General features: G+C 39.6%; 7 protein-coding genes across 17 annotated transcripts in view; 5 read left to right on the top strand and 2 right to left on the bottom strand.

The window, feature by feature from the left end:
• LOC103702402 (mannosyl-oligosaccharide 1,2-alpha-mannosidase MNS3-like) overlaps positions 1–9,626 on the top strand; it is a 15,252-nt gene extending 5,626 nt beyond the window's left edge. The window contains exons 2-6 of one of the 2 annotated variants that reach the window (XM_008784870.4): positions 2,791–3,764; positions 5,441–5,702; positions 8,207–8,404; positions 8,542–8,690; positions 8,774–9,626. In XM_008784870.4, coding sequence (XP_008783092.1) covers positions 2,791–3,764; positions 5,441–5,702; positions 8,207–8,404; positions 8,542–8,690; positions 8,774–9,014 — 1,824 coding nt within the window. In that variant the 3' untranslated portion in view covers positions 9,015–9,626. Of the gene's footprint in view, positions 1–2,790; positions 3,765–5,440; positions 5,703–8,206; positions 8,405–8,509; positions 8,691–8,773 lie in introns of those variants that run through there. The other variant, XM_008784942.4, reaches the window with a different exon arrangement.
• A 4,901-nt stretch (positions 9,627–14,527) lies between these two features.
• Positions 14,528–21,890, top strand: LOC120111934 (prefoldin subunit 6-like). 10 transcript variants are annotated; one of them, XR_005513427.1, is made up of 6 exons: positions 14,528–14,990; positions 15,107–15,231; positions 15,373–15,433; positions 15,500–15,569; positions 17,682–17,837; positions 21,444–21,890. XR_005513427.1 is itself a non-coding variant. In XM_039130332.1 (6 exons), exons 1-6 carry the CDS (start codon positions 14,735–14,737, stop codon positions 21,743–21,745), a joined length of 648 nt encoding a protein of 215 aa, XP_038986260.1. In that variant the 5' UTR covers positions 14,611–14,734; the 3' UTR covers positions 21,746–21,890. The 10 variants fall into 10 exon arrangements, 5 of the variants coding, with proteins under 5 accessions (XP_038986262.1, XP_038986258.1, XP_038986261.1 ...); XR_005513429.1 differs by having other exon boundaries at positions 14,531–14,990; positions 15,560–15,569; XR_005513431.1 differs by having other exon boundaries at positions 14,535–14,990; positions 15,497–15,569.
• A 3,188-nt stretch (positions 21,891–25,078) lies between these two features.
• LOC103701242 (pentatricopeptide repeat-containing protein At4g39530-like) lies at positions 25,079–27,280 on the bottom strand. The gene is made up of 2 exons (XM_039130329.1): positions 26,825–27,280; positions 25,079–26,744 (listed from the first exon to the last, which is right to left on the bottom strand). The coding sequence occupies exons 1-2, from the start codon at positions 26,873–26,875 to the stop codon at positions 25,152–25,154; spliced, it is 1,644 nt and encodes a 547-aa protein (XP_038986257.1). The 5' UTR covers positions 26,876–27,280; the 3' UTR covers positions 25,079–25,151.
• A 2,128-nt stretch (positions 27,281–29,408) lies between these two features.
• LOC103702545 (cytochrome P450 710A11-like) lies at positions 29,409–35,741 on the top strand. Its single transcript, XM_039130328.1, has 2 exons — positions 29,409–32,159; positions 35,362–35,741. The coding sequence occupies exons 1-2, from the start codon at positions 30,762–30,764 to the stop codon at positions 35,491–35,493; spliced, it is 1,530 nt and encodes a 509-aa protein (XP_038986256.1). The 5' UTR covers positions 29,409–30,761; the 3' UTR covers positions 35,494–35,741.
• A 5,224-nt stretch (positions 35,742–40,965) lies between these two features.
• LOC103699609 lies at positions 40,966–41,903 on the bottom strand. Its single transcript, XM_039130327.1, has 2 exons — positions 41,313–41,903; positions 40,966–41,138 (listed from the first exon to the last, which is right to left on the bottom strand). Exon 1 carries the CDS (start codon positions 41,824–41,826, stop codon positions 41,332–41,334), a length of 495 nt encoding a protein of 164 aa, XP_038986255.1. The 5' UTR covers positions 41,827–41,903; the 3' UTR covers positions 40,966–41,138; positions 41,313–41,331.
• Positions 41,904–53,767: 11,864 nt separating this feature from the next.
• LOC103701251 (glutamate receptor 2.7-like) lies at positions 53,768–59,693 on the top strand. The gene is made up of 5 exons (XM_008783250.2): positions 53,768–53,870; positions 53,951–55,215; positions 55,822–56,128; positions 57,286–57,653; positions 59,181–59,693. The coding sequence occupies exons 1-5, from the start codon at positions 53,768–53,770 to the stop codon at positions 59,691–59,693; spliced, it is 2,556 nt and encodes an 851-aa protein (XP_008781472.2).
• Positions 59,694–65,074: 5,381 nt separating this feature from the next.
• LOC103701260 (glutamate receptor 2.7-like) lies at positions 65,075–70,246 on the top strand. Its single transcript, XM_008783261.2, has 4 exons — positions 65,075–66,355; positions 66,974–67,280; positions 67,904–68,271; positions 69,737–70,246. The coding sequence occupies exons 1-4, from the start codon at positions 65,075–65,077 to the stop codon at positions 70,244–70,246; spliced, it is 2,466 nt and encodes an 821-aa protein (XP_008781483.2).
• Positions 70,247–70,525: the final 279 nt, after the last annotated feature.

Below are 70,525 nucleotides of genomic sequence, written 5' to 3'. Positions count from 1 at the left end.
GGGTAACTATCATGTTGAATGCAAACTTATGTATATGTAGGCTAGTCCTGAGACAGGTTTAAGTCACTTGCTCCTTAAGTTTTAGCGGATTGTGACTGGATCTACTATATCTAATGGTATGTGTGCAGTGAGGTATGTCCTAGTCACGCCATATTCTATTAGCTAGAAATGATATTATTGACTATGTTGAAGTAATTAGTGTATTGGTAAAAGACTTTTCATTCAAAGAAGAGGGAGTTATTCATGGTATTGACTATTAAGAATCAAATTCATCATGCTTACATAAAGGTTAGTTATTGGTAAAAACTTTTAGTCATGGTCTGCCTTGGACTTGTTGGAGCCAGAACTTTTCTTCCTTTTTTTTTTGTGTGTGTGTGTGGAGAGAGGGGGGGGGGGGGGGGGGGGGGGCTTGACAATTATTTAGTAACAGATGATTTATTTAAAGAAATCTTATATATAACAAAAACTGTACCTTTCATAATATAAATATCTAAAATGAATTACTAGGCTTATCAACTATGCATAAGTAGGATGGTAATGCTTATTTTAATTATTAAACTGATACTTCTCCCTTTAAATTTAAAGATTGTGCTCTAGGAACTGAAAATATTGAGGAAAAAAACTTAAAAGGTAGTAATACGAGAGATGAATATCATGGATAAGCAAGTCCGAAAACTTAAAAATGATTTTTTAAGTGTAAAAAAAGAAAAATATCATTCAAAACTACCACAGGAAAAAATGTGCATATGGTCAAAAAAATTAAGAAGTACAAAACATAGTTATAAGCAGCCAGATGAAAGTGATAGGATAAATGATCTGTTATCATATGATACATGCATTAGTTGCTAACTCAAGATTATTTGAATCTTATATGTTGCAAAATAATCTTCACTTCTTTCCCTTCTTTATGGAGAGAGGGAGATGTGGGGTGTCTAGAGAGATTTTAGGTGGACAGTTTTATGGAAACAATAACCAATAGTTAATTCAGTTCTCTTTCTTTATTTAGTAGGGGCGAGAGATAGAGGGTGGGTAAGAGAGATGTGAGAGGCCTGGAGAGATATCATAGGGGTTTGTCTTTAGTGGAAATAAATGGATAGGGATTGAAGAGAGAGAAAGGATAGGGATATGGACAATCCAATTGCACTAAAGGGAGTAGAGAAGTTAAACTAATGTGTTCACCTTTCCTGCTTTTTTTATTTGCATAGAAAAATAAGGCCAGGATTTTGGGGACTAGAGATTCTAGTTCTTGTGTGATAGAAGGGGAGGCTGGTTTGTCTGGGCCAAAGACTTTGGGGTGTTGCCCTTTATAGCCAAATAGGAAGTTTCCAATGTGCATGTCACAATTTTATCTTCACAGAGGGTTCTTGGGTCATCACCAATAAAATCATGGTTGGGAGCATGCAAAGAAGGAATTGCAGTATTAGTATATGCACAGGAATACAGAATTTATGCGGGTATGCAAAAATAGTAATCTTCTGGAGTGATTAGTTATCAAGATTAAAGATTATGTCATCTTTCTCAAGTTTCTTCAGATCTTTCTATTAGTTGAAACCATTGCACTCATGTTATGAAAGCTGTTGGTAGTAGGCTTCTTGAATTCGCTCAAATCACTTTTCAGGATGAACAAAGATGCATTAAATCAGCTTAGAGTGTATTGGAGAAACAAAAAAGGTTTTATAGACTACAAGGATATCTTCTTCATTTGGGAGAAAAAAACATAATTAATGACCACCAGCATCCTCCTGTTCCCACACTAATTATTAGTCTATTCTGATTCCTTATCTGAATGCTACCTTAAAACTCATTTGCTCTCATGCTTCCTTCACGGTCCCTCTCTTTTCTCCTGTGCCTATCCAGTTAAATTTTAATTGCACCAATGAACCTCAACATTATTTCTGCTATTACTTGTTTCTTCAACCCAACCTCTCCACTCGCACACTGTTCTCTTCTCTCTGTAACTAATCTCCAGTTAGCCTGATCCTATTATCAGTTCAAATTACACTCTTCTGTACATGATGCCTAGAGAATGAATAGGTTGGTGATAAATATATGGTTCAAATTTCTTCCTTGTTTATTACCCTGTTTGTTTATTTTTTCTCCCTTCTCAATCAGTTCAATTTGACCTGGCATGTCCAAGGTTCACAATGTCACAAGAATCCAGTGTAGTTATATCAACCTCATTAGCTTTGATATGCTATTATCTTTGAAATAACAAAAGATTGAAAAATTTACTTATACTCCACAGAATTCACAATGTTGATTGAAGCAACTGTGCTTGTATAAATCTATCTCTGTGCCTCATAAACTCTGTAGACAGTCCTTGTGGTCAAATTTATATAACCAGTCTTCCTCTGCAACTTGCATTTCAGCTTAGCAAATAAGAAATATGTAGTTTCAACTGATACTGATTACTGAATGGAAGTAAAGATGTCCCATCCCTGTAATGGTTTTTTCGTTCTTCTGCTATTATAAGAAGAAATCAATTTTGGTCTGTTTAAAATGTCTGCCAGATGTACTGCCTTTCTTGCAATGTTGTCTTTTCCCCCTTCTCATTCCAATAGCATGAGCATCCCAAACTCATCTTGTCATCTACCACCTTCATAATCTTTTTATAGCAATAGGATATAGAATGATGCTTTGATGATAAGTTCCTATGCCTGCCTTTTTCCTTCTGGATGATAACTCAGTTATTGATTACTAATCACATCTGAGATGACATTTATAACAGTTAATGTATCATATTATGAGTTGAATCTAAGATTCTTTGTATGTATTGTTTCTTTTCTGTAGGTGATTACTCAGGCATTGGTTACTAGCAGTATCAGATATGACTGCGGAAGATGCAGCATAGGAAAATTTTTAGGGCTATTGATGATTGTTGGGTTAACATACTTAATGGTAGGACATAAAGTTTCCAATCATTCTCCGCCTAGTGAACTTTTGGATGGATTGGTGGTTGGGGAAGATAAGCTTTCCAAGGGAGTTGTCCATACAATTGCAAGATCTTGGAGAAAACCTCCTCGGCTTCCTCCTCAACTTCCTCCTGCCGAAGTGCGTAATGATACTTCTAATTTTGATCAAAAGAAGCTATATCCCATGTCTGAATGGATATCTAGGCAACAAAAGGTTAAAGAGACATTTCACCATGCTTGGTCTGGCTATAGATCCTATGCAATGGGTTATGATGAACTTATGCCCTTGAGTCATAGAGGAATTGATGGTTTGGGAGGTCTAGGCGCAACCATCATAGATTCCTTAGATACAGCCATGATTATGGGTGCTGATGACATTGTTTCTGAAGCAGGGATGTGGATAGAAAAACACCTTACTGAAAGAATCAATACAAAAGGGCAGGTCAATTTATTTGAAACTACCATTCGTGTTTTAGGGGGCCTTCTCAGCGCTTATCATTTAAGTGGGGGTGAACATGGCACCTTGGAAGACAGTGGAATATCCGTGACTCTTGAAGGAGCTAAGCCAGAGGTGTTCTTAGAAATAGCAAAGAATTTGGCTGACAGGCTGTTATCTGCTTTTACTTCAAGTCCAACATCAATTCCTTTCAGTGATGTCATTCTTCATGATAGTACAGCCCATCCTTCTCCTGATGGCATGAGCAGTACTTCAGAAGTTTCAACCTTGCAACTTGAGTTTAACTACCTCAGCAAAATTTCAGGTGATCCAAAATATGGTTCAGAGGCAATGAAGGTATTGGAACATTTAAGGACACTTCCCAAGGTGGAAGGTCTGGTGCCTATTTACATCAGGTAAATGATTTCTGTTCAACTTGTAATCTGCAGTTCTGTTCCTTTGAATTTCTTTTCTCTTTAGCAAATGATAGCATTCATCATATTTTATTTTTGACAAGTTTTTATCCTGGTCTGACCTAGTTACTATTAAGAATTATGTCATGAAGTCATGCACACGACTGCTTTATAGTGTAATTCAAAGTGAAGTTGACCAGACCTTCATTATGCGCTTAAGGACAATGTACTAACAGCCTTTGCTAGTTTTTTCCGTAGTTATCTTGGATGTACTTCACTGGAGCAATTCTTGTTTTTCATTTATATTTTCTGATAACACAAGTCCCAAATAAATTTGTGAGTACGAGAATGTTTTTTAAGACGCGGTTTGATGCTTCGTTTGAATGCCTCATTTTTGTTTGTTTCAAAACTTCAATTGTAGAAAAATGGGAAATGTCATAGTAATATGAATCAAATTCGTTTTGATTGTAATCCTTTTTCCTTGGAATTTTCTGCTATGAAGCATGGACACATATATGCAATATGAACACAAAAATGATGTGGATACATGAAAACAAGAAATCTTGAAAAAATACGATACAGTATGGGTGGGATACAGCAGTAGAATGAATACACATGCATAAGTACATGCTTACATGTAGAAAAGCATCCATACAAATATGATGGTTATTACAATAACATACTCCATTCTTCATACAATTAGATCAGCATCCACAAACTTTATGATTTAGTTATTGTTTAAGTCCACATTGTACATGATTGTTCTTATAAATGCTTGCTCTTTAATCATAATATTCTCTGGACAGTCTTTAACAACTTGAAGCAAAATTAGGTGCTATTGCTATTATCCCTACCTCACCATCAGGTTTGTTCATGTCAGAGACTCCATTGAAATCATGTAAACTTCGTTGTACCTGATACAATTTTGTTGAGTAATAGCTATTATGGCCCTTCATAGGTTTTGCGGAGGTCCAAGGAAGACTTACATAAAGTGACACAGAGCTTATCTTTCTCAAATCTAGGAAATTAACAAAGATATCATACTAAGAAGAACTAAAGCCCAAAATTTCACATAACAGCATGGAAGATAACTGAAGAATTTGATGAGTTATTAAGGGAGAATCATTGTTTTTAAGTGTAATTCCATACTTTTTGGATATGAGCTTCAGCACTTGGTTAGACCATTACAAGTTGGATGAAATTGCAGCTGAAGAATGGAGCAATGAGCTTAAAGACGAACATGCCAGGAATACGTTTGATTGCATCTAATAAATAATGCTTCATGTTACATGGGATAAATTTGACATATAAACAACTTAACTGATTTTATTGCTAAATTTTTTGGTTGAATTTTGTAATTCCTATATATCGTATTATTTCCTGATAAATTTTACTGTGCATGCTAGGAATGTGTGCCTTTTCTTGAATCTTTTAACCAAACATGTTTGTCTATTTGTTTGGCAGATTTTCAATATCCTAATAAATTTGTCCTTCAAAGAATGAGGATTAATATTTCTTATGAACTTCTTAATTAATTTAGCTGCTATAATCTTTGGCTAAATTTCTGTTTCTTATATATGTTATTCTTTTCCAACTCTTTGTCCTATTGTTAATGACTTTCTTACCAATATATGCAATTTATGAAACACATTATGGTCCTTATTCTTTTGTGACCACAGTCCCCAATCTGGTCAATTTAATGGAGAGAACATTCGGCTCGGATCTCGTGGTGACAGTTACTATGAGTACTTAATTAAAGTGTGGATTCAACAAAAAACTGGTCGCAATAGCCAGCTAAAGTATCTATATGAGATGTATACAGAAGCAATGAAAGGGGTCAGACATCTTCTTGTTCGGAAATCCATACCCAAAGGGCTGGTTTTTGTTGGGGAGCTGCCCTATGGATCTAATGGTGGCTTCAGTGCCAAAATGGATCACCTGGTATGTAACACATCTTAGCATGTTGGTGGTTAAAAACTAAAAAGAAACTTGTTTTCTTTGGGAACATTTTATCTCTTGCAATTACATGACCTTTCTTCAGTCCTTTATGTAGACAACTGCAGTTGGACACAAAGTTGCTGATAAGCTTTATGAAAAGCTTTTTTTAACAAAATGTTATTGTATATTATCATGAGAGCTATGATCTTTCATGCATATTAAGAGCTTCCATGTCAGTTTGCAAAAGTGGAATGCTACATCCAACTTTTTTCAGAAAACAGTTAATATGTCCTGATATTCTGCCAGAACCATAAATAAGTCTATGCTTTGCACTTTCATGATCTCAAACATGGTCAAGGATATCCATGGTGAAAGGGCCAATAAATTAGTTCTCATACCGCATGTGATCCACGCTGGAACCTATTCATTAATGCGATATTTTCAAATCTTTGTTGAAAGCATGAATACATACTTGTTATTGTTAAGGCATGGAAGGTTAAGTGGAGTTCATTGTCTCTTGATATATCATCTTCTTATGATTACTATTCATTTGTAGACATGTTTCTGATGTCGCAGACATATAAGGGTCGTCTGAAAAAAAATGGCTCTGTTTTGACCAGTCACAATTTCTAAGGTCATCAAACGTAGAAAAATTTAGATATAGATCTTTGAATGAGATTCTCAAAGGCAACAACTGCATTAGATGACCATTTAGTTCATGCTTAATTATGGCATGAATTTGCAAGAGAGGATAGATGGGATTGTAGGCATAAAGGTTGATGCATTAGAAGTAAAGATGCACGAAAGAAGCTTACTGAAAAAAAGCTGCAGGAAGCACAAACAGGAACTTTGTCATATTGAGGTGTAGCAAGAGAACATGGATTGATACAATTGATAGGAGGCAAGGAGTGAAAAGAGAATCTAACTGGGTTAAAATATAAAATCAAATTAATTATCAAATTAAGAATGAAATCTAACTGTCAAATATCTGACCCAATAGAAAAGTGAAGAGAGTCCTTGTGCTTTCCAAATTATGCTAAAGAATCAAAGATGATAAACACCCGACAGGATGTACTAAGGGATGAGGTAACAGCTGCTAGTGTACCAAAACAGAACACAGCAAGGTGAAATAAGCTGCTTAAAATGACTGGTTAGAATATCCACAAGTTCAAATACCTAAGAACATGGTTCGTCATCTCAGTACCGGACCCCGTACTGGTGCCACACAAGCACAATGTCGGTACTGTATGATATAGTTTTTTTGGCGTACCGAGTGTCGGTACGCCACCCGTACCAGTTACCGGTACCAAAACGGTACAGTACAGTATGCTCCATACCATATGGTTTGGGCCGGTAAGGTGTACCTTGCTCAAGAATATACAAAATGCCAAAGAAAACTATTCTTTAATTTTCCGAGTGAAATTAAGCCAACAATAATTGTACTGAAACAAAATCAGATTGACCTGATAGAGCGTTGATTTGCTGAAGCCAATGCTAAATGAAAAGCCCTGGGCTTCTAGAAGATGATGTGATAGATAAAGAGTGAAGCAAAATAGTCTTTCTTAGCTGCTTTGGCCTTTTTGTCATGGAGGAAAGCTGGAAAATTGATTCTGGCACTCTTCACCATAAGAGAGAAATTAGTCTAATTCCTGGCTCCAAGGGAGGCTCATCCTCCAGATCTGAACTCCTTTGGGAAAAGTAAGCCATGACATTATCAATTTGTATGATTCTAAAGAATTTGTTCAGTGGCTAGTTAATCAGATTTTTGTGATGCCATCACCCCTCCTTTCCCACAACATATGCAAACATGCATGCTACTGTTGCCACTAGCTTGTAGGTATATTCTTAGGAGATCTTGGTAGGAGCCTCTTAAGCACATGACCAGGTGCACATTTAATCTAATAGTAGGCATTGCTCTAGATACCACAAAGTTTCAAAATTCCATTTTCAATTTTCTGTACCAGAAATAATATTGTTTTACAATCGTCAGTTCTGTTATGGTGGGTTTTGTTAAATTGCTGGATCTGATGGAATGTAGTTGAAGAAAATAAGCGGACGAAGATGCCCGGACTAAGCAAATTCTTGCTGTCATGTGCAATCTGTGGTTGCCTACATTTCAGTTGTCGTTTATGAATTATGTAATTAAACACTACTTAAAAATTCAGTTCTGATGAGAAGTCAATTCCTCAACACTTTGATATTTCTATTTCATATGGTATATTGGTATAAATTGAGTAGCATTTAAGCAACTACAGAATATGCTCCCAAATGCGCACTTAATTTAGTTCATAAATAACTTATATTTAATCTGATTATCTGCAACCCTGTATAATGCAGAATCTTGTGTTTTTTGGACTTTGGAGGTCTAGTTTTTATGCTTTTATCATACGCTTGCCCTTTTGGCATCAGGAAACTGCTTTATCAGAATTTTTTGTCGAGCTTCTATGATCACAATCTTTATGTAATTTCATCTTTTATATGGAGTTGCATCTACTGCCATTTTGCAGGTGTGTTTCCTTCCAGGCACCCTTGCACTTGGTGCAACCAAAGGTATCACAAAGAAAAAGGCAGTTGAAGGTAATTTGTTAACTGCAGAAGACTTGGAGAATCTAAAGCTTGCTGAAGATCTGGCAAAAACATGCTTTGAAATGTATTCTGTGACTTCTACTGGTCTTGCTCCTGAAATTGTTTATTTCCATATTGAGGTGAGTTTGTTATCCAATTGAAGGGATGTTATTGGTATTTGAAAATGAATAGTCAATTCTTTTCAAATTGTGGATCCTTTTGCATTCTTTTTTTTGGCCATGCAGATGGTCAATTGAGCGTTTCATTTTTAAACCAGGGTGGTTCTGAAGGGGGACCTGGTGGTGGTAACAAAAGCTCCGAGTATGTAAATGATATAATCATCAAACACAATGATCGTCATAATCTTTTGCGCCCAGAAACTGTGGAATCATTATTTGTGCTGTATCGTATTACTGAAGATCCAAAGTAAGGTTACAACTCTCTTTGTGTTGCTACGCGTCTTGTTTGTATTTTTTGTTGTTTGACATCTGCATATGGAACATGAACAGATACCGTGAATGGGGCTGGCAGATCTTTGAGGCCTTTGAAAAATATACAAAGGTGGATTCTGGAGGTTATACTTGTTTGGATGATGTCACAACAACACCCCCTCGGAAAAGAGACAAGATGGAGACTTTCTTCTTGGGGGAAACATTGAAGTATTTATATTTGTTGTTTGGAGACAATAATGTTCTTCCTCTGGATAAGTTTGTATTCAACACAGAAGCCCATCCTTTTCCACTTAACTGATCTACAGACTAGCCTTAATACTCCAACAATCATTCTGAGTATATCTTGACAATGCAAGCTTGAGGAAACTCTATTATCTTGCGTTGTGAGGAAAGTCAGCCATTGTCTTATTGATTGCCAAAATTATTGACATCTGTGTGCTTGTCAGAGTTGTGGCACGGGATTTTTGGCACTGGAGAGGTTGTGGGATATGTTCTGACATCAAATCCCCCCTGCATGAATGTATGTTACAAGCAGACATCGAGGAAGTGATCGTCTACAAAATCAATTTTGATTTTCTAGTTTCTGCATCATACAAAGGCTCACTTATTCGATATCTACATTCAAAGTTCCATGCAACATTGTTAAATCTGGGTTATCATTGAGTTCAGTCAAAGCAAACAAAATCATCACTTATTAGGTACTGGATTTCCATGGTTTATTGTGAACCAAGCGGTCAGATGTAATTACTATATGAGTTTGCTGTTTGATTATTGGAGGTATTGAAATCTAGATACCTAGGTTACTTGTTGGAAGTGATGACAAATATTGATTTGGAAATATGTGATACTCTTTTGACAATTTCTCATGCATAGATCAAGGCTTACATTTTGCCAATGGGTATTGCTCTAACCTGTCTTGAATAGCCAGGTCAGATTACTATGGTGAGCTTGAACAATTCTCATATCTCAAGAAACAATAGATGATCCCCATCTCGAACTACTGTAATATCATCTGCTTCCGCATTATCTTGATTGGCCACTTTTGTAGGATGATGCCCGGCAAACTTCTGACCTGCATGTTTTCAAGATAGAGAGACAACCGTCTAAGGATAACTCTGGGTAAGACTGAGACAGGATTTTTGTTAACATACAGTTATTACTCCTAGTTTAAGGTTTAGATTCTTTCTTGGGGATGAGATTTTATCTGCTTGATTCTGGTGGTATATATTCTGTTTTTCATGTGATTGTAAATTTAGCATTGAACTATGTAAACATAATCCTCCAGTTTAGTTTATAGGTTTATCATCATATATTATTGCCAAAATAAATAAGCAATATTATCAGCAATTCTGAACAGTTTACCCAGAGTACCAGGTAAATTTATCAGCTTTCCAAATTGTTGTCTTGAACTTTGCGACTTTTGAGAATGCATATGAATGGTGACTCTTTTGTCGATCATTTTTATGTGATTGCTATCAATTGAATTGCTGCCTCTCTTGTAACATGTAGGAAATCTTGAGTGCATGAATCGCTGGCTCCTTTTGCAAATTGCTTGGATTGTATTGGTTCTGCTCTTGTTATTTGTTTTTTTTTTAATTTGATGATCCTTATGAATTAAGTCCTGTCCAACCCCTAGCACCAGGGATATCCATGTTTGCTTCTTGCTCAGCTAATAACTTGACCACTTCAAAGTGGTTGTTCTGAATAGCCCTATGAAAGGCTGTTCTGCCATCTGCATTTGTTGCATTTGCATATTTCAGGGCTCTTTAATCATGTCCAGATTGCTATTCTCTGCTGCCTTGCACAGCAGGATTCCTGTGTCTGTTGATTTCATTATTGGTTGTTTCTGGACCTGATTTCCTTGGCATTGAGAAGAGAAGTTCTCATATTCTCTGATTGGTCCTCCATCAAACCTTTCATTGACTAATCTTGGATCTTTGTGCTACACTCCAGGAGAAAAGCTTTCATGAAGCATCACTTCTGCAAAATGGTGCATGGAAGCATTAGCTCCTATTTCTGCAGAAATGAGAGAACGATTTAGGAACTCTGCATGGTGTAATTAGGGTAGTCAAATCCAAGGTGTGCCTGGAAAAGGTTGCTCATTCCAATAGTCCCACTTTCCATGTATTTTCCTATCAAATTTATGAGTGTAATGCTTCTCAGGCTCAGAATTTGTCATTCAATTGTATGAACAGTAAATGGTTGTGGCCTGTCACATAGAATCCCTGTCTCCCCAAATATTTCCCTAGAAGCTGCCTTTCTATGAACCTGGATAAATATGAGCAGTCCATCTGTTAGATGCACATACTGAGGACATGCATTTGTAAGTACATGAAACACTTATTCTATTCCTTCAAAACTTGGTCTTAGCTCCTACAACAAAATCGAAGATAGTTTAACTTAGCTGTTGTTTGTAGAGCTTTCAGCTCCAATGCTTTCTCTAATAGAGCTTTTAATGAAAAGTTGTTTGCTGTTTGATAATTATATTTGGAAAGTGTCATGGAACTTCAACATCCATTTGGTTATCAAACTTAGAAAGTACTTCTAACTTTAGGAAATGACAATAAAAGAGATTGCATGGAACTGACAACAAAACATATTGCATAGTGTTTTCAGTTGTCTAACTATTTGTACCATCAAAAACTCTTTAACTTATAATTTAACAATACTCTATAATAATATTATTTTAATAATATTATTATAATTATGTTAAGATTATTTTAAGGTAATAATATACGATAACATAATATTATTATTATACTGTATTGCTATTGTATTGTACTATCAAAACAATTATTGTAAAGTATTGTAAATTTATAAATTATTTTTTGCATGTTAATCTAAATAACATAATAAACAATATAATTATTTTTTATCGGTGATTATCAAGTAACCAAGAGTATCATAATAGCAAACTAGGTAGTCCTTGATTCAAATAGCAATATAAATGTATGACTTTGTTCAAAATTGTAATAAAATTATTCATATATCCACAATCATAATAGCAACATAAATTTTACCAACATTTCTTAATGTCCATGCTATAAGAATAAAAAGACGCCTAGGCAATAAAAAATATCTCAAGTTATTTTTTTAATAAAAATCAGTTGCAGGGAACCAAATTTGAGTCTCTTGGGTAAGCTTTTGTCTAAAAAAGCTCCCTAACGCATCTCAAGTAAAACTTTTGCCTTAAAGCTCCAAATTGGAGCTTTTCCCTAGTAGACTTTTTAGCTTTTGGGTAAGCTAGAAAGTTGTTCCAAATTTTTTCACTAAACACCTCAAAATCACCCAAAAGAGCTTTTGGCGCTTCAAGAAGCACTTTTTTTGCCCCTCCAAAAGAGATGCGAAATAGGGCCTTAGTCAGTGACACCAACTCTAGATAAGCATTAAGGTTATTGTACAGAGGTGTCGAATTCTAGTAACCACTGCTCCTGATGCTAATACATAAAGATCTGTTGTGACCTATTTACATGGAGAAAGCAACATCAGTATATATGCAATGCTTTGGAAGGTGTATATGTTGGGAAAGTTGGCAAGTACAGCATTTGTTCAATTAAAATTTTGATATCATACCAGTTGAAAAATGAAATCAAAGGAAACTCCATGAAAAAGATAGACATTTTGAATGTGAAAAAAATAATTAGTATGCTATGCTTGAACAAAAGCCTTTTGGGAAACCATTCAAGGTTTCTTGCTGTTTCAGTCCCTTTGTCTTGAACCTTAGGCATATGTGAGATAGCATTTTTCCCGTTATGTGCAGAGGCAACTGATTTCATGCTGCAAATTTGGAAGCAGCTCGAATTGTTTCTCTGTAGCATCAAATAGAAACATCAACCGGAAAACAGAGAAGATGACATGAGCTGCCTGTATAAATACCTTAGATGCAGTTTTGTTTTTTTTAACTTTTGGCAAACTGTATCCACTAATGTTTAGTTAGCTGGAGAGATCTTTGTTATGGACACTTAAGGTGCTATGGAAAGCCACATAAACACACACGCATAAGTTATTCTATAAATTTTATAGGTTTCAACTGACAGATCAGAAGAAAGACAATCTGTAATCTATTGGAAGGCTGATCAGTTTTTGTGAGGCTCCATTTTGATAGTGAAGGAGAGAGAAGGGAGATATAGAGACTAATATCTGGTAAGCATAAGCAGACTTCATAATTTATCGTCAGGTGGGGAGAGGGAAAGAACATACAAAGGTTCTGGTGCAGCTGGTTCCATGAACACCAAGGTTTGTCATGTTTCCAATGAGGTAAGCAGTCAGTCCCAAATTAAACAGCATGTAGAAGGTATCAAACAGCATTTCTCCTGGGTTCTCAGCTAAGTTACCATAACCGTTGTTAGTGTTGTGATGGACCGGTATATTGCTGTTACATATCTGATTTAGGGACACTGATCTGAAATTTGGCATTACAACACCTATTCAGGTTTTCTTTGTATTGTGGTATTTGTCAGCAATTAAATAGTGGAAGCATCCAGCACGGTGTACTGCAAAAGGGGTAACCTGCAGAGTCAAAGTGCATCAAGGACTAATGCCTTTACCATGACTAAAAGAAAACTGGGGAAATGCTGAAAACTTATTAAGACAAGCTTCACACATCAAGCCCAGAAATAGTTGAACTGGATGTCCTTCTCAAGCCTAATGAAAGAAATTAGTTTCATGAGTGTCCATTTATTCAATTTTGAAGAAACTGGAAACGATTCTGAGCTTTCAAACAGTGAACAGACCTGATGGAGGCACCACAGTCGGAGCATATCCAAAATGCTTTCCAATGATGCGGGTGCTGAGTGATCATCTGCCTCGTGTAAGGCTGAGTGATGATTCACATGCACGGTGAGTTGAGTTTGAAAGGTTAGAGAACTAGAGATCAATAGGAAACTTTATGAAAAGCATCAACCTAGCAGCGTCATCAATCAAAATCATAAATTAGGCATTTATTTAGATTACCTAAACTCGCAACTTTCGTTTTGGTAGAAAACTTGCACAACTTTTTTTCGAGAGTTTCTATCAAAAGCAGTTGATCTAACAACGGTAAGTGACCGTGGGAAAAAGACATGTCAGAGCTTTCATACAATGGTAATTCAAAAGGAGCAGCCAACGAAGGTAATTCTTAGTTTTTTTTAGCTAGCTTTGTAGAAAACGGTAACAAAATTAAAATTTTAAAGAATACCTTTTTTTTTGGATACTGTACCTGTGAACTATGTACACAATTCACCTACTTCCAGTTTTGTCTTTTCAAAAAGGCCCTAAACTTACTGCATGCTATAGTTCTTCTGAGACGATGGTTTCTATTAGGCTTTTAGGCCCAAATGGCTCGACATATGACATCATAAATATTCAGCTTGAGAGTTTTGCACAAGAGTACGTAAGTTACGATAATTCTATGTTGTGCATGAAGGCTTATGGCAGACACCTAAAGAGAAACAAGTTAACCTTCTCCTAGAGGGTTGAAAATTCTAATTACCAAGGTTTAGATCTTTCTTGATGAACTTGAGAGCAAGGTTATCTTTTAGTTGTCAAAATGGTCAGTAATGTTCCCTTGCCTACCGGGGAAAAAAAAGGAAAAGAAAAAAAGGTATGAAGTTATTATTGGCAAACCAGATGTGGATTCGCAGACGAAGAACAATTGGGGATATGTAGGTCCTAAAACCGATATGGGCCGTATTTGTTAATACCGGTCTCCGTGATGCATCCACGGATTTGCTTCAGTATTCTTGTTTTCCTGGGCCGCTCCCCATCTTCGCTCCAAACATCTATTGTGAGCCATTTATAGACCTGTGGGGCAAGACGAACGGGCCCTAAGCTTCGGCCCCAAACTTGTTGATCCTGGACCACGTAAAGGCCCAGCCCGAAGAATGCATTTGTTTGAATGCAGTTACCTACGCTTATACAGAGATACCCCGCCCCGGGTCCCGAACCGGCTGAACCTGGTCCACCTTTCTCCGCTGTCCGCCGCCGCCGCCGCCGCACGGCTACTCAAGAGAAGCGAACGACGAGAAATCCATTAACCTTATGGCTTCGTCGGCGGCCCTCAGAGAGCTCCAGCGCGACCTTGAAACCCAAGCCAACGCACTCAGCAAATTCCAGAAAAAGGCCAGCAATTCTTCGTTCTCTCGCTTCTCCCTTCTCTCAAACCCTAACCCTATACGTCTCTTTCCCTGATCTTGGTCTTATCTATCTTTCCAAATCCACCGCAGACATCGCCAAGAACCACCAGGTGAGGAAGCAGTACACCATCCAGCTCGGCGAGAACGAGCTTGTCCTCAAGGTGCTCCCTTTTACCCTTCTTTTCGTTCTCTTCTTGTTCTACAGTCGGAAGGAAGAGGGAAGACGTTCTTGGTTAATTACGTATCAAGATTCGATCTTGACGTCTATGTTTTGCAGGAATTGGAGTTGTTGAATGAGAATGCTAATGTGTATAAGCTGATAGGGCCGGTGCTTGTGAAGCAGGACCTGGCGGAGGCCAATGCCAACGTCCGCAAGAGGATAGAGTACATCTCTGCCGAACTGTGAGTTCCCCTTCCTTTACCGTAAACCTTTTCTATGACATCAGCGGTTCTGTCAATTTGTTTTGTTTTCAGTTTTCTTGTGATTTCTTTTATTTTCTTGAAGATAGGATGCTGTTTTTATCTTGTTTGTGTAATTTACAGGAAGCGGCTTGATGGGACCCTTCAAGATTTGGAAGACAAGCAGAACAACAAGAAGGATTCGGTTTGTACCTATATATCTTAGTCTTGTGTTGTATGTTATTCATCTTTTGTGCTTTTTGTGCAGTAGTTTCTGATTCAGCAGCCAATTCTGTTTCTGGATTTCTTTGACGGAATGGTCTTCTGATAGTATTTACATGGTAATTAACACTATAAATGATCAGATTATTTATCATTGTTAATTACAAATATTACTGAAATTTCTCCATATATGATCTTGAAGGACTGCCTTTTCAGTTAACTGGATGTCTTTACTTGGGTGCCATCTGATATCTAACTATTTAGTTCTCTCATGCCTTTGAGACGCCACATCTGGTGAAGTTGAGGAGATGGAGAAGTTTAGGTCACCATGGTTATAAGAATGGTGGCTGAAAACCTTGAAGTGTAGGCATGATTTGGAATAGCCTAACATTATGAAAATGCGACATTGAGCCAACAAGCAACAATAGAATTACTTAAATTGTTGAAATCTCATTGTAAAGTTGAGAGAAATGGAGTAATGAGTTGAAATTTGGTGCAGTAAGTAAATCTCAGTTTTGAAGGATATCAAAATAAAAGGACTCATGCAGCACCATTAATAACAAATAACTCCCTAGTGAAATTGGAGCCAAAAATGGAGGTGAAAGCAGAAAAGGCTGAAAAAAATTCCAACATTTATTTAATGAAACAAGGGATTGAAATGCATTGAATTGGATTGTAGTGGTATACTTGGTACGGGTTGGTGTTGGTATCTATTGCTACAAAAACTCGATCCAAGGCTGATGAAGATCTAGCGGTCGCCGACGGAGCTAATCCAATCGGAGGCCCTCCGATGCTTTAGTCAAATAGAGCTTTGGCAAACATAAGAGTAGAAAAAAGGCTTGAAGAGCAGAGTAGTGGAATAGCATGTGTGAGATGAGCGATGCGTACCCTGATCCCCTAGCCCTGCTTTTATAGAGGAGTTGTCATAATCCTGTGAGGGTTGGACTCTTAGAGTCTAAGTTGAGAGGAGAATTGCCTCTAGCTTTCCTTATCAAGATCTGCCCAGGAGCTTGAGGCTGGTTGAAATAGGTCTTCCTATATGCCATGCGGTGGGCTATAATTGGGTGTCAAATTTGGGCTGCCTGAGGATCTAAAAAACAAGCAAAAATTTCTTCTAAAATGGAATATTTTAGTATGGTATCTCATAGGAATAAATGATACAGATACAATATAGAATAGAACTAAATAAAGCTACAAGACCCTTTGAAGAAGTAATTATGGGTCAACCAGCTACCGGTGGTCGGGAGGATTGACATGGTTGAACTTGGATCAAGGAGATTGTCTAAAAATAGCAATTCTTGTTATATAGATGAATTTGGTGAACCACAAAGATTCTGATGACAATTTTCTTTATACCACTAATTTGGAATTCTTAATTCACTTTTTCCTATGCTTATCAATATTTAGGTTGCTAGATTTTGATCGTGGTACAAAAGTGGGCCTAAAAAGGATATTCTTATGTGAAAGGCAATTAGACTATCGCTTCCAGTTGGGAGATTTTGGTTTTAATTCAACCGTGAATGGATCAGAGTGAGGGTTTGAGAAAGTGGATTTTTGTTCAAAATTATTTACATACATAGTCCATAGATTTATTTTAAGACATTTACAAGCATAGCAATTTAAATTGATTGCCCAGCATGTTTCAAGTTCTAAGCCAAAAATATTGGTAATAGAGCATACGTTAATGCATATAGCAACACATCCAGAAATAAAGAAGGGATATGTCACCCTTTTGCTTCTAGGGCAATGCATCAGAATCATGTTTACATATGCCTTTTGAAGTATCATGACCATCCTTTAGAGAAATTGTTGATAATGCTTGTTTTGCCATCTCTTAAGTTACTGCTTACATCAGCTTGTCAGATTGAATTCCCAAGTGAATAGTGTCTCAATGTATCATTCCCTTGGCTAGAATTTGTCAAGCACAATTCTACTGACATCGTCCAAAGAATCTGAATCTGAACCTCTTTGATCAGAATCTCCAAAGGTGGAAAAAGTGATTTTTAAAGGCATAGAGTATATTATACTGAATCGGAACCTCTTTGATATGGGTTAGTTTTATATAGCCAATGGAAAGTTTGGAGTATTATACAACCAATGAACAGTTTTGAAGTCCTTTAGAAGACCGACAATTTATATTCTAATTCACATTCAAGTGGCTTTGTTGGAGCAAGTTTCTAACTTATGCTTGACTTTTTAATGGTCTTAGTTGAAATTGAATGTTATTTCAGTGGATTCATTGGGTTGTTGAGATCAAAACATGAGGAGTTGGAGTGCTATTTTCTTGGAAACCTTGTTTCAAGAGTTGAAGCAAGGAAACGATTGCCTAGGAGTTGCTGAAAAATATCAGCAATTTTTCCAAAAGGAATTCTTGAATGCTTCAAAAGGTAAATATCAATTCGATTCTCAGCCATCACCCTTGGAACAAAAGATTTGGTTGTCAATTCTTGATTTATGTTTTAGTTGTGGTGCTATGTGTGCTAGTTTGTGCCAGTCTGTCAGTTTGTCTGGCTTAAATATTGAAATGAAAGGGTAGATAATTTAATTTGTTATGCTATGAATGGTCTTAGATTATATCATCCAAGGGCAGAATGTGAAAAGGTTAAATTCTTTTTTAGTGGGAAACATGCGGTTTTTGGGGAATAAAGATGTGAAGGATGGGAGTCTTTGCATTATTGAGAAGTTCGTCAAGTTTGTGGAATCAATTAAGCTTAGACCTAGGCTTCGGCTTGGCCTAGTAACACCACAGTAGGCCTGATTGGGTTTGGGTTGAGTCACTTCTAGGGACTTCATATTCATGCTCTATTAATATGGCATGCTTTATCTCTAATGTCCAGCTTGTGTAGTTTAAGCATCAAGCAAGACTGTGATACCTCCTCACTAAAGTAATGTTTTGTCTTCTTTTTGCACATTACAAGAAAAAAGTGCACATAAACGATGGAATACCAAAAGATGAAGAGATTTTGCTCCTAATAGTTTTTTATTTTTAGTCAAATGAGTATTTTGCATTTAGCTATTGATTTAATTAAAAATGCGAATCAAGTCTTTTATTTTACACCTCAACCATTCACAGATATAGCAATAAAATTAGTTGTCCAATGTGTTTCAAGCTTTTAGCTAAGCATGTTGGTACCTAAGCATGAGCCAATAGAGGTAGCGCAACATCTGGATAACTATTTAAGGAGGGATATCTCACTTTTTGCCCCAAGGATGATGTCTTAGAATTAAATCAACTTTGATTTTCAAAATACTAGGGGAATCCTCTGAAAAAAATGTCGATAAATAACATTTCTCTTTGCATCTTGTAGGTTATTGGTCCATGATTCAGCTTTTGATATTAAATGTCTAAGAGCATAGCGCTCCATCTCATCATTCTCTTAGTTGCTACAATAAGTCAAACGTAGTATTTTTTTTAACCAAAATCTTCTAAAGAATCCAAATCACTAGGGTGGAAGAAACCTTTTTTTAAGAGGACTGGTGATGGAGTGGGCGAGTCTTATACAGCCGCCAATTGAAAGTTTCAAAGCATTATATATAGGTTTTGTGGTCCAGACCATTATGGAAATGGATCTATAAGAATTGTTCAGGATTAGTTACCTCTGTGTGTAGCACTAGAATCTCCTTTGCAATACATGGTTGGTGAGTGATCTGAATCAGCTTGATATTAAGCTTTTCATCGGAGTTTATTAATGTTTCACTCCGACTAGTTTCGCTAATATTAAACATCTTCAGTGCTTGGTCAGTGTTAGTGGCCTTTCCACAGCAAAATTAGACCTCATGATGTGCACTATAAGTTAGGGTGGAAATTATCAGTTTTAAAGACGGATTTCCTAGCAAAGCATGATAATACTTAGCCTCAGATTGCTAATCTCATGTCCAATGGGAGTTTAACCTAGTCCTAGATAATAGGATAGAAGAACTCAAAGTTGTCAAAGGCTTGAGGTGCACTAACCGAGGTCTTGTGGAACCTAGGCACAACACAAGACATGCACCTTGATGAAGTGAGGTGCAAAAATATGAAGATACAATTGAATAGAAATATCAAGAAGAAAGGTTGTACTCCTCTGTTCTATCAATATATATATATATATATATATATATATATATATATTGTCCTCTGTTCTGTTTTTGCTAGACTGAAACTTAGTTGCAGGTCGAAGAAGCAGAAGAAGAAGGAGAAAGAGAAAGAAAATGATGATGATGAAGGACTTACTAGATGGAAGAATTGGCTGATCACCTGGTCAGAGCCCTAGATCCAGCGATTTCTTCTTCTCCCCTTTATATCTTTCTCCCTTTTGGCCACAAGTCCCCAAATCCTGAATATGATCAATGGCTGATATTTAAAAGTGATCAGACATGCTTTTTCTGTGCCTAGGCTTTGTTTGAAGGTGCTAAAAAGGTGCTGGATGGAAGAATTGGGTAGTCGGCCGGACAGAGCCCTAGATCTGGCAATTTCTTTTCTTCCCCTTTCTATCTTTCTCCCTTTTAGCCACAAGTCCCCAACTCCTGATCATGATCAATGGCTGAGATTTAAAAGTGACCAAGCATGCTTTTTCTGTGCTTCTACTTTGTTTTAAGGTGCTAAAAAGGTGCGCTTTTGTAGTGCCCAAGCAAAGGGGCCTCACATCGGGCTAGGTGAGGCGCAGCAGTTGGGCTTTGCAAGCACCTTGCGCCTAGGTGTGCCTTAGACAATACTAGAAGAACTAATTGCCCTGTCATCCTTTGGTAAGAAAGTTTGAATGATTTGTTCAATGATATCTAAGATCTTGGCTGTTAGGCATCAGAGCATTATAGACTAATCTCTGAGCTGGTGAGGGTATTTGACCTTGAAATTGTGTTGCTTCCGAATTTGTCCAAAGTAGAGAAGGAGAGTTTGAATGATTTGTTCGATGATGTTCAAGATCTTGGCTGTTAGGCATCACAGATCACAGACTAATCTTTGAGCTGGTGAGGATATAACCTTGAAATCTTGCTGCTTCTGAAGTTTGTCCAAAGTAGGGTCTAAGGCCCTTACAGCATATATCTCTACATTTGTTAAGGTTGTGAAAATGATTTTGTTGGGACCCCAATTGTTGTTCTAGTTTCATGAAGGTACCTTCTGATGTCTTCTATGGAAAATCTTGCTTGCGTGAGTGGAGAGCTTTTTGCTGTGAAGGTTAAATTAAGTCCCCCAAAGGTTAACAAGGAAATATGCTTATATAATATTAAAATATCCAACAGATGATTTTCTGTGTTTACGTATTAAAATATCTAACTAAATGAGATGATTTTGTATGTTTGTAAGTCAAAAGTTTACCTTGGTAAAGGTAGTCTGAATATTTATAGGTAAAAGCTGAAGGACCATGGGACCTGAAAGGATTTCTTGCGAATTTATGAAAAAAAAAAGGGTTTTAAGAAATTTAGATGTAATATTGGCTTATTTGTAGTTGTAGTTCCATGTATTATTTCAAGAACAGTGCTTAATTGTAAACTTTTTATCCTAATCCCTCTCTCAGTACCACCTCCAAATTATTTGGAGAAACTTTTTCTAATTTTTCACATATTATCTATTGCTGAATAATTCTTTGAATTATTCTTCATTTAATTGAATTATAAAAAATTATATCTCGTGATTTACTCACTTCTTCTCCAAGGAATGATGATGAATTAGAAATCATTTATTCTATATGCTGTTGTTGGAGATCGAACTATTGCTGTTTCTTGCAATTTTTGACTCCACTATTGTTTTAGCATGAATTTTTATATAACTATACCAATGATACTGTGTATTCTTTTAATTTTTAATTTTTTTGATTCAATTCTTACTGAACTTTTGGTTAATTTTAAATTTTTCCTGAATTTTGGATGCTCTACCTTAACAGTATCTGAATGCCAAACCTGTTACCAATATGAATAGGAAAAAAAAAAAAAGAATTGGCAACCTTGGATTTTTGTCTGTGCCTGTAATAATGATCAGTGCACTAAAAAATGTAAATTATTGATTTTTGTCACAGATTTTAAAATTACAACAGAAGATTCAAACTCTTCAGGCTGGAAAAGCGAAGTCCTAGCTTACTGTTGTATGTTCAGATCAGCTAGTGCAGTAGGAAAGCTTTCAGGGCAGATGTCTGTGGATGAGCATTTATCACTTTCGATTTCTCCCTTGCTGTTGATATGTGACCCAGTACTGAGAACAATCCATTCGCCTTCTACTTTTCCAGTTGGAGAGGTGGTGAGATGCCAGAAGAGACCATATATGACAATGTGCTGCATTTTGGTTTTGTACTACAGTTATGGTGGCTATGGGGCATATTGATGTGTTGTCGGCATTATATTGTGGCATTTGTTAAAATAATTGGCGTTATATAATGGTCATGAGGACAGTAATGCTATTGCTTTAAGATGTACAGAAATTTCAGTGCAGAGGCTGGATTTGTCATCATCGTTATTACCATGTAAAATTCTCTTGCATACGTGCATGATGTCATGCCTATACATAAGTGGGGTGCGCATAAAGGCATAGGAAATAGCAGTTTTAGACTTTTAGTGCCTTAGAAGAATTTCCCTTATTTTGTTGAAAGAGAATTTTATCCATGGGCATAGCAGCTGTAACCTGGGAGTATTAAACTGTTACTTATATTGATGTCCATCATATAATATCATTACTATACTCGTGAATATGCAATTATCATAGGTCGTGATTTGCTTTTTTGAGTGGCTGCTTACGGTATGTGGCGGGGCTTTGGGTCCAAATTTAGTAAATGCAGATCTGGCCCAAAAAATGAAATGAGTCTGATCCGGCCTCACAGGTCCTTTAACACGAGTCAGCTGGGGCCTAAGTAGATCGGAGCCTATGTAGATCGGATTGGGTCAAGTCACGGGTTAATCCGACCTATTTGCAATATTAACTATTACATGTTGTGTCATGCAAATCTTCAAATCCTGATTAGCAGTGAAAGAAATCGCGGCCAGGGAATTGTGGGCTAAATTGGGCCAAATTGCTCCCTATTTGATTAGATTTGAACAAAATTCTCTTATATTTAGACATTGCGCGACCCCTCTGCAATCAAATGGAGAAGGCATTTGATCATTTATTTTTTTGTCAATTTGCATGATGGATATGGAAGTCCGGGTCTATTCTCAACCTAAAGGCTTTAAAAAGTGGACACTCGATTTTAGAAGTCTTGGACAAACAATAGGGTTGAAAATGGACCGGGGATACAGGTCAGATATCAAGTATAAGAAGATTCATATCTATTTTAGGTTGATGAATATAGATAGAGATATGGATATTAATGGGATGCTGAAAGTTATATTTATATTTATTATAAATAGATAAAAATCATATATTAATGGTATGGATATAAATAAGGACATAAACCAAATAGTTAAATTTTATGAATCATCAAATCAAAAGTATGGAATGTAAATTATGGTTTTGTTAGGCATCAAATTTATTTTTCTTATCTTTAAGAATAAAAATATTTTTTTAAAATTTTAAAAATATAAATATGTTCGGCATAGTTAATTATTTTTAGAAATAAAAATATAATAATGATGGCAGCTAAGGTGGTGATAGTGGCGGTCAAGATAGTAGAGGCTATAGTGGCAATAATGGCAGACATGGGACTAGTGGTGGAGGCATCGAACAATGTGGTAGTGTGGCAAAAATGGTTAGGGTGGTGTTGGAGGTGGATGCGGTAGTGGTGATGATAGTGGTGGAGATAATAGTAATAGTGGCGGTGATGATGGTGGTGGAAACAATAAAGCAATGGTTGCTTGTAATGGTAAGGGTGGAGATGATGGCATAGCGATGGCCACAATTGTGGTGTTGAAGACGACGGCGGTAGTGGTGGCAATTATATAGTGGAGATGACAATGGTGAAAGAGGTGGTGGTAATGATAGTGGTAGAGATAATAGCGATAACAGTTGCAGTAATGGTGGTGACGATGGAGGTAATGGTAAGAGAATAAAATTTTTTATTTTTGAAAATAATGAAAATAAGGATTTCCTACTTTATGTTTTTAGAAATGATAAAAATAATTGAGAACAGAAAATAAAACCAATAATATCAAACATTTTTTTATCTTGATTTTTATGATTTTATTTTTAAAATAAAATAATAAATAAAAGCAATTCCAAATACATATTAAGTTAAAGGTCTGTTAATATTGTCACGAATATTCAGATATGGATTAGATAGTTGTTTATTCATATCCATATCTGGGATATGGATATGGATATTGCTTGTATATTGAAATTTGTATCCATATTTAGATAACTTTGGCTACAGAAATGGATCTAGATGAATATTGTGGAAAACTATAAACAAAGTAGTATAAAATCAAGTTCAACATACTACAAGTATTTTTGCAGGGTTTAACATTTATCCAAGTGAGAGGACCAAAAGTTTTACTTCTAACATCCCTCAAGAGTTAGTATTTGCATTTGTTTAGGATGAAAGTAATGGACCGGAAGCACCTGAGATTGGTTATTTTAAATGCAATTTAGATGGTGCAACATCATCATCTAGATCGGGCACTGGAGTGATTACAGAGATTATTGAGGACATCATATATTTAGTACAGCAACATTGATCTCACCATGTTCAACAGAGAAAGCAGGAGCAAGAGAATTTAAGGACTTCTGCTATTAGAAGAAATTGGTGCCTCAAATGCTTATTTGGAGGATGATGCCACTATTATTTGCAAGCATCGAAGGATCTCATCCCTCAAGCCTTCTCCGTGAATCTTAGTATGTCAAGGTAACTATAGATTTGGAACCAACAAAAATTCTGCTCATATGCCTGCTAAAACGGTTTTATGCATCACTAGTCCTCATTCTTGAATTCACTAAAGAATTCTTGGATGTATTGAATCCAACCTAATGAGCCATTGAATATAAGTGCTTTTGGAATCGAATGAAATCAGGTAATGAATTGCCAGGGTGAGAGGTGTAACTATGAGGGCAAGCCCTAGTTCACTTGATGAAGGCATTATTAAATAGCATTTTTACAATGATAGAAATCACAAATACCCACTAGCGGGATTAAAATATACGTAGGTATTGTCAAAAGTTTGGTAAAAGAATTCAGACATAGATGAGATCAAAAATTCAGGAATGGTATGGATGCCAGAAGTTTGGAAGGTATTTGGATAACTAAAATGTAGAAAAGAAACGAAGGCAAAATAAAGAACATATGATAATCAATATGTTTATATATATTTGTTCATGTAAAATCAACTAAAATATAGCAATAACACCAATACCATCAGTAACAAATAGCATCATTACTATGCAATTCTCAAGTATTTTCTGAATCCATGCCAAATAATTCATGAATAATTGATGAATTTTGATTAACCCAATTACCCAATGATAATTTGAAGAATCCTCTGGCCGTGTATAAATTAAGAATAATTTGAGATCTTTTAACAGAGAAAAAATTTATATAAAAGAAGTTTTAGGTTAGTTGAAAAGCATAAATTTGTAAAATATATACTAGAAGAGAGGCAACCATCAATGAATAATCCTGGTAACAGGGAGGGATTGGAAAGCTTATAATAGAAACAAGTAGTGATAGAGAAATATTTTTCAACGAAAAAAATTAGCAATCAAGCATTAAGGCTTAAAAGTACACCCAGAAAATTGAATAAGGCCAATAATTATTATCAAAATGAATTGTAAACAAGGCTACATGGTGGTAATATTGACTATGTAATCATTTTGCCACTTCTATCCAACTATGTCCGGGTGATTTTTTCATGCCTCCCTCTTTAATTTTGTTTTTCAGCTCAAAAGAACGATCCCACATGGAGGCTGATGCATAAATATTTGATAACAATACATAAGTTGAAGGTTCATCTGGTTCTAATTCAATGAGCTTTTCAGCAATCCTGTTCCCAGCCTCAATATTTCCATGCTTGCTGCATGCACCGAGCAGCGTTCTCCACAACAAGGTCTTTGATTTAAATGGTGCCATTTTTAGCAACTCCTCAGCTTCCTTCACACTTCCTGCTCTACCAAGGAGATCAACCATGCATGCATAGTGGTTTATTGTTCTCTCCAACCTATGATCCTTCCACATAGACTCAAAATAATGCCATCCTTCCTTAACCAATCCAAAGTGGCTACATGCTGAAAGAACTCCAACGTATGTAGCACCATCAGGTTCCACTCCAGCACTCAGCATCTCATGGAACAAATGAAGGGCTTCTTGACCAAGACCATGACGAGCATAACCAGAAATTAGTGCCGTATAAGATTTTACGTTGTGTTCCCTCATCTTATCAAAGAACTTCTGTCCATCACCGATGAATCCACACGTGCAATACATGTCAACCATGGCACCCACAACATGCAAATTGGACTCCAATCCAGTTTTGATAGTAACGACATGGAGACATCTGCCCATCTCCACTGCTGTCAAGCTAGAACAAGCTGAGAGGCAGCTGGACAAGATGAACTCATCGACAGTGATAAGCCCATCTCGATGTTCCAAGAAGAGCTTCAGCGCTTTTTCGCTACGCCCATGTTGGACATACGCTGCCATCATGGTGCTCCATGACACAGGATCCCTCTGTGACATGCTTGAAAATACTTGGTATGCTTCATCGATGCAACCACACTTTGCATACATGCTTATTAGTGCAGCTTCAATGTAAGCATGAGAATAGAATCCCAGTTTTATAATGTAGCCATGAACCAGATTGCCTCTGCAAAACTCTGGAAGTTTTGAAGTTGCCCGGAGAACTGCAACAAGAGTATACTGGCTTGGTTGGATGGACCCTAAAGAGTGCAGCTTGTGAAACATTACCAAGGCTTCCTCACACCTCTCGGATTCAATGAATCCAGTTATCAGGGCGGTCCATGAGAACTCATTGCGCATATTCATTACCATGAAAACCTTAACGGCTTCATCAACGGCTCTGCATTTAGAATACGTCTCGATAAGAGTATTCCCAGTAAATAGATCGGACTCTGCTATGGATTTTATTACTTGACCATGAATAGCCCTGCCTTCCTCCAACATTTCTGGACTAGAATAAGCTCTAAGCATGCAGTGTAATGTGTAATAATCTGGCACTAGTTTTAGCTTCCTCAATTGAGATATCAATTCTACAGCACTTCTGTGGTCTGAGTTGCACATGTAACCATGAATCATTGCACTGAATATCATCTCATTCTTGTCTATGGTGTCAAGGAAAGTTCTGCGTGCATCGGTGACCATTCCGAAGGTAAAATACATGTCAATGAGAGCAGTTCCTATGAATGAGTCCACCACAAATCCAGACTTTGCTAAGCAAGCATGCACCTGCAAACCAAGTAATGGAGTCTCGAAATCAGAGCACAGACTAAATACATTAGCAAACATAAACGGGTCGAGCCTATGACCTTCTGAGACAAATTTAAGATACAAATCGAGGCCCTGTTTGGTGTCACCATTGTGGTAAAGGCCAGCTAACAGTGCACTCCACACAACATGATCACGTTCTTCTAGGCTCCAGAATGCTCTGCAGGCGTCAGTTAGTTCTCCCCATTTAGCATAGGAGTCAACAAGAGCACCACCCACAAAATTATACTCATCAAAACCAGCCTTGATGGTCCTTCCATGGAAGAACCTTAATATGTCGACATCACCAGTGCCTGCCCATAACTTAATAAGAATGGTGTAAGTATAACCATTCGGTATGGTGGAATAGACCAGCATCTGATGGAACAATTCAACAGCCTCCTTCGCGTCTGAGATCCGGGCGTACCCATCAATCATTGTATTCCACAGAGCTTCGCATCTGGATGGGACTTCCTCAAAGAAACTGCGAGCATCTTTCACGTCGCCACACTTGACGTACATGTCAAGAACCGACGTGCTACAGAAGGCATCGCATGCAAAGCCAGATTTAATGGTGCAGCCATGAAGGAGCTTTCCGATGGTGAGTTCGCCAGCGACGCGGGATGCCTTGAGAGCCAGTGAGAAGCCGAACTCATTTGGTCTCAGGCCTGAATTGCACATGAGGAAAAACTCTCGCAAGCCGAGCTCAGCATGTCCGCTTCGGATGAGCGAGGCTATGGTGCTCGTCCAGGAAATCAATTTTGGGCTGTGCATTTCATCGAGCAGCGCTCGTGCAGCAGGGAAACGCAGAGCATTTTCTCATCCCAGCAAGGACAGACAATCCGACGCACTTGTGTCACAGAAAGCGGCGGTCCTTTGAACGAGAGGCGCAGCAGCAGGAGCGGTTGGAGTCGGTAGCAACATGAATTTTTTTGGGGAAACTTCGGTGCGGAGTCCGGACTATCTTCGCCAAATGGTCCGGCCGATGGTAACCGTAAAATACGTCCGCCGAGTTTGGGTCGGTTTGAGAGTGGTATTCGGTGCTCGAAAACAGTAGAATTCTGATTTCCTAATCCCAACTTCCCTGTAGAAAACTGAGAAAAAAAGAGCGCGCTTGCAGTGCTACGTGCAACCTCGGGAGTCGTATTAACTTAGGCATGGCATCACGTGTGCCCGCCGGTTGAGGTGGGCTAAATTCGACGCATTTCGAATCTGTGCTTGTTAAACGTGTGGAAGGAGGGAATGGAAAAGAAGGCTCTTAATTAGTGGCTTCAAAGAGGGCTGCTGCTTCATTGGCTGGATCCAGCAATGCAGTGCGTCGGTGGGGTAGGCAACCATCCCTCAAAGCCATGGTCTATGATGGAATAGCTTTGCAGGCAAAACATATATATAGAAAAGTTAACGGACGGCAAATTGAGTAGTTTCATATGCGGCCAACCACTCTGAGAATACTTTGTGGTGGAGGAGAGGAACCTACCTGGTGCACTTCGGAACTTGTTATCTTTTGATTTTTTTTTTTTGTTGTATCTGTATCCGTATGTATAATACATCCGTTCTAGCAAAAAAAAAAAAATGTTGCTTTAGGACTGTCAAAAGATTTTTCTTTTAATTAAATATTTTTTCTAAAAAACTGATGCTCGAACACGATAGCTGAAAAAATAATTTTTTTATATTTAGTTGATCATCAAAAGCCGATACATCCAAAAATAGCTTATATTTCTTTAAGCATCTACATTTTTTCAAAAATTATATAAAATATATATTATATTCTTAATAAAAGAAAAGATCTTATTTCATTCTATCTAAAATATATATATTAAATTTCATATGATTTTTTTCATGAAATATAAATAGTTTATTTTCATAAAAAATCTAATTTTCTTTCTCTCTACTTTTCTTGTTTCCATAGAAAATCTACATATGAATTTTGCCAATGTCGGAATAAAATAAAATTTCCTGTTGGACAAGCTTGGAAAGTAAAACTTAATTTTCAAATATAAGAAATCAATAGAGCAAGATAAGCCAAGATATGTCAAACAAAGCTTCACCTTATAGCTCTTTTTACATTTTAACCGTGTTATTGTTGATGCCAAAAATATTGATAACCACAAATAACATCAGGTGAAGTAAAGGTGTTATGAGATTATATTAGATTTTAGCAAGTAACAATTAGTATCGCGTCATCTTGCTTCTTGGGCAAACTAGTTGTAGCTTCCCAGCATTGCAAATTTAAATGTCACAAAAGCACTATCTAAATAGCAATTCAGGCAAAACTTAATAACAAATTTTGACAAGCCCGTTTGATCGGGAAAATGGCCAAGCTCAAACTTCATTTAAAACTGCATACACAAATGAGTCGAATTCAAATGTTTTGGACTTGCAAAAATAAATAGGCTTGGACTCAATCGATAACAAGCTCTTCCAATCAACACACATGTCAAGCTTGAATATTTATTATCACACTCAACACAACTTGAATACCCATTTCATAAAACAGTTCAAGCCTGGACACTAGCACTTCATTTGGCTTGTCTATATCCATGAATAGAGCAATACAAACAATTAGTCCAACTAATATATATATACATCACAAAATACTTTCTCATATATATATATATATAAGCCAAAAAAATTCTTCGGCATATTCTGCAACAGCTCTGGTACATTGTGTACGAGTTTAATATCTTTTAAATGAATATTGTTTATAGTCAGAAAGCAAGAACTCTTTAATAATTTCTTTATCTTGAACCAAATTGTCACAAGCATCTTTTCTTCTCTCTGATAGCTGCTCTGCGTGCAATTCTACCAAACCGACACTCCACCTTTAGACAAGCTTGGCTCTTTTCTTATCTAGCATATCCATTACTTTGAAGAACTTTTCAGCATCATGGATCCAGTATAAAATGGCCTCAATATCAATCTTAAGACAATAGTTTTTGATCTCCTGAACAAATCTTGCTTCCTTTGGATATGCTGCATTCCCTCCATCTTCATCGTTTGAATCATCAACATAGGCTGGCTACCTATGTTGATTTGTAGGACTGCGATGATCTATAGGCTGGTCGCGAGCGAGATCTCCAGCATAGTTGTTCCCACCTTCTTCACAATGTTTATCGGCATTAAGCCCTCGCAAATCCCTTCAAGCCCCCAATCAATCATCTAGTATTGAGCCTTCAACATTGCTCAAAGAGCCTCACCATATCATACCGTGGGCAAGCTCTAATACCAATTGACGCAGAATGAAAATGCGTTGGGCTAGAAGCACTTAGACAAGTTTGCTAAATTGAAGAAAATCTCTAAAAAAATTATTAATGCTGAGCTCTCTCTCCCAAGTGGTTACAATGAATATTTATAGAGACATTCTCTTTCATAAGAAACTGCTGATGAAGAAAAGTGCCAAGAACAAAATATGATCCTCTAATTAATGAAATATTATCCAGTTAATTATGGCAAGAAGACATACCAAATATAGCATATCCAATGATCTCTAAAGTAATTATAGCGATAATCATTAAATTAGGAAGCCGTGATACTCGCGCAGACTCACCTTCTAAGAGGATCGCGGTTGTACCCTTCGCGTGGAAGAAGATTCACCTTCCTTCGCACGACTCTACCGTTGGATCATCTGCTCGCTTTGAGATTCGTGGAGGTGGATGCATGGCGGAGTTCGGAGCGGTTTGACAGCGGTGCAGTAGGTGATCCAACGGTGGGCGCGAAGGCGCAAGGAAGCAACAGCAGTCCCCTTCCAGAATCGGGACGGTAGAAAAGCGCGCGGAGATACCAAAAAGCCACACCCAACACCACCTCCCCTTTCCTCCCCTTTTCCAAAGGCGAGAGGAGGGGTGGCGAAGCAGAAGCGAAACCAATAGAAACGCCGCGAGGAAACCGAGAGAGAGAGAGAGAGTGTCAGCGGTGAGTCATAGCAGGACCCGACAAGCCCGATCCAGCAACAGCAGTATAATTCACTTCAGGAAATCGGGGGGAGAGAAGTAGGAGGCGATGGACGCAATTCAGGTGGATGTTGATACCATCCGGCGAGCCCTGGCGGCCTCAGGCCCCTACCTCCTCTGCTTCCTTGTCCTCTTGGTTCTTTTGGGGCAGCTCTCCTACCTCCGGAAAAAAGGGCCCCTCCCCGGTCCACACTTTATCGTCCCCTTCCTCGGCAGCGCGGTGCCTATGATCCTCAACCCCACCAGGTTCTGGGAGCGGCAGGCCGCCCTTGCCAAGTCCTCTGGCCTCGGCTTCTCCGCCGACTACCTCGTCGGCCGCTTCATCCTCTTCGTCCGATCCACGGAGCTCTCCCACAAGATCTTCGCCAACGTCCGGCTCGACGCCTTCCACCTGATCGGCCATCCCTTCGGCAAGAAGCTCTTCGGCGAGCACAACCTCATCTACATGTTCGAGCAGCACAAGGACCTCCGCCGCCGCATCGCCCCTAACTTCACCCCCCGCGCCCTTTCCACCTATCTCGCCATCCAGCAGCGCGTCATCCTCTCCCACCTCCGCCGCTGGCTCGCCCTCTCCTTCCCCTTCAAGCCCTTCCGCCTCCGCCTCCTCTGCCGCGATCTCAACCTCGAGACCTCCCAGACCGTCTTCGCGGGCCCGTACCTCCCCCCCGCCGCCCGCGACCAGTTCAACCGCGACTACAATCTCTTCAATGTCGGCCTCATGGCCATCCCCTTCGACCTCCCCGGCTTCGCCTTCCGGCGCGCGCGCCTCGCCGTCGCCCGCCTCATCCAGACCCTCTCCGGCTGCGTCTCCCAGAGCACGGACCGGATGCGCGCCGGCGAGGAGCCCTCCTGCCTCGTCGACTTCTGGATGCAGGACATCCTCCGAGAGATCGCTAAGGCGGAGGACTCCGGCGTCCCCCCGCCGCCGGAGACCGGCGACCTCGAGATCGGCGGCCACCTGTTCGACTTCCTCTTCGCCGCCCAGGACGCTTCGACCTCGTCACTGCTGTGGGCGGTGGCGCTGCTGGAGTCCCATCCGGAGGTGCTCGACAAGGTCCGGGTGGAGGTGGCGGCGCTGTGGTCGCCGGAGTCCGGGGAGCCCATCGGTGCCGAGCAGCTCCGAGGGATGCGGTACACGGAAGCGGTGGCGCGGGAGGTGGTGCGGCTCCGGCCTCCTGCGACGATGGTGCCGCACATCGCCGGGGAGGCGTTCCCCCTAACGGAGTGGTACAGGATCCCCAAGGGGACGATTGTGTTCCCCTCGGCCTACGAGTCGTCGTTCCAGGGGTTCATTGAGCCGGACCGCTTCGATCCGGACCGGTTCTCGGAGGAGCGGCAAGAGGACCGGGTCTACAAGCGCAACTTTTTGGCCTTCGGGGCAGGGCCCCACCAGTGCGTGGGCCAACGCTACGCCATCAACCACCTCCTTCTCTTCATCGGAATGTTCGTCTAGCTGATTAGAGTTGGGCACTGGGCCGGGCCGTGGGCGGCCCGGCACGGCCCGGCACGAAGAGGGCCGTGCCTGGCACGGCCCGATAGCTACAGTGCCGGGCCGTGCCGGATCACAGGTTACTGGCCCGCGGGCCGACCCAGGCACGGCCCGCTTCGGGCCTGGGCCGGCACGGCCCGCGGGCCAAGCACGGCACGGCCCGCGGGCCAGCCCGGCACGGCCTGGGCTCGGCCCGGCCCGATAAAAATTAATGCTTCATAAATTTTTTTAATAAATTAATAAATATTGAAAACTAAGGATTTATGAATATAAAGCCACCTTAATGGTGGGGGGTTTGGCATAGACCCCTACCAGTTTATTAATTTAAATCAAAATGGTACATGAAGGGAGGTTTGGACCTTGGTCTGACCTCCAGAATACAATAAGAAAGGGGCTAAAGGGCCGAGGTTTGGACCTTGGTCTGACCTCCAGAATACAATAAAAATGTACAATTATAAAAAATTAAGAAATCTTACTAATCATCAGTGATTCAGTGATTCAGTATTCACTCTTCAGTCTTCAGTAGTGTTTGTATCATCATCATCAGAGGATGTTGTATTATGTCCACCTTTATCTTGAAGTCTTGCCTCAGCATCCAACCAATCTTTGAAGCAGAGAAGCATCTCCACCGTTTCGCCCGTCATCCTACTTCTCTTTTCGTCAAGAACACGCCGACCTGCACTAAAAGCGGATTCCGATGCTACTGTGGACATCGGCACAGCTAAAATATCGCGTGCAATTGCAGACATAACAGGATATTGATTTCTAACACTCTTCCACCAAGATAATACATCTAGATTCTCTATTTGATTTTCATCATATGCAGACTGAAGATCATTTCGTAAATAAAATTCTAGTTCACTACTTAAAGATGAAGAAGATGAAGATAAACTTGAAGCATGTGTGTGTCTTCTCTGTGCAATGAATGAAAAAATAGATGACGAACGAGAACTACTAGAAGAAGGAATAGAGGTTTGTATTTGTGTTCTAGATCCACGAATTTTTTTATCATATATAGCATAAATATCATAAAAAAGTTGTTTTACCTCATTTTTAGCAGGTTCAGGATCTTTAATCATATTTTCACAGTATGCATCAAGTAAAATTAGCACGCCATTTAATTTAACTCTAGGATCAAATACAGCAGCTAAGTTATGCATAGGACATATATTGTCTCAATACTCATTCCATTTAGATTCCATTAGGTCAATAATAGGCATTAAAACATCATCATATCTATGTTCTGCAAATTTTTGACTAATTATATATGCTTGTTGTAAAAATGAACATGAAGTTGGATAATAAATACCAGAAAGAACATTGGTAGCATTATAAAAACTAAGCAAAAAATCTTTCAAAATTTTTCCTTTATTCCAATCAGTTTCAGTCAATGTAAAGCCTAATCCACGATCATTAATATATGCACTTAATAAGTTTCTATATGGGTATGCATCATGTATCATGCTATATGTTGAGTTCCAACGAGTAATTACATCAAGTTTAAATTTTTTAAAACGTTTACCATGATTTATACATAGTTCCTTAAATTCTTGAAGTCTTGATCTTGAAGCATGAATAAAAGAAACTGCATTTCTAATTTTACCAATCACATCTTGAATCATACCCATGCTAGCTTGAACAGAAAGATTTAAGATATGACATGCACATCTAATATGCAATAAATTTCCATCTAACATGGGATGCAATGAGTCTTTTAATAATGCAACAGCAGAATTATTATTAGATGCATTATCAAAAGTAATAGACATAATTTTATCATTAATATTATATGAACATGCAGTTTGATAAATGATATTTGAAATTTGTTGCCCAGAATGTGGAAAATCAAAAGCACGAAAAGCAAGAATACGTTTATTTAATTGCCAATCATTATCAATATAATGAGCAGTAATGGCAATAAAACAATTACTACCTACAGATGCTGACCAAATATCAGAAGTTAATGAAATTTTTACATTTAAAGTAGAAAGTGATTCAATTAAACTTTGTTTCATTGCTAAAAAGTTAGTCATAGCTACTCTTCTAAATGTACGCCTACTAGTTCTTTTGTAAGCAGGTTGTAGGTTTAATTGAACATATTCTTCAAAATTAAAAGATTCACATAAACTAAAAGGTAATTCATCCTTAACTATCCATTTTACAAGTGCTTTTCTTTGATTTTCATGATTATATGCAAAATTACCTACAAGTAATCCTCCTTGTATATTAAGGGTACTTTGAGTTTGAGCATGGGAATCATGCATCCTATGACTCTCTTGATGTCTTTTTAAATGCCCTGTTCCCCCACTACTACTACAACTATAAAGTTTGGCACATTTTTTACATTTAGCTTTCCAGACTCCATCAACCATAACTCTATCAAATTCAATCCATACAGCACTAGTCCTCTTACGAGAAGAGGTTTGATCTTCACTCGGTTCACTAGTTCTAGAGGAACTAGGAACATGGGGTTGGGGATTAGTTTCTTCTCCCTCAGAAACAGGAAGAATGCCAAACTGACTTTCCTCAAAAGATGACATATCTAAATTGATGAATTAAAAAAATAAAAACTAACCACAAGGAGGATTGGAGGAATTGAGTAGAGGGTCGGAGGGCAGAGGCAGAGCCGCAGAGCCGAGATTCTGAGCTTCCTCTTGTGCTCTCAACAGGAGTGACCTTCTCTTCTCAACAGGAACCTCCTCTTGTGTAGCACTTGAACACTTGCTAAATGCAAACTAAAAATTAAATTGCTAGAAGAGCACTTTAGAAGAGAGAAATAATAGTATTAGAGAAGGAGAGAATAGTTGGTTTGGTGTGGTGAGAATGAGGGAGGAAAGGGCTATTTATAGAAGGCCAAAATTTTTTTCCAAAATACCCCTCAATTCAGCCGTTATTGGACTGTTGGGAGGGGTAAAACCGACTTTTTCCCAAAATAGCCGTTGGAAACGGCTATTTTCCTCACCCCTCACCGTTGCGGGCCGTGCCGGGCACGGCACGCCAATAGACGGGCCGGGGGGCGGGCCGGGCTTCTTTTTGCGCCCGCGACGGGCCGTGCCGGCACGGCCCGCTTCATAAGCGGGCCGGGCCGGGCACGGCCCGTTTAGACCTTGGGCCCGGTGGGCCTGGGCCGGGCCGGCCCGGCACGGCCCGATGCCCAACACTATCGCTGATCGACTTCAAGCGCCCCAGGACGGACGGCTGCGATGACATCTCCTACGCTCCCACCATAGTACCCAAGGATGATTGCCAGGTGTACCTCTCGCAGCGCTGCAACCGCTTTCCCTTCTCCTGATCTGAGGTGTGCTTCATGCTGGTTGGATTGGCCTGGCTCTTTACTCATTTGGTCTATGCGGGTGGTCGATTTATTTATTTCTTTTTAGGTCTTCCCTGGTCTGGTGTTTGGTGGCGAGGAAGGATTGCTGCGCGACAGCATCCGAAATTGAACGCTTGCACGGGCAGTTGAGTTTTGTGCTTCTAAAAGCACGAAGGGCATCAGCTGATGATCCAGATAGCAAAAGGAAGGAGTTGTGTCGATCCTCATCTGGTCATGCAATGCTTATTTTCTGTGATTTTCGGTGGGTTCGTTTCTTTTTTTATCTAAGGGGTGCGGGTTCGGAGCATTTAGAAAGGCTAGTTGGAACCGGATACCGTAAAGTAAAACTAACGTTGAGCATCATCTGAAAGAGGAATAGGAAATTGGGGGTTGGTCGTGTTAGTAGGGCTCTTAATGGGCGAGGTTGCCTAGGGTTAAAAGTTGGTCCGACCCACCCAAATAGCCGATTCCAGGATGAAAGAGGGGAGAAAAATTCGAAAAAAAAAAGATAGGAGAATAAGGAATCGCTATGAGTACTGTTTGGTTGAAGAATTTTTAAAAAAGTATCATCCTTATATAAGGTAGATCTACAGGCCATAAGATACATATCTAGTACTATACAAACAAAAAAATTATCTAAGAACCCAAGAAAGTAGAAGGATCAAGCATAGCTGGAGGATGCAAGTCATAAGATAGGCAGTAGAAGTGACAGCTAGATGTAGGTCATTGTGATTTGCAGAATGTGGCATGTCTGAAACAAGTAACAAACTATAATTTAGAAAAAAAAAATTGTTTAGAAATAAAAGCATAAAGCAATAGGGAACACCATAATTTTTTACAATTCGTACAAATCATAATACATAGTAAACAGTAGGGAAACTATTTTACAAGCATGTTCTTCTATTTTCATAGACTATGTATATTAATATATTATGCAAAAAATTAATCATGTTTCATTTCTATGCCTCTTTCAAACGAAGTTATGAAAAGAATACACCCAGAGAGAGAGAGAGAGAGAGGCTAGAGAAGGTCTTGTTCAGATGCCCAGAGAGAGAGAGAGAGAGAGAGAGAGAGGCTGAAGAAGGTCTTGTTCAGATGCCCTAGGGATTACATAAGTTCTTTACAGCCAAACGCACAAAATATATTTCAAAGGAAGTGAGTCATGTAGCTGATCTTTGGGTGAATTTGAATGCAGTGACAAGTTGGATGAAGATGGCTATAATAGCTACTCTGGTAAAAGGTATTGGCAGCTTACTAAAAAGACTCTTTATAATGGCAAGAAGGAAGCAAATGTTGCATTATCTACAAAAAAAATGCAAGGAAAGCTCTATAAGGACAAAATGAACCCTGGTGGGATGAAACTGGCGAAGCAGTCATTGGTTGACTAGTAGGCAGCGTAGAGTGGCTTCTGCAGAGAAGAATCCATCAGGTGTGATGAGTCGCATGCTACCAAAACATAAGTTTGGTCGGTAACAGAGCTTGGCAGACGTGGGCATGGCGTAAAACCCGGGAGCCCTCGTTATGAGACTAGGGGTGATATTGTCCGGGATAGGGTCCAACCCCATACGGGCCCTATTCCGGTTTGGTTCTTGACCTACTCCTCTCTCCTTTCTTAAAATGAGGAGAAAGAAACGGGCTCAGTATTTGGCATGCAGCCTTGCATTCTCTTGCTCGGTGCCATTTTTTTTAGCTCTCTATATTTTCTCTTGCAGTCCTCCCTGATAATTTTGTGTGTGGATGCATATACGGTTTATATACACAGTGGTAATCCTCGGTTCAGGATTGGTGGTCTGAGAGATGATTTATAACCCCTTGTTGCTTGGTGGATCGTTCTTGCCATCTCATGATATTTATGTCTTGAAGGTTTTCCATGTAAAGTTTATGTGCTTATTTTATTACTTGTTTTCATCCTCTTTTGTGATTTGATGATCTCATAGATCACACACGCAATTGTTGCCTTGTTCTAGCAGTTTGCACAAGTTTTTGCCTGCCATTGCACAAGTTCAGAAACTATGATTCTACACCTGTTTCGGCTGAAAACCTCTTCTGCAGCAACTTTGTGATTTCCAGCAGAATCTGGGTTCCGGAAGCCCTTAATGATAATGATGGTGATGGTATAGTTATAAGTTCATATTTGTTCGCCAAAATATAAGTCCCTGACTCCACCTGGTGTATATGAATCGGAAACTTTTACTTCCAAGTTAGCAAAGAAATGGCGTCCTCAAAAGAAATTATCGATGTGATTTAAAAAAAGGGGAAAAAATGGTCAACTGCTTTCTAGTTTACGCTTGCATCGCAGCTAAATAATTGGCTGTGCAACTGTTCTCAGTCGAGCAAATGGGAGAAATTAAGACTGGGTATCCAAATTTAGGCCTACGGGCCATGGGCTTCATTGGGGCAGGCCCAGAATTGGCCGAGGCTTCTAAAGTCTGAAGGTTTTTTCAACGATCCAAATATGGGTTGTTCGGTCCGGTCCAATTTTTTGTGTCGGTTTGTTAAAACAAAAGCGAGACCATCCATATAGGCCCTAAATTTTTTGTAGGGTTTCCACTGAAACTGCCTTATCTTTGAAAATTTTGGCTTAACATTTTTTGTTGTTTATTCTCCTTTCTTGATTTGCAGTTCTTTGATCACAGTTCGGCTAAACATTTTTATTGTTTCAATTTGGCTAAATATTTTTACTGTTTACCTTCAGTTTTTGCCCTGCAGTCTTTGATCGCAACAGAGGCAAATGTGCTGATTGGGTGGAACCATGGAAGTGGGCTGGTCTGGGCGAGGTCATGCCCCAACTTGAATCTTGCCCGAATTTTTTTTGGGCTTTGGGCTGGGAGTAGTTTTAAAAAAATTTGAATAATTTAAACTTAAGCCCAACTCGAACCAGATTGGGCCCGCCCGAATAGTCCGTTTGGGCCACAGATATGTCCGATTCGATTCTGATTAAAGTTTAATATTTTATAATATTGCTTCATAAGTAAATGTATTAGTTAAAAATTAGGCTCTCTTCTGCAATATAAGTAAATGATACATGATTCATTATTTTCGGCTAAATTTTTTTTTACTTCCACATTATTCTCTTTAAATAATAATATACAAAAATAAATTAACGTAGACCTGAATTTGGGCTCTATTTCGGGCCTTATTTAGGCTTAAGCTTGGGCTTGGGTCGGGCCCGGGCTCAGGCCAATGATATATTTGAGCCTAGCCCGAAAAATAAATAGGCTCGATATTTAAGTCCAGTCTAAACTTTTTCAGACCTAGCCCGAGTCCATTTTCAGCCCTACATGCAATAGAAGTTCTTTGTAAGGTAGTAGTCAACTTTAGCGGTCAGACTATTGATTTTGTTGCTCTAGCATTGCTTTGTGCTGTGACCCGCTGCTTGTGCTGATTTGGTTGGCAGCTGATCCTTTGTAAGCTAGCCTATTTCTTGGGTGCCAAATGCAAGAGGATTTACATGCCGCGTACACTCAGCTATTCCCTGATTTGTGCTTTTGCTGTTTTGATTGTAACGGGCTGATGTCTTAATACTTCCCCCATGAATAGTTTTTTGAGAAAGACTTCAACCATGAATAGTTGAATAATAAAATTGTTACAAAAGTGACTTCATCATGGATGTTAATGGTTTGTATAGATGGGCAAAAATAATGCATCCGATATGTCATATATTAATTTTGGAAGTTACGACTGCTTTATCGGTGCGATAAAATGATAAAACTGCTTTATTGTGACCTAAAAATTATGAATCTAGAAAAGAAATAGTCCTCAACATATAGGGAAAGGACCACAGTTAATAGGACTTATGGTTATCAAGCAGGTGCATACATGATGGCTTCTAATTTGGATAGAATTTCCAGCAGCAGAAGAGATTTTCTGAAGTTTATCGTTATGAAAAATGGAAATGGGGGTCTCTAGCCGTGATATTTTGGACACATGAGAGAAAATTAGCCACTTCTTTTTTGTTTTTGTAAGAAACCATTGTCTTTACAACTAGATGAAAAGGTTACAATATCTTTAACGAGGTAAGATCATAGAGATCTATTTTAGTCAGCAAAGGATGAAAGTCCGGCAGTGTGGTTATTGGATGACCAAAGAGAGATCCAGAGGGTAGGCATCGGAGCAAGCCTTCGATTTTTCGCTTGACCAAAAATGTGGGAGCTTGATGGTCATTAAAGGTGCAAACTTTCTTAGAAAAGACTGTTTGGAGTCTTGCAGGCAAAGCTGCAATGCAGCTCAAGCTAATGCGCTTGAGTTATATGTGATTCAATCCCTTTTGCGGCCGTCGGGAGATTTCAATGGGATCAGCTGCCTCCCTGTTGACCAAGATGGGACCTAGTCATTGGTCACTTGAGTGGTGGTATGAGGTAGGGAAGGTGAGGTTGTCACCACTGTGCGGGGCATTGGCAATGGAAGAAGAGAGAGGGCTGGCGAGGTGTGGGTGAGGGAGGTTGAGAGAGGTCTGGTATAGCGCATGGAAAAGGGAGGTTAGGGAGGGCCTGCGAGGGAAGTTAGAGGAGGTCTGATGGGGGGTTGAGAAGGGAAATTTGGCGAGGCATGGGGCTGATAGTGTTAGGAGGCAATATTGGATTGGAATGATGGAGGGGTTCTAGGGCTTCGATCTGAATAGAAGAAAGAATATATATATATATATATATACTTTTTGTTAAGATGCCTACTCGAGAGCTGCTATAACTTGTCCTTTGTCTATTCTTACTGTAGATGGACCTATCGCAAATCAGACCTAAATTGTACTTTAATGGTTGACTCAATTTACTATGCAACTCAAATTGCGAACATCCAAAAAAGTAGGTTAGTCTGTATACACAACTCGAGCTACATCTAACTCTGCCTACATAGCTTTATACAGTCTAAATTTAAGATTTATTCATATGTCAATAATTCTTATTCTTCATATACACATGCGACATCATCAAGTTATCATTCCTTGTATGTGAGACAAAAACTTATGATATATTTGATGGTCTTATAGATAGTCTCACAAAACTCTAGTATGTAAGTCTCTTTTGAGTAAGCAAAATCATTAAAATGTTTAATATTGATTCACAAGTCTTTATTTGATAATTGGGACCCAAATTGATGCAAAACAATTTTTTAGAGAATTTTATTACAGTTAAGAACTCTATTTACTCGGGCTTAATTTTACTTGCAATGATCATATCTTGATATTTACGGCCCAATGCTTTCTCGGATGATATGATCTCTTGCCACTAGGGTAAGGGAGTTAATTGTTTGAATTTTGTTAGAGTTAGCTCTCAAGAGATAGGATGGGTATAAGATAGGAAGATATAAACTTGGGCGTCCTAATTTAAAAAATAAAAAAGGTGTATGTGTGTGTCTTGAATTTTATAGCCGTTAGTTTGTTCAGGATCCGCGACTTAGATCTCTTTCATACTTTCTCAAATTTTTGAGTTGGCTTCTGACCCAAGCACAGCGCGATTAGCGAACCAAACAAAGGAAAATTTTGTAATTTCCGCCCAACAAAATTCGAACAGTTTGAATGATCGATTTGACTGTCCAACTGTCTTCTTTTTTGTCCCTTTTTTTCTGAGGTAAAGGGAGGTGAGAACGCCACCCGGATTTGAACTGGTTGCAGCCGTATCGCCCGGACTCTGGATATGTTCAACAAATTTTTCTTAATGTAATGATTAAAAGCATGAAACCTTTTTGAGACTGGATTAAAAACATAAAAATCAATCTATTTCATGATAAAATTGAGAATTTATTATGATCGGTGAATCTATTTTCGTGAAAAAAGAAAGAAAAAAAAGATTCCACTTCCTCACCTAAGTACAAAGATCAAACTCACTGCCACAACGGACTATAAGCTTGCTCCATGGCGCCCTCACCATAGTAAAAGCCACCGTACTCTCTTAGCTCTCCATACGCAACCATATCACCCTCGCACGCCCCTACTTCCATGCACCAATTCCCCACGCCATTACCCACCTCCATGTCCACCAAATCAAAAGGGTCCTCTACCAGGTATGCTGGCGATCTCCAACCATCATAGCTATTAAAATCCGATAATATATCCTCCCAAATCCCACCATCCGCGATATCGCCATGAGGGCCGGTGGTGGACTCACCATCGCCGAGCACCATCGGATCGGCATGGTTGATCTCCGCTTCCAGAGATCGCATGACGCATCTTAGCTGGTCATCCTCGGCCTCGTCGGCGTATGACTCCTCGAGCAATTCCATGAGAAGGGCGCCGTCAACCTCCGGCGCCACCCCGAGCCTTTCCAAGTTTTTGTCCTCCAAGTTGCAGTCCCAGCTCTCAGTAGGGATGGATGCCATCTTGCTAGCTCGCGAAAGAAACGATCTGTGAAAAAGTAGTAGAAAGCTATAGCACTGGAATAAAGGAAATCGGAAGGGATGGGAGTTATGTCCCAAATGAGCAAGGTTTGGCTTTTATAGTGCGAGATGGGTCGTTATACACGCACCACTAACACTCGAGCCATGTGCACCTACCGGTCTTTCTTTTTTATTTTTTATTTTATTATTATTATTATTATATAAGGTACATCGGTATGGACACAATCAACTGCATTACTGGCAAGAAGACTACACAAAGTAAAAGAAACGGAAAACTGCTGGGTCTCTCGAAGGACATGCCTGACCTGGGCAGCATGAAACTCCCGCAGCATCCGTCGTATGTCGCCTAGGAGCGGGTGCTCTGCCTCATCCCACCCCTCATCCCGTAAGCCTCAGTCAACGAGATAGAATTTTCCTCCAGAATGATACAGCCAGCCAGCCCCTCCCATGCAGTCCTAAGCTCCGTCTCAAAAGCAAAAGCCTCGCAGTAACGACATTCTTCCGCAGCAATCAGCCTGGAGCATTGGTCTCTGATCACAAATGCCACTTCAGCACTATCGCCGCTGGTGGGCGGGCTCCCATCAAAATTTATCTTAAGATGGCTAGAAGGTGGGGGCTCCCAAGAAATAAAAGCAAACCTAGGCATTGTGGCAGTGAAGAGGGGGTTCCAAATGTCCCTAGCCATCGTAGATGAATCAAACCCAACAATTTTAATGATCTTTACTGCCTGATGGAGAGCCCATTCTACAACAGACCTCAGGGGTGCCCTCCTGTCTTCGAAGACTCTAGCATTTCTATCTAGCCAAATATGATAAGCTAAGTAGACGACAGTAATACCCCACCTTATAGTGCTCGAAGATCAAATGGCAGACCTCACCTGTCGTAGAAAGTCCCTCGGTACAACACCAGACCCCGAAAGAAAAAATAATGTCCTCTTCCAAACTTGAGCTGCCCTTGGGCACTCAAACAAAACATGGGCGACTGTCTCCACCGAATCCGACCAGTCCACATATATCAAAAAAAAAAAATTGACAACTTTTCTACTCAGTATGTTCCTAATTAGTAGGCAGTTCCAGACCATCTTTCTGAACCGTTTCCATCTGCCTAATAACAAATAAACAATGGGGAAGACCCCGTTGAAATGGTGGCAAGGCTCAGGATCGTACCTCACAAGTAGGCCATAAAAGAATGGATGGGAACGCATGTCATGACGATGGACGGCAAACAATGACAAGGAACAGCGGTGGATCCTGCAATTATTTTAGCGAGTCAGGGCCCAGGGGATGGGACTGAGGGCCTGAGGCAAGTGGGGCTGCCACTGGGGCAATAAAACTATAAAGGCCAATCACATGCGTTGGGGATAATAGGGATCGACGTTTGAAATGGAGGAGGACGGTGACATGATGGAAGGGTGGGTACGCAGTAGTGAGTTGTGAGGATTTGGTTTGTGTGGTTTTGGTGAAACACATGGCGATGCTGATGGGTGGGTGAGGTTGGGTTTGGATTTTGCCCACTTTCCATTCCCTTTTTCTCTAGTAGGTGGTGGTGGCGACGGCGGTGGTGTGATGCACACCACCCAATGTGGCCCCAGCCTTCCCAATCCTGCATTCCGGATTCCACGAGTTGCCCATTCTTACGGTACGTGCGTCGTAAAAGGAGGAAAAGGATAAAAAGAAAAATTGACTGCCACCTGCTTGGATTTTGATGAAGCTACTTTTTTCAAAAGAAAATATTAATTATTCATTTTTATGCATAATTTCACATTTTGATGTTAAAATAGCTCAGCTTTTGTGATAGTCCCCGAGTTCTAAGCTAAAGAGTTCGGAGCTAAAGTTCGACATTAATTGTGGGAGTCCCACGGAAATATTTTTAGAGAGAATTTACGCTTCATTTTTTGTTGGATCACCATTGGAATACTAATGGCAATTTTTTTTTTTTTGCTGAAACAGATGTATCATACAATACGGATACGAATACATCTAGTAGAATCGGCAAACAAAAAGTCCCAGAATATACCAGGCATCTCATCCTCTCCAATCCATAGGGCGCCTCTTGAGTAACGCGCTACAAATGCCGCCACCCAGTCCGCGGTCAATCAAATATCGTGGAGCAAGAAATGAACTTCTCTATCACTGTATGGGCCCCTTCGAACCCAGCTAATCATGATGGTTGAATCCCCACTCCGAGAGGATGGAGTCGCCTGCAGCACATGCCGTGCATAACGCAATCTTATCCAAGCTACCCGTAACTCTACGCCTGAAATCGAGATGTCGAAGAGCTGGCACCCTTTTGTTGCCACCACACTTGAAGTCGAACTAATGACAATTTCACACTTTAGCTTTTTGCCAGTTTCTAGAGTCAAAAGGTTCAGATGGCCCGAAGAATATAGGCAATAGAGAAGTTGTTGTTTCATATTTATGTAATCTATACCCGACATCCGAACACATCTTAGAGTCTGCGTACATTATTTGACTGCCAAACAAAAGTGATCTTTTCTTTAATTCATGTTTTGCTGAGTTAACCAGCTGGAAGGGAATTTCTTTGTTAAAAAAGTTTGTGCTACTGATTGATCAACCCCTTCCTTTCCCACACTAGATGATGTATAGTTTTCCTTTAGGAAAAGGACCATTTTTTGCTGGCTTGTCGTTCAGCCGTTTCCTTTCCCACGCTATTGGGACTATAGCAAGCAGCTCTTCTGCTATAATTGCCATCAATAGCTAACGCTAGATGTCATGGCTTTTGCTATGGTTTCCCCTGTTCAAACTGCAGGTGTCCAAACTAGATGTCATGGCTTTTGCTATGGTTTCCCTTGTTCAAACTGCAGGCGTCCAAGGAATGTTATCTTTCGTCATCTCAAGCTTATTTTTCACAACTCTTGAGCTTCCACAAGATTAATTTTGATGTGTACAGCGACATGAGAGGTGCAGAGTTTGTTATCAGAAGTCCGGATTTTAAAGTGGTAATAAGGACTGAGCTGAGAACAATCTGCATAGAATTAGACTATGCTCGGCGAGTGCTGTGGGTTAGAGCGATACAACTTGAGGGTGATTCAGCTATGGTTATTGGCTAGATTCAGCGGAGCGCTAGTAGTGTGGGCGAGTGTCACCCCCTGCTTCGAGATATCTCGATCATGATATATGACAAGATAGCCTTATAGGCTATGAATGTGTATAAAGAGGCCAACGGGGTTGTTGATTGAGTTGCATCTGTACTAAAACGGTATGAATCATCCACCTAAATATATATATATATATATATATATATATATATATATATATATATATATATATATATATATATATATATATATATATATATATATATATATATATATATATATATATATAAGCTCATTTTTCCCCTCTTGTCCATAAATTAATATATGCCGACAAGAGCCAGATCACAGGGAAGATTTGGTATCGTCTACTCAAGGAGTCCAATAGGCGACAAAAGCGAGAAAGGGGCCGAACCCGCGTATGGTTAATGGAGGCAGCGGGCGCAAATAATTCCAATGTGGGGGGCCATGGGCGTGTCACCTCACCATGTCTTATGGGCATCGGTTAATGAAGAAGAGTATCGCTCATGTTCACATATTTGGTGCCCCTACTTACCCTGGAAGTTCCTTAGATAAGGTGGCATGAAGGAATTAGTGTGAACACCACCAGGGGCCATTTTTTCAGTCAATTCAAAATATAAATAAAATAAGACGAGGTCTTGCGAAGAATAGATATGTATCGAGCATGATGACACGAGAACTTGTCATTTGTACCGGAAACTCTTTGGAAGTTGACAGCAAGCAATGCTAAGAATTCTTGAAAAGAAGGAATAGTGCCAAAAACTTTGCGTTCATATGGAGGGGCTCGGTGGCAGTTGGGCCACTCATCTAATTAAACAGGCGCTACCATTAAATTCTTGGGATTATTTCCCTGTTTTCATGAGAGTTCACTAGTTTATATTTAAGTCCAACTCACGGGAAGGAAAAGGACCTTGTCAAGGGATTAGGATTAGAATTCGAGGCAAAAAAAAGGGCGTTTCAGCAGAGGCACGGATCAATGAATAAGATATTGGGAATACGGAATCCTGCATGCAAGTAAACATGGAAGATATTTTAGATTAAATATCTTCAACACTATAACTTGCAAGCTTCATTGCTTGGAATCTTCCTCAGGCTAATGATTGAAGGCCTTGTGGACGCAGCTAGGAGTCGCACCGGTTAATCTTCACCTCCATATTTTTCGCATATGGTAAAACCTATGGGAAATCATACAACTCACCGACTGCAATTACCTTTACGTTGTGTACGAGGAGGATCCTAACATCAGGTTTCACAGCAAACAATATTTTAACTGCCCTAGAAAACTTCGAACCAGTTGTAGCTGACAGCAAGGTATGCTGTGATGGAAACTCGTTTGTTTTGAAGTATCTGCAAGCTGTATTGGGCTACAAGGAGCACAAGATTCACAAGACTGGGAAGGCGGAAAACTACTCAAAAGGCTTTGGAAAAGGAAGCATCACCGCGATATTTCTTGAGACAGCTTATTCGGGTATTTCTAGCCAAGCGTGGTGATTTCACTTTTATGGAGAGACATCGCCTCGGAGCCCTTTCTGATTAGTCCTGATCCTTAGCTTTTTCTTTCTTTCTTCTTCTTTTTTTCCCCTCTTGCTACGAGGAATGGTCTTTAGATCCTCTAAGACCAAGATAAATTGGATTTCCTTTGGAGCATATGCTGTTCTCATCCAAACATATGCATTTCGTTCGGCCCGAGGTATCCTTGGGCCCCTGACAACCCATTTCCATCATTCGCGTAAAGCCGCCGAAGGAATTCGCCTGCAGGTTCTGGATATCTGGCCCAAGCCCGGCCCATGTACATAAGCCGTCAGGTTGGAAACTATAATCGTAGTAGAAAACTCCAGTCCAGTTGTTGCCTTCAATTATATTTGTTTTGATTTGACAAGATGTAGGATGTTACTTGCTCAAAACTACAAAACTTTCAAAATCTCTGCACTGATAATTCTATGGTGGATGAGACGTATAAATGGAAAAAAAAAATATCATCCATACTCATTGATGTTTATGTTTCATAAGAAAACAAATAAATTGAGATTTTTTTAATAATCAATCTTATTGGCCCAGCAACTCTAGGCCTTGTCTTAATTATCGGAGAGGTATGTTTTTTATGGAAAAAACTCATTTCTTTGCAGCCTACAAAAATCCACCATATCTCCAAATTGGATTGTAGATATTTTACTGCACCTATTCAACTGGGAGTGGATCGTTTTAAAGCAGGAAAGGAAAGTGCTATAGTGTAATTATCTGATGCTATTTATTATGATCAGACATATGCTTTAGCTGTGAAAAAATTCTACAATTTGGGCTGTAAGATGATATCTTGCCTTGCTTTCAGGCCAGATGTACTTTATGTAAATCTTGCTCCTTTTCACTATGATTGCTTATTGGTTTAGCAGTCTAGGGAATTTGCTTGATGTAAGTCTGGCTCGGTTTAGTTTGAGCTACCTACCTAATCTAATTATTGTTTTTAGAAAATAGATGGATTTGCTATTTTTTTCATATTACATCAAAAGATAGGCAAAAAGTCCATCGAAATCTGTTGAGATCACAAATTATGGTGAAGGTTAGGATTCAGTCATTGATATCCAATCCCTAGTGAATCAACCAATTGAACCATTTTTCTCTTTTTTTAATTAAATACCAACTAAATTAGTTGGCATTCTTAAATTTGTTTACTCAGTTTTTTGAAGTGATGGGTCTAGATGGATTTTCTTAGGTTGTTTAATGTTCTTTCAGTCTAATCATTACATAAAAAAGTGGAACATTAAAATGTGGAAGCTCCCATATGAAAATCAGAATTTATTATTTCATCCCGAGTCTTGATCTTAAGTGGGTACTGCAATCTACCTTTAGTATGGTCTTTACTTCTTCAAACAAGGGGCGGAGGTTTGATCACACGTAGTGTCGGCTCTCGCTTCAATCTTTAGTTATACGACGAGCAATAGTTTTATCGATCTAGTTGCATATTGAAGATATAGAGATCCTTCAAATCGCATATGAGATTGTTCAACTTATTGAATAGTTTAATAGATCTACTTATAGACCACTACTTTTTGTAAAAGTTTTTTATTTTTTTGTTTGTAAATTCTTTATAAATAGTATATGTAAATTTTATTTTTCTAATAAAGGCCGGATGGTTTTGCGTCCCTCTTCATCAAAAAATAAAAAAAATAGTTTTATCAACCTAGGAGCTTGAGCTCCATCCTGGATAAGGGTGGGTAGAGGGTAGAGGATAAGAAGCCGCCCCCATCGATAAAAGAAGGTAAAAAAAATAAAAAAAAGACCTTAGTTGTACGCTAGTCAGCACTTTTTCATATGAGAAATGATCAGAGCCCAAATTCAAAAATTGGGTCAACAGAGGCTCAGAACTCTCCGCCTCCTTATGCAGTACTTTCTATATATTAGAATTTCAAATAAAAGACATTATTGATCTTTTTTTAGTTTTGCTAGAGCAGATGTATCATATACGATGGGTACGGATACATCCAAAAAAAGTCAAAAGATAAAACATATTGATCCTTAATCGCATAATAGATGTCCAATTACTGAAATAAGGATAACCCCCACAAGGACCTTGTTTTAATAGAATTGTCATGTGACGGCCCAACCCGAAGCTAAGGCTTTTCGGAGCTAGAATTATTGTGTTCCTACTGGGCCCAAACCTAAGAAGGCCTGAACCAAGAATTAAGCAGATCAAGCCTTAACCTGGCCCAAACATCACTCTTTGCTTTGGTCCGACTAGGCATGAGTCCGTGCCCAACCTCAAACCCAAACGAAATTCATATTCAATGTTTGACAATCTTAGCTGACCTGCTAGTTTTTAAACCCAAAGCCAACATTTTCTTAATCTAGTTTTTTTTTTTTTTTTTGTGTGTGTGTGTAACATTTTAATCTCGACCTCTAACATGATTTTGGCCAGCCTTGCAATTGAGAACCCACTATATATATATATATATATATATATATATATATATATATATATATATATATATATATATATATATATATATATATATATATATATATATATATATATATATATATAAGTGGCAACTTTTAAGTGCAGATGCAAGCAATTAGAAAATGAACATAAGTTAACAATATCAGTTGTTTCAAACGCTAGGTTGTCATATTATCATTATTTTCATTTTGAGAACAATAATATCGCAAACTCTATCATAGGAGAGCATTAATATTGTAATGTCTAACTTCCAACGTAGCTGATTGTAGATCAAGGGGGGCTGATTGTAGATCGAGGGGGGCTAGGTCACTAATTTTTGGTGGAATAGGGATTGGCAAATCGCTTATGAGAATAATAAAATGCATGTTGGCAAATCTTGAACGAAATCCACTGCTTCACATTTTGTTCAGAAGGCAATCACACCACCAACTTCATGGCTGATATTATTTGCAATCTACTTAAAGCTAGGCATTGGATGCAGAATTTTTTCATCTCATGTGATACATTTTATTATCGCAGATGTTAGTTCTATTGCATTTATGTTGATGGCAATCCAAGGACCTGCACTATATGGGACAATCAAATGACATGATGCATGTAGAACACAACCCGCTCCCATGCCATCTCCAAGTTTGGAAACAAAGTAAAAAGTTTTTGAGGAAATTAATCGCCGGTCCATCCTTGGACCATGCTTTAATTGTTACCTCTGTGAACTCGTTTTATAACATCCGGTCCGCAGACAAATTCGTTTTTAACTATAGATCCCTAGAGGATAAAAATGCCTTCCATATTAATTTCTTTATACCGAACCTTCTTTCCTGACTTTCCCACTCCTAGCTTGTCAAACTCCATCTTCTCTTGTACTCTCCTGCATGTCCCTCTCAGTCTGCCACCTCGCTCTACTTGTTCAACCTGCAACTTGTCTTGACCACCGGCTCTCGCTTTCTTCCCTCCCTTCCATTGATCCACACCTCACCTCTGGTGGTCCTTCTCATCCGCCAGCATCCCTTGAGCTTGACCCTTTCCTCATCCACCAGCACCCCCCGGCCTCAGTCGTCCTCCATGCCCTTCCATCGATCTTTTCCACAGTCATCCTCCTCTATCTTCTACTGCTCTTTCAGCTTCACCAACATTTCCCTCCCCGGCCCTCTCTCCCGGTCCACTGCCATCATCAGAGCTGTTAGTTTTTTTTTGATTGAATGGGAGGCTTTTTTATTTTTTTTAAAAGATTTAAAAGAAATTCAACCTAGGTGCTGGGGCAAGAGACTATTGATGAGTTGTTTTAACCCACACAAACAAAACTTCAGCCTGACTTGACCTACCTATTAATTGAAGTCATGTCCAAAGAAAGCTTACCAGGTCCTAATGGGCGACCGTGTCAATTTCAAGCAAAATTGGGTGAAATCGTATCAAACCAAATCTGACTTGATTTTGCAGTAATCTAGACTTGATTGCTACCTGAACATATTCATGATGAATCAATTTTCTGAATTTGGATTAAATAAATAAATGAGCCTGATATATTACACGACAAACCATTATGGATCTTAAACAAGTTTTAGTATATTTTGGTTTATCAATTATGTTAATTGTGTGCCAAAAAAAAGGATGACTTGACAATTCTCTTACATATATACCAAGATAATATATGCTTGATAAGACCCTGACCTTCTTTCTATACATGCAAAATAGTTTATGCTTAGTAAAATATCTAATATAGCACAGTCATTAAGGAAAATACCTACAGAATTTATGATATAACATGTACAGTACGGTATATTAAGTATATACATGTATCTAATAGCTATGTACTAAGGGATATTAACTGTGTATTGCATTATGTTAACTATATATTGTTGTATATTAAGTGTATATTGTGGTATATTAATTATATACTATGGTATATTAAGTATGTATGCATATCTAATAACTTTGTACTATGATATAGTAACTGTATAATATAGTATATTAAGTGTGTACATGTATCTACTAATTGTGCACTAGGAGATATTAACTTTGTACTGTGTTATATTAACTATATACTATGGTATATTAAGTATATATTGTGGTATATTAACTATGTACTATGGTATGTTAAGTTTGTACATGTATCTAGTAACTATATATTAGGAGACATTAACTTTATACTGCATTATGGTATATTAAGTTTGTACAGGTGTACTGTGATATATAATTATGTATTATGGTATATTAAGTGTGTACATATATCTTATAACTGTGTACAAGAGGATATTAACTATGTTATATTAACTATATACTATGATGTATTAAGTATGCTTATGTACTATGATATATTAAGTGTGTACACGTATCTAATAACTATTTACTGGAAGATATTAACTGTGCACTGAGGGCTCCTTGACGGTGATAGCGATTAGCGACGAAGAGAATTTTCAACCGAAGGCTGGATGAGGCCAATCTTGATCACGTAGGCATGGGACTAGTGGACCTCAGAGAGGTTGGTAGTTATGTCTGTGAAAAAGAGGATGAAGGGAGGTGGTAGAAGCATGGTAGAGGATGGAATTCATGTGGGTGATCCGGTAGAGTGGGACTGCACTACGATAGCAGAGAATGAGAATCAATAGCCCCCAATAATGGTTTTAATTTGAGGAGAGGAACTAATATATGGATATCATTGGGATTTTAACTATTTACTATGTCATATTAACAGTGTACCATTATATAGTAACTGTATGTTGTATTCTATTATCTGTGTACTATATTATATTAAGTGTATACTTTGGTATATTAAGTTTGTGCCATTTTATATTAAGTGTATACCATGCTATATTAAGTATGTACCATTCTATATTAAGTGTGTATGTAAAATATTATATTACGTGTGTTGTGGAATATTAAGTATATACACGTATCGTGGTGGTAAAGAATGTGTTGAAGCGTGATGCTTGCGGGGAGGGGTCGGATTGTTAATATCTCTGATGAAGTATCATGAAGGAAAAGCCACAAACTAGGCTAGTTAATATCATCCCCAACCGAAATTGAAAATGAATAAGCATGTCACTTTTCCGTAGGATGGGGTAATGGTTGTATAAAGCTATATAATATTTTTATCTTGTTAATAGATAAAGACAATATTTTCAATGGAATTTTTTTTGATTTATGAAGGTTGCTTTGCTTGGTATTGACCGCGAGTCACGTCGATGTGAAGCTTGAGAAAAAGATGGATCATTTGGACGGACGCCCGATGGAGGTATTTTTGGCATTTTAACTTAAAGATGCGGATCGTAAGTTATAAATCCAGTATCTTGCGGACAGCGAATTATGTTCCGGTCAATACGAAGTCTTCCGACACCGCCGTCCATGTAGGGACCGCGAAATAATTAACCGAAAGTTTTTAGCTTGTGGACCTTAGAGGTCTCGTCTGCGATAATCTTCCATCTCTAGCGGCAACATTGATGTGAGAGGGAAGGAAAGAACGACGGTAAGTTGTCCAATGGAATGTCTGAACGCGGTTGACGGGGAGTAAATTCTTCTCCGTTGGTTCAGGTGAACTTACTGGCAGGTCCTCCCATGGAAGGGATTTTAACGCAAATTCTCCGTTGGCCACTTTTTCAACACCCAAATCTCCTGGCAAAGTATTTTTTCAATGATCGATCCCTTTCTACCATGTACACTTTGTGGTTGTCATTGTAGACGGGGCAGTTTTCTTTACACGCGGGTCTGTCGAGTACTGAATATTTTTTCTCAGATAAGTGCTCTGTTTACTTTCCAAGAGATCGGAACGGAAGGTTTTAGATTCCCTGGGTCAGGGTTGCTTTCAGAGATTGCTCTTCGGCAAGTTGCAAGCAAACCCAAAACGGCGTACACTTACGAGGAAGCAATAGTTCTATTTCGTCGTGAGATTATAAGTTTGAGCAGGTCCACCAGCTCGGCGGCCGACCGGTCCAACTGTAATACCCTGCTAGAGCTTGGTCCGTTTGACTGGCTTGGGGATTAAGATGGGCACGTGCCGGTAGCTCATTACCAAATTAGGGCCGAAAGCTCGTTCCCCCACAAAAAGAAAAGGATTGCACATTCGTTGCACGTGCTGGGAAAAGGTGAACTCCCAAACGGGGTCAGCCTTCTTCCAACACTATCACCGATTCTATTTTTCATTTTATGTGAGGAATTATGCGGGCATTTGTTTAGTCTCATATTGGTTGTTTGCCGAGAAGATCTTGGGTACGTATAGAGACTAGAAATTCAAATAATACCATCCAACTAGTTTTTTTGGGTGAGATTTTTGGGTTGTTACAAATTCAGTCAGATCCCATGAGCTATGTGGATTATGAGACAACGCAGCAAATGCCCATTTGGAGTTATCACAGGTTGATCGTGGCATTTGTGATTGAATTTGAATAAATTTGGATCCTTAATCTGGCGAAGATACTAGCTAGGATATATGTTTAATTTCATATTGGTTATTCATTGGGAAGATTTTGAATATTTATACATAATTTAGGAACGTAAATAATACAGTTATGACAAACTATAGGGAGACATGCACGAACATGATGTGTCCCTATTTATCTTTGGCATACTTTGGTTGTGGGATTGGTCCATAGGTGAGCTGGTGGATAGGGTCCAACCAATAACTATTCCATTTCGTCGCTCTTTCCACTCTCTCGTCTCCTTTAAAATTAGCACATGCTAGCCGTTTGTACCTAAAGCCTGCTAGCCCTAGCCTAAAAAGCTCCTCTTCCCCAAGAGCCGAGGAGTAACTTATGTAGATGTCCATGAAACCTACGACCTGTCTTCGCTTCCTTTTTTTATCATGCTGCTCTTATCTCCTCCTCTCCGGTAGAGCACTCAGTACTGTTCACATCGGTGCCATCGTTAACACTAAGTCTCGCACTGGAAGAGAGCAAAAGATGGCCATTGAGATCGCAGCCCAACAATTCAATTCCACTTCTACGTTACTACTCCATGTCAGCGATTCCAACAGCAGCAATCAGCTACGATCAACTTCAGACGGTAATTTAGACAAATGATAACGTGAAAGAAGAAAAATTTGTCCCAACTTGCTAAAACTATTCAAACGCGTTCGAATGCAGCTAAAAATCTCATCGACTGGGGAGCAGAAGTAATTGTCAGCACAGTACCATGGCCGGAGGCGGACACGGTGGCAGTGCTCGGCGGTCAGGCCAAAATTCCGGTGCTCTCTCTCGCGGCGAACCCTCCGCTGGCCTTGGCACCCAGACCCTTCTTGGTCCGCGTGTCGTACCCGGATTCGGGACAAGTGCAATGCCTCGCGGACCTAGTGAAATCCTACAACTGGAGGAGGGTCATCGCGCTCTACGAAGACGACGCGTACGGCAGCATCTACGCAACTATCGCTCTTTTATCTAACTACCTACGAGACGTCGGATCCGATATAGCCTACGGCGCCGCCTTCCCACCAATGGGCTCGCTCCCTGACCCAAAGGCCGCGGTGCGTCGAGAGTTGGAGAGGGTGCGGAGACAGCTGCCCAAGGTGTACATCATCGTCCGGGCATCTTCGTTATTGACCGTCCATCTCTTCCAGGAGGCAAAGAGGTTGGGAATGACGGCGAAGGGCCACGTCTGGATCACCAACGATGATATCACCACCCTCTTTGACTCGGCCCTCCCGCCGTCGTTCCTCTCTTCTTACATGCAAGGCGTGGTAGGTATCAAGATCTATTTCAACGAGACCACCGACTCCTACCGCGACTTCCATACCAAATTCCGGCAGGGATACGAATCCAGTTACGGAAAGGAAGGGGAGAAGTACGTCGACCCGGGAGTCTTGGCTTTGCGAGCTTATGATGCGCTGCGCGTCATCGCTCGCGCCGCATCTGAGACCGCGAAGCAGCGCAAGACGCTGTTCGAAGGGATTCTCTCTTGTCAATTTACTGGGCTCAGCGGGCCGATTAGTTTCAGAAAAGATGGGAGCCTAGCAGAGGGGAAGGGCTCCCCGGCTTTTCGGGTAGTCAATGTTGTGGGCAAGAGCTATAAAGAACTGGGATTCTGGCTCAAGGGATCGGGATTCGTTAACGAGGTGGGAGACATGGGCCTTGGTAGGCCTGCCGTGGATGTCTTGGGTCCGGTCTACTGGCCTGGAGGCCCATGGAGGGTCCCGGGTGGGTGGGGTCGGCAGAGGATTGGGGTTCCGGCCCGGACGGCCTTCGACCAGTTCGTGAAGGTAGAGTACGACGAAACGGGGAAGGTGAGGGCAGTGACGGGATTCTGCATCGCTGTGTTCAAGGAGACCCTGAAGCGTTTGAAGTACGACCTAGAATACGAGTTCATCCCCTTGGATGGAACTTACGATGAGCTCATCTCCCTAGTGACCTTGAAGGTAAAGTTCTAGTTCGGACTTCCTGAACTTTTGGCAAGATTAAGCTTTTTACATCATTTGACATTTGACATGATGATTTCCTTCTCTTTAACCCGCATAATTCTTCTAAGAATAACACTTTAGTTCTTTTTTTCTTTTGTGAATACGGAAGGTTCATTTAATCTGAATTTTTATTATCATAGCGATTATATGCATGTATCCTAAATGATTGCTGAGTGCTGACGACGAATCTTCTTGAAGCTCCACGCTGCCTTTCTATCTAGCAGGTTTATTCTGCAGGGATTTCCAGGGATACGGCAGGGCCGCAGGAGGGTCGTTCTCACTCTCTCATTAATCTCCCGGAGAAATTTTTTAATAAAAAGATGGGCAAGGGAGGTGGAATTAAGGAATCCTTTCTGAACGCATAATATCCCTCTGCAAAGTAGTTCTTTAGTTTCTCAGTGGCAGCGCACGAGTTTCGATTTTGCTCGAGCGTGCGTGATTATAGAAGCAATCGTTGATTTTTCTGTTCTTCCCGTTCATCAAGCCTGTACTGCAACTTTAAGATCACTAGATGGTCTGATGCTTTAAGATCTTGAAATATCAACACATGTCAGTTTTTCACAGGTTCTTGATGCTGTGGTGGGGGACGTCACTATACTAGCTAAGCGTTCGGCGAACGTCACGTTCACCCAGCCATTTCTTGGGTCCGGTTTATCCATGTTGGTTCGTGTGAAACCAGATCACGAAACGTTGATGCTCACCAAGCCATTCTCCAAGGCAGTATGGGCCCTGATCTTCGCCACCTTAATCTACACAGGGATCATAATCTGGTACCTTGAACACGAGAAAAATCCCGAGTTTCACGGCCCCTGGTGGACGCAGCTTGGAGCCACGCTTTGGTTGATCTTCTGTAGCATCTTCCATGCACATGGTGACATCATCTTTTGAAGATTTCCATCCATTTTTATTTCAGAATATGTAGAAAGACCAAAGCTCGCTAGCTAAGAAAATAGTCCAACTAATAACTATACAACAAAAACAATATTAACCTCATTTAAGGCCCAAATGTCCAAACCAATGTATAAACCTAGGGGAAGGGAACATGAATTCACTATATCCTCAAACCAGCTAGCTTTTGGAAAGGTTCGATTATGTTATTCTATTATAACGGACCAATATTGAAACTGTGATTGACAATTATAACTATCAGAATAACCATCATTTGCCCCATCATGTGTAATTTGGAATAATTTAGGATTATAACAGTATTATAAAGGAAAATAACAAGAAATAAAAGTAGAATAACAATATTTTTTGTAGAAGTCACTTTTTACCCAATAAAAACTTAGTTTTATATAGTCCAAGCTTTTTCGGAATAGAAATAGGAACAAATTTTGAATTTAAATAATATTTTATTAAAGGAAACAGGGCAACTGTCACCGTGCAACTATTTTTCATGTCCGCCGTGAGAGGGATGGGGTTTGGGTTGTATATTTTATACAAAATTATTGGTCTTTTTTGGGACATCAACAATCCAACAACACCACACTCGGCTCTTAAAGCACTCTATACTCCTTCATTTGTCTGCACAGTTTTTGAAGCAACTATTGCATGATCCAATAGTAGATCCGTGTGAAGAAATGTGAATTACCTTTTTTGCGCGAAGATACAATATAGAGATTGCTGTCAAATAATTTGTATTATTTAGATATTCATTATCAAAATATAAGATTACAGGCTCTCTCCGTATTCATTATAACAGCCACGATTCAAGACCATAATTTTTGGAGAGAATAAATTTAGTCATTTAGTACAAAATGGGTTTGGAAAGGGATAAATTTAGTGAAAGCAGACACCATGGGTTGGAGTTGCATCTAGGGACTCAACTTTTTTTTCCTCTCCATTTGGTAGTAAAATAAAAGCAAACGTCATATTCTGATGAAAGGTATGAATTGGATTTAATTTCTCCGTGACAGCCTAGAGGTCATGTCAATTAAAACTCAGAAATACATGCTAAATTCTATCTTTTTTAAGACAAGTACATTATAGATTCTTGTCAGTACTATATATTTTTATTACTTTTTGCAGGAACGGTCTATAGTTGCTACGCCAAAACAGTGGTCATACCATGGCTCTTTGTTGTAATGATTCTGGCTTCCAGCTACACCAACACCCTTAGTTCTATCATGACTAACCAAAAGCTTGAACCAGTGGTGGATCACAGGAAGGTTGGGTGTGATGGTGACTCGTTTGTTGTGAAGTACCTGCAAGATGTGTTAGGCTATAAAGAACAAATGATCGAGAAGCTTAGAGCAGTAGAGAACTATTCCAAAGCTTTTGAGAGTGGAAACATCACTGCTGCTTACCTTGAGACTCCATATCTACCAGTATTTCTTTCACGGCATGATGGTTACGCCGTCTACGGGGAGACCCATTGGCTTGGCGGCTTTGGTTTTGTAAGTAGCCCAACTCTTTTAAAGCTTCATAAGTAAAGGTACTGCAATTCTTAATAAGATATAGTTTGGTGGTTAATATCATTGATTAGAGCAACACAGTATATGCGTCGCTTGCAGTCCTTATCATTGATTAAGAATTTAAGACTAAAATTGGTGTCATCTGTTTTAGGTTACATGTTGAATTTACAAGTTTTGTAATATAGGTCGACTTAATCTGCATATTTCTTTCTACAATTCTGTTATAATTACTATTTAGAATTGCCTGGCCTGCATCTAAATCAATCGTTTTGCGAGCAAAATTGGTTAGGCTCTAACTTATTGGGTAAGCAAACTAGGTTGTTTAGGATCAAATTCTATTTTTGAAACTTCATGTTACATGCAATTCAATGTTTGTTTATTAGTCCTTTCTCATTCAAGGGCCATTTTTAATTTAGATCTTGAGTTTGTGGATTGCCGACTTTAGAATTTTAAATAAGACCCATTCTTTTTGATTGGATAGTAAGACATATTCAATTTAACCTATTTGATTTTACAAAAGGTTCCAACTTTTATATCATGAACCGATCTATCAGATTATAGCATCGGATCTTTGGTCAGACATTGGAGGAAAATTAACAAGAAGAAATTTAACTCCTCCAAAATTTTATTAAGAGTGAAATAAGGTATTTACAAAAGAGGGTACAATGAGGATGGAGAAGTTGGGGGGTGGGGGTGAGAGAAGTGACGAGAACACAATTATAGATACAAAGGATAGAGAAGAGTTAGGATGATCTCATGGCTATCTAAGGTTTTGCCTCAAATGTTCAATGTATAAAGAACCTTTGAAGAAGTACAGAAACAGAGACGTTTTTTCTTGAAATATTCTTGAGCTCCTTTCATGGTTTTTATTTCTTTTAGCACTAATTTTCTTAAAATTCAAGTCCACTCTCCTCTAATCAATCATACTTCTACTAGCTGGTAAAGCAGAATCCTAATTGATTCAAAATAACTTTGTGAACAAGAAAGGGTTCTTTGCCACCAAAAGGAACTAAGAAGGGTTAGGAACATGCTTTTCTTCCAACACTGCTGCAACCTGGAGCAGCTACATCTGACTGCTGGCAAAAGAAAGTATATATGGATGTGGATGTACAAGCTTACATACACAAATTCAAAATAACAAAAAAAATTAAAATAAAAATAGATAAATTGAATGCATGAATGTGTGTATATGGTCACTCTGTTACTTAAATAAGCTCACACACATAATAAATAATAAATTTAAAACAAGATATAATAACTTAAAGAGAGAGGAGAGAGAAAAGAAAGGGAAAAAAGTAGGGAATGAGTACATCTACAGTACAACAGCAAATTTGAAAATTTTTCAATATTATATATGAGGGACATAATCAATATTAAATAGAGGAGCTCCCTCTAGACCTATCTTTCATTCTTTCTTTCCAAGAAATAATGCATGTACAAAAAACTCCACACTTCATTGATGACCATCAGCCATTCGGTTTATCGTCACCACTACGCACTTTCCTTCAGGTATTCCAGAAAGGTTCACCAGTAGCTGCAGATATTTCTGGAGCCATTTTGGAGCTCAACGAGGACGGGACACTGAAGCAACTGGAAAAAAAGTGGTTCTCCTTCTCTTTGTCCAACTGCCCAAGCCCAGATTATAACGATGGTAAAACAGACAGCTTAAGTCTTGACCACGTTTGGGTGCTCTTCCTCTTTACTGGTGGCATTTCAACAACTGTTTTTCTGTTGTTCATTGCTCGTTTGATCCAAAGAAACCTTACCTCCCACCAACAAGCAGATGCGCCCCCAGGAGAGAGGTTCAGAAGACTATTGAGGTCTCTGATGTCTAAGAGCAAAAAACTGTGGAGGTCTATGATGTTCTGGGAGAAGAATGAAGCTCAACTCTCCAGTGTACCTATCACACCATCTCAAGGAGAAAATGGTATTGCCATGGGCTTTGGAACAACTAACAATGTCGAAATAGAATATCATGACGATGATCTCACGGCTGCAGGGCCTCCTCCTCACCATGGGTAGGAATGGTTAAAAAGTGGCGACTCGCGCTTGACAAAGTTTTCACTGTGACCTCGCTAGACAGATACGGGCATCCCTTGGATGCTTCGACAGAAGCAAGCAACTCAAATGTACATGATGGCTTTGGTAATTTAGCTATAGTAATCTTTTTTATTTGAGAGAGAGAGAGAGAGAGAACTGAGCAATAGCTATACAAATATGTACAGTCAGATGTATTTTAGAGAGAGAGAGAGAGAACTGAACAATAGCTTTAAAAATATGTACAGTCAGATGTATATTTTGAAGTATATGCAGTGAAATTATTTGCTCAGAAGTTATGAATGGAATGGAATGCCCTGGATTCCAATTTCTCTAAATAAAAATTAATAGTAATTTAAAATAAAAAGGGCCCAGGCATGGACCAGGCCTTGTGCAATTTGGCCACATTATAGCTATCTTGAGGCCGAAATTTTGGCGAAAGCCCAAAAGCATGGAACCCAAGCCATCTTTAAGTATCCGAGCAAACGACCACACCTAGCTCGATCTTGACTCGTTTCGGCAGAAGACCAACGCATGTATCCACAAAACAAGCTAATTTTCTTCCAATAGATATCTTTCATTTATAGAACAGAGTTGACTAGACATATCTCATGCTGATAAGCATCACAACACATGTACCAGAGAGTATGTTAGGTAACAGTAATGGATTATTTGCTATATATAATCAGAATATATGCCGTCTGGTCGTGTAGCCCGGTCAAATACCTGCCACTTCAAATCGTAGGATGTGACTTCCATCCTGGGCCCAACCCATGGGCACACAGCCGAGGTCCACTTCAAACAACAGCCAGGTAAAGCAATTAGGGATTAATTAGCACCCTAGCATGGTTTTACCATGGAGCAGGGATCTTCTACCGTGCACAGGCTGCCAAAATTCTATGCAACTCGGGAAATGGACGGCCATCAAACAAAACTATCCACAAGTGTATACCATGTTATATGTAGCGCATGCTGTTTGATGGACATCCATTTTTTAATGATAATCATCGAGGGCTAAACAACATTTTTCAGTGCGACTTATGTACCGCAAGTGTTCGGGGTTGTTCACCATGCATATTGCTGTGAAAATTTTGTGATGCAATTTGCTTTTTTAAATAAAAGTGTGCATCAAGCTGATCGAGCTTCGTAGCACGTAAGTTGGCATGCATGCACTATTGACATAGATGCACTTTATGAAGCCAAATAAACTTAATATTACCCGCTAGAGTATCACGGTGTCTTGATGTCGACTACTAGCTTCCCAATAGCTATACGAAATTAAGATCACCTACTGAATACGTATTTTCAAAAATTTTATCCTCAAGCAGGATATGTTGACATGTGTAGAGCCTGAAAAAACGTTCTTAACCCTACATTGGTGAGAGAGCTCGATGAATAGTGGATTGTAAATTTGTCGCAGGCATTACACTCAACTTGGCTCGAAGGCCTCCCGCGATGACTGCCTCATATGCCCCTGTGCACATCCACCTCTACCCCTGATGATGGCATCGTCGTTGTTGTTAAGTAACAATCGCTTCTAGTCCTGAACCCTACCCTCCGCAAGCCCCACCCCACTGTCTCCTGCGCCACAATCACCTCTCCACCGCCCTTGTCACCCTCCTCGAGCCTACACTCCTCAAGACCCATGCTGAGCTCTACAACTATTGTGATTCCACCATGAGCATTACTGAGATGAGCCACTGTAGCAAGGAGTTCGATGTTGTCGGCTAAGTCTGTCTTTGGCCTCCTCCTCTCCATCCCGAGCGGCTTTGCCATCCTCTTCCTCCAAGGCAACACCACCACCTAGTTCTTTGTTGTCCCTCTCAACCTCTATTGTCCCCAACCTCACATAGTTCGGCAAGTCTAAAAAGTACACCAAGATTCTGCCTTTCAATGAGATCCAGCAAAACCCCGATGCCATGGACCTCCTTGGCGGTGAGTTCGAGAGCTAGCGATGAATAAAAATTCAATCTTGGTCGCTAACATGTTGTCCAACTTCTATTCGAAGTTTTCGATGTTTCCAAGTTCGGTATAATCTGCGTTAGCATGCGGAAGAACATTGGCCTGCCGGAGGTTGCCATCATGATCGTGCGCTATGATCTCGTCGGCAATGCCCAACCAATCACTTCAATGATGCCCAGCTACATGATCCACGCCACGATGCTTTGCGATCAATTTATGCGGCGTGGTGTTCAAGAATTTGCTAGAGCAAGGAGGGAAAGCAAAAATTGAGAAGAAGATTGCGAAGGCCGGTGGATTGGGGAGACACGTGGTTGATTTCTTTTCATGATTTTTTTCTAAATTTTACCAATATATTTGGATAAAATTAGAGTTTTAGATTATTTTTTTTCTACCATAAATGATTTATATAATAAAATATTCACCGGATAGGGCATTGGTATGGAATATACGAAGACATAAGTCCCGTATGTTTCAAGTAGATGCCGACCCCGCCCTGACATATTTATGAGGCATTAATCATTGCAGTCATACACATCCAAAAGCTTCTCGGTCAAAGTTTAGCCCAAATCGGGCCATCGGCACCAGACCTAATATATCTCAAGATAAGCCCAGCCTATAGCGTCAGGAGAGAGTTCTCGAATACTAATTTGGTATGTTAGGCCCAAATTCAATTCTAAAACATCAAAAATACCCCAATGCACCATTACTTGTTCGACCATAATAACAATTTGTTTACTGTTAGAATAATCTTTAGTTGAGTTTGAGAAAGTGCAAAACAAAATTTTGGTTTATTACCGATAATTATACGTTCGTCCTTGGAATTTAAGTACGTAGGTAGATCCTCTCCATTCGTGGTTGGACTTGGTGCTCCTAGCTGCACCTAAAGAGGTATTGGCCCTCGCTTTAACATTTAGTTATGCTCTGCCCTGAGTCCATATGGGTATATGGTAGAGGATGAGAAGCAGCCACTCCCATTGATAAAAGAAGGAAAACAAAAAAAAAAGACTTCAGTTGTAGGGTAGTTGGCACATTTGTTTTATGGATTGAGAGAGACTGAGAACTCTCGACCGCCTTAATACGATACTTTCTTAGTTTTAGAAATTCAATAAAAAACATGCAATATTGATCTTTAATCGCATACGAGATGTCCAATTAGGGGAATAAGGATAACACCCTGAAGGACCTTTCTTTAATAAAATTGTCATGCCATGGACCAAGCTGATCACGCCAAGATTTTTTGGAGCTAGATAAAGATTTGTTATTTTTTTAAAAAATAACTGCTTAAGATTTATTGTGTCCCTACTGGGCCAAACTTAAGAAGTCCTAAAACAAGAATAATTAAGCACATCAAGCCTTAACCTGGCACAAGCATCACCTTTTTAATAGGTCCAATTAGGCATAAGTCTGCGCCCAAATGAGATTCATATTCAATGTTTGACAATTTTAGCTCACCGGCTAGTTTTTCAACACAAAGCCAACATTTTCTTAATCTAGATTATTTTTTTTCAATCTAGACCCCTAAGTTGATTTTGGCCAGCCTTGCAATTGATAAGCCACTATATAAGAGGCAACTTTTACGTGCAGACTCGAGCAAGCAGAGAATGAATGTAAGTTAGCAATATCAGTTATTTCAAACTCTAGGTTGTCATATGATCATTATTTTCATTCCAAGAACAGTGATATCGCAGACTCTGTCATGAGGGAGCGTCAACACTGTAATGTCTCACTTCCAATCTAGCAGATTGTAGATCAAGAGGGGGCAAGGACACTATTTTTGGTGGAACATAGATTGGCAAATCCCTTATAAGAATAATAAAATGCACGTTGGCAAATAGTGAGCAGTTTGGAGCTCGTTCGAGGAATAAGCAAGCCATGCTCTATCTTAGTTCTCAGAGTCCTAATATCAATTTGTTCGGACAGAAACTTAGAGTTAAGGGCACCCATTAATAGGTTAAAAAACAAATTCTTTCAATCCCTTTACATATGTGATTGTTCGCTCGACCTAGCTGCCTAATTACGAAATATATAGCTATAAAAAAAAGCTAGAAATAGAATTCAACTTAGTTGCTTAGTCGCTAGGAATTTCCAAGCATTAGCGGAGAAAGAAGCCTACTTGAAGAAGGCTGTCAAAAGGAGCAAGCCCACATGAGCAAGTTGACTTATGTAAAGAGTTCGTTATCATGGGAATCCACTCCTTCGCATGTTTGTCAAGAAAGGCAATCAGGCCATCGACATCATGGCTGATATTGTTTGTGATTTGCTTAAAGCTAGGCATTGGATGCAGGATTTTCCATCTCAAGTGATGCATCTTGCTCAAACGGAATAAAGAAATAAATAAATAAAGTGTTGATTTGCTTCATAAGATAAGGGTTATAAAAAGAAAAGTGATTATCTAGCTTCGACCTGTTTGTTTTGTCCATCGAGTAGCAAATGAAGTGCAAAGGTAGTAGAGCCAGAAAAGGGTAGTGTAGCCAATGGCACGGGGCCCATGGAACACAACCCGCTCCCATCTCCAAGTTAGGCGGCAAAGTAAAAAGTTATTAGTGGTGTAGATCATTGAAAGCTTGCCAACGAGGATATTCTTGTCTTTAGCGGCAACATTGATGTTGAAGGGGATCAAAAAAAAGACTAACGAAGGTAAGTTGTCTAAGGCAGTGGACGGGGTGTAAATGCTGGTCACTTTTTAACATCCGGTCCTCCTGGTAAAGTATTATTTTAACGATCGTCCTTTTCTTTACACGCAGGTCTAGCCACTGACTCGCAAGCCTAGCGGGGTGCTCAGTTTGCTAACCGACAAAAGTTCTTCGAATTAATTGCCAGACGGTGGGGAGCTTATTTCCAGATTAGCTTTCCAACCGCAATAGTCCCATTTCGTCCCTCTTTCCTCTGTCTCTATCTCCTTTAGGTTTGACATTTAATATTAACGCTTGCAACAGGGATGAGGATACTCCACCGTTGAAACATATAGCCTGCCTTCGCCTAAAGCTTGCCCCTCAGGCAGACGTTGGAGGACAGAGATCTACAACCCACAGGGCCACCAACAAAAATATCCTCTTCCCCACTCTATGAACCGAGGAGTAACTTATGTAGATGCCCATGAAACCTACGACCTGTCTTCTCTTCCTTTTTTTATCATGCAACTTTTATCTCCTCCTCTCCACCAGTAGAGCACTCACTGTTCACGTCGGCGCCATCGTTAACACTAAGTCTCGCATTGGAAGAGAGCAAAAGGTGGCCATTGAGATCGCAGCCCAACAATTCAATTCCACTTCTACGTTACTACTCCATGTCAGCGATTCCAGCAGAAGCAGCAGCGATCACCTCCGATCAACTTCAAACGGTAATTTAGACAAATGATAACGTGAAAGAAGAAAAATTTGTCTCAACCTGCTAATACTATTCAAATGCGTTTAAATGCAGCTAAAAATCTCATCGACTGGGGAGCAGAAGTAATTGTCAGCACAGTGCCATGGCCGGAGGCGGACACGGTGGCAGTGCTCGGCAGTCAGGCCAAAATTCCGGTGCTCTCTCTCGCGGCGAACCCTCCGCTGGCTTTGGCACCCAGACCATTCTTGGTCCGCGTGTCGTACCCGGATTCCGGACAAGTGCAATGCCTCGCGGACCTAGTGAAATCCTACAACTGGAGGAGGGTCATCGCGCTCTACGAAGACGACGCGTACGGCAGCATCTCCACAACCATCGCTCTTTTTTCCAACTATCTACGAGACGTCGGATCCGATATAGCCTACGGCGCCGCCTTCCCACCAATGGACTCGCTCCCTGACCCAAAGGCCGCGGTACGTCGAGAGTTGGACAGGGTGCGGAGCCAGCTGCCCAAGGTGTACATCATCGTCCGCGCATCATCGTTATTGACCGTCCATCTCTTCCAGGAGGCAAAGAGGTTGGGAATGACGGCGAAGGGCCACGTCTGGGTCACCAACGATGATATCACCACCCTCTTTGACTCGGCCCTCCCGCCGTCGTTCCTCTCTTCTTACATGCAAGGCGTGGTAGGTATCAAGATCTATTTCAACGAGACCACCGACTCCTACCGCGACTTCCATACCAAATTCCGGCAGGGATACGAATCCAGTTATGGAAAGGAAGGGGAGAAGTACGTCGACCCGGGAGTCTTGGCTTTGCGAGCTTATGATGCGCTGCGTGTCATCGCATGTGCCGCATCTGAGACCGTGAAGCAGCACAAGACGCTGTTGGAAGGGATTCTCTCGTGTAAATTTATTGGGCTCAGCGGGCCGATTAGTTTCAGAAAAGATGGGAGCTTAGCAGGGGGGAAGGGCTCCCCGGCTTTTCGGGTAGTCAATGTTGTGGGGAAGACCTACAAAGAACTGGGATTCTGGCTCAAGGGATCGGGATTCGTTAACGAGGAGGGAGAGATGAGCCTTGGTAGGCCTGCTGTGGATGTCTTGGGTCCGGTCTACTGGCCTGGAGGCCCATGGAGGGTCCCGGGAGGGTGGGGTCGGCTGAGGATTGGGGTTCCGGCCCGGACGTCCTTCGACCAGTTCGTGAAGGTAGAGTACGACGAAACGGGGAAGGTGAGGGCTGTGGCCGGATTCTGCATCGATGTTTTCAAAGAGACCCTGAAACGGTTGAAATACGAACTAGAATACGACTTCATCCCCTTGGATGGAACCTACGATGAGCTCATTTCCCTAGTGACCTCGAAGGTAAAATTCTAGTTCGGACTTCCAAAACTTCTGGCAAGGTTAAGCTTTTTACATCATTTGACATTTGACGTGATGATTTTCTTCTCTTTAACCCGCATATAATATATGATTCTTCTAAGAATAACACTTTCTTTCTTAATTTTATCGGGAATGCGAGAGATTAATTTGTTCTGATTTTTTTTATCATCCTAAATGATTGCTGACGGAGAATCTTCTTGAAGCTCCACGCCACCTTTCCATCTTGCAGGTTTATTCTGCAGGGATTTCCAGGGATGCGGCGGGAGGGTCGTTCTCACTCCCTCCTAAATCTCCCGAAGAAATTTTTTAATAAAAAGATGAGCAAAGGAGGTGGATTCAAGGAATCCTTTCTTAACGCATAATATCCCTGTGCAAAGTATTTCTATTTTTTATTTTTTTTGGTACAACAAAGTATTTCTTTAGTTTCTCAGTGGCAGTGCACGAGTTTCGATCGATTCTGCTCGAGCGTGCGTGATTATAGAAGCAATCGTTGATATTTCTGTTCTTTCCGTTCATCAAGCCTGCACTGCAACTTCAAGATCATTAGATGGTCTGATGCTTTAAAATCTTGAAATATAAACACATGTCAGTTTTTCACAGGTTCTTGATGCCGTGGTGGGGGACGTCACTATACTAGCTAAGCGTTCGAAGAACATCACGTTCACCGAGCCATTTCTTGGGTCCGGTTTATCCATGTTGGTTCGTGTGAAACGGGATCACAAAACGTTCATGCTGACCAAGCCATTCTCCAAGGCAGTATGGGCCCTGATCTTCGTCACCTTAATCTACACGGGGATCATAATCTGGTACCTTGAACACGAGAAAAATCCCGAGTTCCACGGCCCCTGGCGGACGCAACTTGGAGCCACGCTTTGGTTGATCTTCTCAAGCATCTTCTATGCACATGGTGAAGTCATCTTTTTGAAGACTTCCATCCATTTTTATTTCAGAATATGTAGAAAGTTCAAAACTCGCAAGCTAAGAAAAAGGTCATTCTAACAACCATACACCCCAAATAATATTAACATTATTTAAGGCCCAAATATGCAAACCAATGCATAAACCTAGGGGAAGAACATGAATTTACCATATCCTCAAACCAACAAGCGTTTGGGATCGTTCAATTAAATTGTTCTATTATAATGGGCCATTATTGAAAATATAAGATTACAGATTCTCCTCGAATTTATTATCAACGGCATTATTCAGGACCATAGTTTTTGGAGGGAATAAATTTAGTCATTTAATGCAAAAAGTGTTTAGGGAGGGATAAATTTAGTGCAAGTAGAGACCTTGGGTTGGTGCTGTATCTTGCAAGGGACTAAGAATTTTTTTTTCCAATTAGAGGTAAAATACAAGGAGCACCAAATTCTGGTGAAGGTACGAATTGGATTTAATTTCTCCACAATAAAACCCTAGACCTAGAGGCCATTTCAATTAAAACTCGGAAAAACATACTAACCTTTCTTTTTTAAGATAAGTACAATATAGATTCTTGATAGTAATATGTTTTTTTATTACGTTTTGCAGGAAGGATCTATAGTTCTTACACCAGAACAGTGGTAATACCATGGCTCTTTGTTGTACTGATTCTGATTTCCTGCTACACCGCCACTCTTAGTTCTATCATGACTAACCAAAAGCTTGAACCGATGGTGGATCACAAGAGAGTTGGGTGTAATGGTGACTCGTTTGTTGTGAAGTACCTGCAAGATGTGCTAGGCTATAAAGAACAAATGATTGAGAGAATTGGAGCAGCAGAAAACTATCCTAAGGCATTTGAAAGTGGAAACATCACCGCTGCATATTTGGAGACTCCATATCTACGAGTATTTCTTTCGCAGCACGATGGTTATGCTGTCTATGGGGAGACCCATAGGCTTGGAGGCTTTGGTTTTGTAAGTAGCGCAACTTTTTTAAAGCTGCATAAGTAAATGTAGTGTAATCCTTAATAGGATACACGTTGGTGGTTAATATCCTTGATTAGATGTCATTTGTTTTAGTTTACATGTTCAATTTACAAGTTTTGTAATATAGGTGCACTTAATCTGCATGCTTGTTTCCATAATTCTGTTATAGCTACCATTTAGAATTGCATGATCTACATCTAACTCAAAACGTTATGAAAGCCTAATTGGCTAGGCTCTAACTTATTGGGTAAGCAAATTAGGTTGTTTAGGATCAAATTCTATTTTTGAAACTTCAGGTTGCATGCAATTCAATGTTTGTTTATAAATCCTTTCTCATTCAAGGGACATTTTTAATTTAGATCTTGATTTTGCAGATTGCCGACTTTAGAATTTTAAATAAGACGCATTCTTTTTGATTGGATAGTAAGACATTCAATTTAACGTATTTGATTTTACAAAAGGTTTGGACTTTATATCATGAACCCTTCTATCAGATTATAGCTTCAGATCTTTGGTCAGGCATTGGGGGAAAATTAACAAGAAGAAATTTACTCCTCCAAAATTTTATTAAGAGTGAAATAAGTTATTTACAAAAGAGGGTACGATGAGGATGGAGAAGTTGAGGGGTGGGGGTGAGAGAAGTGATGAGAACACAATTGTAGACACAAAGGGTAGAGAAGAGTTAGGATGATCTTATGGCTATCAAAGGTTTTGCCCGAGCAGAGGTTGCCTCACATGTTCGATGTATAAAGAACCTTTGAAGAACTACAGAAACAGAGACGTTTTTCCTTTAAAAATTCTTGAGCTCCTTTCGTGGGTTTTAGTTCTTTTAGCACTATTTTTTTTTATAATTCAAGTCCACTCTCCTCTTAACCAATCATACTTCTACTAGCTGCTAAAGCAGAATCCTAATTGCTTGAAAATAACTTTGTGAACAAGAAAGGGTTCTTGGCCACCAAAAGGAACTAAAAAGGGTTAGGAACATGCTTTTCTTCCAACACTCCTGCACCCTGGAACTGCTAGTAGAAGTATAAGCTTACACAGACAAATTCAAAATAATAAAAAGAAATTTAAAATAAAAATAAATAAATTGAATGCATGAATGTGTGTATATGGTCACTCTGTTACTTAAATAAGCTCAAACACATAATAAATAATAAATTTAAATCAAGATAGAATAAATTAAAGAGAGAGAGAGAGAGAGAGAGAGAGACAGAAAAGAAAGGGGGGAAAAAGTAGGGAATGAGTACATACTACGGTCTAACAGCAAATTTGAAAATTTCTCACTATTATATATGAGGGACATAATCAATATTAAATAGAGGAGCTCCCCTAGACCTATCTTTCATTCTTTCTTTCCAAGAAATAATGCATGTACTAAGAACTCCATATATACTTCATCGATGACCCTCAGCCAGTCGGTTTATCATCACCACTACGTACTTTCCTTCAGGTATTTCAGAAAGGTTCACCAATAGCTGCAGATATATCTGGAGCCATTTTGGAGCTAGCCGAGGACGGGAGACTGAAGCAACTGGAAACAAAGTGGTTCTTCTTCCCTTTGTCCAACTGCCCAAGCCCAGATAATAACGATGGTAAAACAGACAGCTTAAGTCTTGACCACTTTTGGGAGCTCTTCCTCTTTACTGGTGGCACTTCAACAACTGTTTTTCTATTGTGCATTGCTCGTTTGCTCCAAAGAAACCTTACCTCCCACCAACAAGCAGATGCGCCCCCAAGAGAGTGGCTCAGGAGACTATGGAGGTCTCTGATGTCTAAGAGCAAAAAACTGTGGAGGGCTATGATGTTTTGGGAGAAGAATGAAGCTCAACTCTCCAGTTTACCTATCACTTCATCTCAAGCAGAAAATGATGTCGCCATGGGCTTTGAAACAATTGACAATGTCGAAATAGATTCTCATGACAATGATCTCCTGCCTGCAGAGCCTCCTCACCTTGGGTAGGAATCCTTAAATAGAGAGATACGGGCATCCCTTGGATGCTTTAACAAAAGCAAGCAACTCAAATGTAGATGGCTTTGGTAATTTAGCTATAGTAATCTTCTTTTTTTTTTCGAGAGAGAGAGAGAGAGAAAGAGAACTGAGCAATAGCTATACAAATATGTACAGTCAGATGTATATTTTGAAGTATATGCAGTGAGATTATTTGCTCAGAGGTTATGAAAGGAATGGAATGCCCCTCGATTGCAATTTCTCTAAATAAAAAAAATAAAGTAACGTAAA

This window comes from Phoenix dactylifera, chromosome 9 (genome assembly GCF_009389715.1).
Source record: "Phoenix dactylifera cultivar Barhee BC4 chromosome 9, palm_55x_up_171113_PBpolish2nd_filt_p, whole genome shotgun sequence".
Classification (NCBI taxonomy): Eukaryota; Viridiplantae; Streptophyta; class Magnoliopsida; order Arecales; family Arecaceae; genus Phoenix; species Phoenix dactylifera.
The sequence above is the reverse complement of the archived record's forward strand: the minus strand, read 5'-3'. Positions and strand labels throughout refer to the sequence as shown.

What these genes read in the sequence shown, in the direction of transcription:
- LOC120111934 (XM_039130330.1), top strand. Translation starts at nt 14,592, where the DNA reads ATGCAGTTACCTACGCTTATACAGAGATACCCCGCCCCGGGTCCCGAA. An exon ending in AGAACGAGCTTGTCCTCAAG is followed by an intron (nt 14,991 to 15,106) that starts GTGCTCCCTTTT and finishes TATGTTTTGCAG; the next exon opens with GAATTGGAGTTGTTGAATGA. An exon ending in GAGTACATCTCTGCCGAACT is followed by an intron (nt 15,232 to 15,372) that starts GTGAGTTCCCCT and finishes TGTAATTTACAG; the next exon opens with GAAGCGGCTTGATGGGACCC.
- LOC103701242 (XM_039130329.1), bottom strand. Translation starts at nt 26,875, where the DNA reads ATGGTGACACCAAACAGGGCCTCGATTTGTATCTTAAATTTGTCTCAG. An exon ending in TCTTAAATTTGTCTCAGAAG is followed by an intron (nt 26,745 to 26,824) that starts GTCATAGGCTCG and finishes CTTGGTTTGCAG; the next exon opens with GTGCATGCTTGCTTAGCAAA.
- LOC103702545 (XM_039130328.1), top strand. Translation starts at nt 30,762, where the DNA reads ATGGACGCAATTCAGGTGGATGTTGATACCATCCGGCGAGCCCTGGCG. An exon ending in TTCTCTTCATCGGAATGTTC is followed by an intron (nt 32,160 to 35,361) that starts GTCTAGCTGATT and finishes CGATGCCCAACA; the next exon opens with CTATCGCTGATCGACTTCAA.
- LOC103699609 (XM_039130327.1), bottom strand. Translation starts at nt 41,826, where the DNA reads ATGGCATCCATCCCTACTGAGAGCTGGGACTGCAACTTGGAGGACAAA.
- LOC103701251 (XM_008783250.2), top strand. Translation starts at nt 53,768, where the DNA reads ATGGCCATTGAGATCGCAGCCCAACAATTCAATTCCACTTCTACGTTA. An exon ending in TCTCCCTAGTGACCTTGAAG is followed by an intron (nt 55,216 to 55,821) that starts GTAAAGTTCTAG and finishes AGTTTTTCACAG; the next exon opens with GTTCTTGATGCTGTGGTGGG. An exon ending in GGCTTGGCGGCTTTGGTTTT is followed by an intron (nt 57,654 to 59,180) that starts GTAAGTAGCCCA and finishes ACTTTCCTTCAG; the next exon opens with GTATTCCAGAAAGGTTCACC.
- LOC103701260 (XM_008783261.2), top strand. Translation starts at nt 65,075, where the DNA reads ATGCGTTTAAATGCAGCTAAAAATCTCATCGACTGGGGAGCAGAAGTA. An exon ending in TTTCCCTAGTGACCTCGAAG is followed by an intron (nt 66,356 to 66,973) that starts GTAAAATTCTAG and finishes AGTTTTTCACAG; the next exon opens with GTTCTTGATGCCGTGGTGGG. An exon ending in GGCTTGGAGGCTTTGGTTTT is followed by an intron (nt 68,272 to 69,736) that starts GTAAGTAGCGCA and finishes ACTTTCCTTCAG; the next exon opens with GTATTTCAGAAAGGTTCACC.